Below are 72089 nucleotides of genomic sequence, written 5' to 3' on the forward strand. Positions count from 1 at the left end.
GGGTGTTTGGAGGCAGTGAGCAGTAATTGGATTTCAATGTTGTGTTTTACTAATTTAGCACAATGAAAGATGTTGTTTGTGTCAATGCCCAATACAGTCCAAGGATTGTGCTGGGGGCATCCTACAAGTGTTGCCATGCCAACATAATATATCCACAGCTTACTATCCCGTATGTTTTTGGAATGTGGGAGGAAACCAGAGCACCGAGAGGAAACCCACACAGCCACAGAAAGAATGTACAAACGCCTCACAGACAGTGCCGGAAATTGAACTCTGATCACTGGCACTGAACAGCATTATGCTTTATGCTATACTCCCTTCAAAATCGTGTGATTGGGTATCAGTTGGAACAGGTATAAAGTAATTGGCAGAAGAACTGGAGGACTATTCTTTCACACAATAAGAGAATATTCTGGAGAAGGTGATGGAACCATCACAATGCTAACTTGTAGAAGGTAACTGGACAAGTACTTTTCGAGAAATTATCTACCATGCCATGGATAATGTGAAAGTGGGAAGGACATCGATGGAGCTGAGTCCTGATGAAAAGCATCACTAGAATATTAGCACAGACAATATGAACAGACTGGCATCGTGTTGCAATGTTTTGTACCACAATTCAATGTAAACATGAATGTTTTAAACCTGCAAGCTTTACTGGACCAGGACAGATATCAATCATAAGTGGAACATTTTGACCTACCTTTAATTTTCCTTTAAAATTTCACATGTTCACTGTTACAAAAAATGAAGTCAGACAAAGGTTTTGACTAATGACACCATGGACAGTCCCAAGCCTGGCTGTGAAAGGAGGAGAGTTGGTTATCCTGTAAAAACCCAGAGCTACAGAAATGCCAACAAAAGCTCCGAACCCATCATCCCTGAGAGAGGGAAAGAAATTTGAAAGACTGGTCCAGGACAGAGGGTTCGGGCAAGCTGCTGTCAGTGGCCTCTGCTCCAGTTGGGGTATTGGGTGATGGGCGATGGGCGATTTGGCTATAGCCAAATTTTTATCAGGATGTGATGATGTTCTCAAAACCAAAACGTTTGTTTATCCTTCATATTGCCATGCTGATTTATATTCAAGTATTACAACATGGCAACATGGGGTGGGATGGTAGCATAACGCTCTTACCATGCCAGTGACCCAGGTTCAGTTCTGCCGCTGTCCATAGGGAGTTTGCACGTTTTAACCGTGACAGCATGGGTTTCCTCCGGGTGCTTCAGTTTCCTCCCACAGTCCAAAGACGTACAGGTTATTACTTCCATTGTTCATATGGGTGTAATTGGGGCGGCACGGGCTCACTGGACCAGGAGGGGCCTTTCAGAGACGGAGAAAGTCGACAGCTGTAAATTCCTCGGTGTTACCATTTCAGAGAATCTGACCTGGATCCAGCACATAAGGGCCAACACAAAAAAGGCACGGCAGCACCCCGACTGCGATGTGAACACTTATGCCCTTGAACTGAAAAACCTACAAAAAGTAGTAGATACAGCCCAGTCCAAGATAAAGCCTGCCTCACCCTTGAGCACATATCCAAGGAGTGCTGACATCCATCATCAGGGACCCCCACCGCCCAGTCCAACCTATCTTCTTGCTGCCGCCATCGGGACAGAAATACAGAACCCACACCGTCGGGTTCAGGAACAATTATTACCCGTCACCGTCAGGCTCCAGAATCAGGGTGGATAACAATAGACAATAGACAATAGGTGCAGGAGTAGGCCATTTGGCCCTTCTAGCCAGCACCGCCATTCACTGTGATCATGGCTGATCATACACAATCAGTACCCCGTTCCTGCCCTCTCCCCATATCCCTTGACCCCGCTATCTATAAGAGCTCTATCTAACTCTCTCTTGAATGCATCCAGAGACTTGGCCTCCTCTGCCTTCTGGGGCAGAGCGTTCCACATATCCACCACCCTCTGGGTGAAAAAGTTTTTCCGCACCTCAGTTCTAAATGGCCTACCCCTTATTCTTAAACTGTGGCCTCTAGTTCTGGACTCACCCATCAGCGGGAACATGCTTCCTGCCTCCAGCGTGTCCAATCCCTTAATAATCTTACATGTTTCAATCAGATCCTTCAGCTACCTCATCGTGAATTGATTACACAACTGATAGACTTACTTTCAAGGACTCTACAACTCATGTTCACAGTGTTCTTTATTTATGCATTCATCATCTTGAATTTGTTGGTCTTTTATTATGTATTTTTGATCATTATGTATTTTTGTGATAACCACCTGCTCCTGTATTACCTCCAGGAACCCCTCTGTTTCTGGGAAGAGGTCTCCAACTCTGAGCCAGGTGTTTGATGCTTCCTTGTCGATGTCTAGTCTGCTCACATCGTGGGGATGTCTTCCATGGAGGGTCACGCTCTTCCATTGATTAACTTTTTCTTCCATAGTGATAATTGCTTTATTTTTCTTGGTTGTGGTCTCATTTAAGTTTAGTGGTTTGTACTTCTCATCAGAGATGAATATGCTCACATGGAGTACTGAATCCTGTTTTTGTTGATGAAAATATATCCTTGGACGTTTTAGCTGACTGTTGTGTGATTTTTTTTAATGTCTGTTATTGCTCTTCCTCCTTCTATCCTAGATAGTGTTAATCTAAGTGTGTTTGAGTATACAGAGTCTTTCACGTATTATTATTTTCTTCTTCATATTTACACAGTTTGTTGTCTTTTGCACATTGGTTGTTTGTCTCTGTCATGTGTGTGTTTTCATTAATTCTACTGTTTTCTCTGTATTTACTATAAAAAATTAATCTGAGGGTGCTATATGCTGACATATATGTACACACTTTTATAAAGAAATTTACTTTACCACGCTGTATCTCTAAACTAAAATAAAACTAAAATTTAGTCATTATTTTTGTTATTTTTATTTTAAAGAATAATTACTTTACAATTTTACCACATAGATGGTATTTCATTTTCCTTGTAAATAAAAGCATCTAAAAAGTGAACTGAATTATTATGTGTTTATAATTTGGAGGTATAGAACAAATTTCAAAATATTTCAATCGAATCTGCCAGAAGCCTCCAAAGAACATTGACCAATGATGTCCAATGAAACTTACGGTAATGTTGTGTACCGGATTTTCCCATAATCTAATTACAACTAATGCATGTCTGGAGGTCAGAAATTATGTTAAATCCTTGAGCTACACTGATCATTTTGCTGTGCAAAAATGTTGTAGTTTGTTCTATTTTATTTTCATCATCCACATCATTAACATTTAAACTCATCTATGTTATTCATAAAATGTACTCCAGCAACTTAACATAGATGCTTTGATAGTGACACTCAACACTGACAACTACTGAAAAAATGCCTTTAGGCTGTTACTGTCTCTTGTACCCCTTCTCAACAGATGTGATTTTGCCGAAGGCATTTCTTTATTATTACTTAGCGTGTAGCTCTCTGCACAGCATTATTGGTGGAACACCCTCAGCAGAGGTCTGTGGCAGCCCAGCGCCACGGTAGCTTAGCGTGACGTTGTTAAAGCTTGGGTTGTTGGAGTTCAAAGTTCAACTCCAGTAAAGTCTGCAAGGAGTTTGTATAATCTCCACATGACTGTGTGGGGTTTCTCCGGGTGTTCTGGTTTCCTCCCACAGTCCAAAGACTGTAAATTGACCTGTGATTACGCTAATGTCCAATAGGTGAGTTCCTGGGCAGTGCGGCTCGTTGGGCAGGGAGGACCTGTTATGTGCTGTACCTCTAAATGAAAATTCAAAAGCATCAAGAAGAAGGTATACTGGCTTCCTGTAAGTCTGTTAGGTATAAGTAATCAATCTTACCATGTGCAAATTAAAATCTAACTTGGTTGCTTGGCTGTCTATCCTGTTAATCAATTGCAAATATCACTTGAAGTAGGGTAACAATTAATAATTAACAACTCATTGGTAGTTCATCTGATAGAATATTTATTATTTGTATGATAAATAATGTATGTTTGTGTAAGTTTATGGAATGAATCCTGCATATTTTGATTAGCAGAGCCATCATATTTTTTCCCCTTTCCACAGCTACTCAGGGGAACTCTTCTTTCAGAGTTGGAGTGATATTTGTTCCCAATGTAAAAGTAGATACAACTGAGCACAAAGCAAGCTGGAGGGTACAATTACCCATATCATAAAGTTATTCACAATGAATTGATAATCCATTCCCTACATATGAATTTCACAGTGAATGACAGGACAAACCAAGATATACTCTATAACGTTTTGCAACTTCAACATATTAAGCTAATTCAAAGGAAGAGTCCAAAAATGCAGGTCTAACTTTGTGTTTACTTTAAGCCAGGCACGCATGTATTTAAACGAACAAGAATGCTTAATCAACCAATATACGAGGGGCGGTTGATAAATTTGCGGCCTAAAGTAGAAGGAGTCAATTTTAGAAAACCTAGCACATTTATTTTTCGACATAGTCCCCTCCTACATTTACACACTTAGTCCAGCGGTCGTGGAGCATACGGATCTTGGACCTCCAGAAAGTGTCCACAGCAGAGGTGATTGATAAGTTTGTGGCCTAAGGTAGAAGGAAATGAGTTATACAGCTCTCATTACATGCACATGCAGTTCAACTCTTTGAGTGATTATGCAGAAAGTTTGAAGTTATTAACACCTTCTTCCTTAGGCCACGAACTTATCAATCACTCCTCGTATATACAAGGTAACTCAAATATTACTGAAACATTAAATACACAACACCCCTCCCTGCTTGACGATAAATTCCAACTCAATAGAGAATGCATCTCAACCGTATACATATACTCTTATATAATACAACTGCTATACACATACATGCACAGCACAGTAAATTTTAAATTGTCAAATTCAGGCTTAAAGATTTAATCGCTGTGGAGGATTTCTTACTCTTGTGGGACAAGCAGGGGCATCACTCTGCTTGGCAGGCGACACGTGGCTGTGAAACAATCTCAGGTTCTGGGACCTCTTCCGTGTGGTTGTAGGAGTTGACTCCAAGACTGCAGGAAGTGGTTCTGATAGTGCTAGCCAACTTTCTTCTCTAACAATGGACTCTGCTCTCCTCAACTGTCAATGTGTCTTCTGCAGATGATATTAACCTCCACTATATAGGAGAGTGGTCTATTTCAGTCCATAATCTTTCAGAATACCCACTTTTCAATGCCCCTGTAGTCACTGGCCAGGACTGCTTGTTCAGGAGTGAAACATCGATCCTACTGGTTTGAGGAGCCTTCAGTTTGTTCCAGCTGTTTGCTCTGCATATGACTTCTGAGACTGGGTTTGAGGAGATCCAGGTGTGTCCGTAAGGGATGACCCAGGAACAGTTGCTGATTGAGGAGCATTACAATATGTAAGGAGGAAATTGGTGAGCTTCTGATTCAGTGTCAGTGTAGTGTGTTCTGCTGACATTGCTCACAATGCGTTCTTTAGACTCTGGACAAACCTTTCCACCAAGCCATTTGTAGCTGGGTGGTAAAGTGCAGATGTAATATGCCTTATTCCATTCATTTTTTAAAAAGTCTGAAACTGTTCCGCCACAAACTTTGATCCATTGTCACTGACTAAATGTTTTGGAACACCAGTCTTTGCGAAGTAGCTTCTCAGTACATCAGCAGTGTGCAAGGCTGTAGTGGAGGCTATTGGGAACACTTCTGGCCACTTTGTAGCTGCACACACTAGTGCCAAGAAATTTGTGCTGATGTCCAGCAAAATCCATGTGAAACCACGGCCAGGGTAATGCAGGCCATCCCAGGGATGGGGAAGTGCTACACTTGGCATCTTTGGGCATGTTGGCTTTCCATACAATCTATTCAATCTGCTGATCTATCCCAGGCCAAAGATTCAAGCCAACACTCCCATTTTAACCATGACTAGATGATCAGTATGTAGCTCCTGCGTCACTTTAACTCTCAGCTTGGATGGTACAACAACTCTCAATCCCCACATGAGGCAACCTCTGTCAAGGGCAAGTTCATCCTGGTGCTGGTAAAAATGGAGGAACTGGAATTTCTTCTGCACATTCCAGCCATTTTGCATGGCGATGTAAACCTGAGACTTCTGGGGTCTTTTCTGGTTTCCCTTTGGATCATCTCTGCCGTAATAGGGAGACTTTCAATTTGTGTTAGGGAGAATATGTCAAGAGGAGAGTTATTTTCTTGTAAATTTTCCCGGTATTTCCTTTTCCAAGGGTATGCTGGACAAATCCATCAGCATTTCCATAATTAGTTGTCTTCTTGAATTCAGTCTTATTATTGTGTCCTTCAAGAAGAAGAGCCCATCTCTGCATTCATGTTGATGCTGTTAGTGGAACAAACTTCTGTGGACTGAAAATGATTGATGATCAGTAATGACGGTAAACTTGCTCCCACAGAAACACTGCTTTACACCCCAAACTAGACTCAAGGCCTTTCTGTAAATCTGTGCATCATTTTTCTCTGCAGTGGTAAAGGAACGTGATGCAAAGGCTATGGGGTGTTCAGTTCCATCACTCATAACATGTGACATGACTGTATCTATACCATAAGGTGAGGATTCACAAGCTTCACTAGATGATGTGGATCATAATGTGTGAGTACAGTGTCTGGTATCACCATTTCCTTTATCTTTTTTGAAAGCTACCTTGCATGCTTTGTCCATTGCCGTTTCTTCCCAATCTGCAGTAATGAGTTCAAGGGGTGGAGCCACAAATCCTAAAAGGGACCACAACTGTGACATGTCCTTCGACCTTGGGGCATCTACCACTGCTTGAATTTTCTCAGCGCACTTGTGTAATCCTTGTGTGTCAATGGTGTGACCACAGTAAGTGATGCTTGGTTTAAAGAATTCACACTTGTCATGTCATGCTCTGAGATCATAATCTTCTAATCTTTTTAACTGTCTTTTGAGGTTTTGGAGATGTTCCTTACCATCCTTACCAGTAACGATGATGTCATCCAGGTAACACAGAGTACAAGGGACGCTGTGCAACACCTGGTCCGTAGCGTTCTGGTAGACTGCAGGTACAGATGTTACTCTTAAAATAAGCCTATTATAGTGATCAAGCCCTTTGTGAGTGTTTATGGTGCAAAACACTTTAGAATCTTCTACCGTCTCAATCTCCGTTAAGTTCATTTTGCTGAAGTGTTTTCCTTCAGAAAGGTTTGCAAAGATATCCTCTGTCCTGAGCAGAGTGTATTCATCTACTTTCAGTACTGGGTTAATGGTGATCTTAAAATCACCACATGTCCTGACAGACCCATTCTGCTTGGCTACTGGGACCACTGGTGTGGTCCATGTGCTCCACTCAAACTTAGAAGGAAGTCTTTCAGCCTCCATGCAATCTAGTTCACTGGCTACTTTACCAGAGATGGTACAAGGAACCGGATGGGCTTTGCAAAGCTTGGGTGCAGCATTTTTATTTAACACTATTTTACCCTTGATGTGTTTGAGTTTTCCAATGCCAACCTTGACCATTGTTGTGGCATCATCCAGTACCTTTTTTAATTTGCTTCAATTGGCTTCATCGCAGGGGATGTGCATAGATGGTTCTCCAATCAAGTTGTAGTTCTCTCAGCCAGTCATACTGCTGGTCCTTCTGGTTTTGCCACATACAAGCTCAATATGGCTTGTTGGTCATTGTACTTCACTGTTACAAATGTCATTCCAACAGGATAAGTTCTTAATTGGTTATCTACAGGCTTCAGTTTAGAACATTTGAAATGCCACTCAAACTCATTTTGTGGAATGAGTGAAACAGCTGAACCAGGGTCTAATTCCAGTTTAAGTAATTTGCTGTTCCCGACTGGCATAAGCCATACTACCTGTCCATTGCTAGCTTTCATATTGTAAATCCCAAGGCTACAGTCTTGTGTCGCTCTCATCACTATGTGATTCCATCAACATTAGTGTTCTTTTAGAAACTACAACTTGACTTTTATAACCATATAACAATTACAGCACAGAAACAGGCCATCTCGGCCCTTCTAGTCCATGCCGAACGCTTACTCCCATCTACCTGCACTCAGCCCATAACCCTCCATTCCTTCCCTGTCCGTATACCTATCCAATTTTACTTTAAGTGACAATATCGCACCTGCTTCTACCACTTCTACTGGAAGCTCGTTCCACACAGCTACCACTCTCTGAGTAAAGAAATTCCCCCTCGTGTCACCCTTAAACTTTTGCCCCCTAACTCTCAACTCATGTCCTCTTGTTTGAATCTCCCCTACTCTCAATGGAAAAAGCCTATCCACATCAACTCTATTTATCCCCCTCATAATTTTAAATACCTCTATCAAGTCCCCCCTCAACTTTCTACGCTCCAAAGAATAAAGACCTAACTTGTTCAACCTTTCTCTGTAACTTAAACTCTGTATCTTTTTCTCTCCCTGAGCAGTCCATTTACTTTTGCCTGCCTGCCATGCTTTTTGTATATATCCTACTTTATTACATTTTCTGCAAGTTTCCATTTAAACCGACATTTGTTTGGTGAAGGTAGCCCCCTGCCACAACGATATCACAATTTGCTCAGCAAGCCATTTTCTGTTTCGATATTGCAATTTTGTTCATGCTCACTTTCATTCCTGACTGCAACTCAATTGCAGCTCTGCTGTTTCCATTGATACAGCAATTTCAACTGTTCTCTTAAAAGTAAGTTGTGCTTCCGTTAGGAGCTGGTTTTAAATACTTCCTTGTAAGATTCCACTAACAAAGCAATCTCTCAGATTATCATTAAACCCATTATTGAACTGACAATGCTCAGACAATCTCCTCAATTGAGCCACGTACGCTGAAATAGATTCCCCTTCCTTTTGATTCTGCTTATGAAACCTAAGGTGTTCTGCAAGCAACAGTGGCTTTGATTCTAAATGTGCCTGCATTACTTTTACAATTCCAGCAAAACTCATTTCTGCTGGCTTGTCTGGAGCAGTTGAGCTTAGAAACAAACAATAGGCCTTTAAATCCAATGCTCTCAGCAAAATTTGTACTCATTTCTCATTCACTCTTTCATTTGCTTCAAAATATTGTTCCATTAGCTCAGTATACATGAGCCAGTTATCTCTTGGGGAATCAAATGTGCCAGTTTTTCCAATGTAGCCAGCCAATTCTGTTTTTTTTTAATGATTATTATCACTCGGTACTCACTCTTTATGAACCTGTGAGTTCTTCCATTTACTGACATTTTTTTGATAAACTCAATCGTGTCTTCCCTTCCAAAGGACATAGGCTGGGCTGCTTTTTTTTAAAAAAAAAAACAATCATCTCTGCACCTGCTGGCTGTTTATTTCACTTGCTTTTCATTTTAGTTGGAAAGTCTCGCTAAGCTTCAACAGGTCAATAGGCTCAAAATACCTCATTGCCAATATTACGTTTTGTAACTTTGAATCATTAAACTAATTCAAATGAAGAGACAGGAGTTCAAAAATTTGGGCCTATCTTTGGGTTTACTTTAAGTGAGGTGCACACATATCACATGGTAGCGTGATGACATATGCAATTCATGTATTTATACATACAACCCAAATTGAATTATCTAAGTGAACAAGAATTCTTGATCAACCAATGTATATATGTATATATACAAGATTACTCAAATATTACTGAAACATTAAATATACAATATACCAATTAATAGGTTAATTGGTATTTATTAATTATCATGTGTTTAGTCTAGGTGAGTTGCTGGGTGGTGTGGCTCATTCCACATCAGAATGCTAAATAAATCAATCAATCAATCAATCTCGCTTTTTTTGTGGGGGGGGGGGGATATTTGCAGAGTTAGCCAAAGAGCTAGATTTGGTTACAAAAAAAATCAGAATCAGAACTGGGATTTATCACTGACTTGTGTCATGAAATCTATTGTTTTGCAATAAAAAATATACTACATTACTATAAAAATAGAAATAAGTAAGCAAATAGTGCAAAAAGAAAACACTATTCTTTCTATTACTTACTGGAGGTAATGTTCAGGGCTCATGGACCATTCAGAAATCTGATGGTAGAAGTGGGAGTGGTAGGACAAAATTAAATCCTCCTCACAAGAAAAGCAGTCCATGAAGTCATCAATACTTGTATGTGATCTAAATAAATACAGCTGAACAATTGCCCAACATGCAATCGTGATCAAGATTCTGACAAATAATTATAGATTACATCATAAAATAAATTTACTAATGGCCACTCACATGATCAAAAGGCAAGAGTTCATAGGCCATTGAAAACACAGGAAATCATTATATTCAACCTGCAAAGGGGTGACTGGAATGGGCACATATATTAATGCAGCATCAATAGTTCACATTTATTCTTCGTGATGGAGTTATCAATAGCTGTAGTGCAGGGAAGTTGGAAAATGAATTGCACACTGTGTGCCAAATAAAATTCTATTAATTTTTAATTTTCCATTATAATGACGATTAGGTTGAAACCCAACTGTGGCTCTAGAGCAGAGGACCTTCCTTCCTTTGATAGGTATGATCTAGGAGTCATGCTGTCCCTCCCAAAAACACCTAGGAGCAAGCTGCCTGCCATTGGAAATCACGGCTGCTTCCATTTGTATTCAGCAGCATACTGCCATAGCTGAAGCGGTTGAGTTGAGTCTTTAAGAAATGGCTGACAAGCTCCTAGCTGTGTGACTAAGTGCTGACAGTTGTGTTAAAAAAAAAACTTGAGCTTCTCAGTAAAATCCAGTCAGTCTGAAAAAGCCTAGTGTTACTGATATTGCTATTTTAAAATGGAACCATGCAATAGTTCAATCTTCTTAAAGTATTTTTTTACAATACCAGTAAGGAAGCATTGATTCTGAAAACATAGCACAGACACGTTGGTAGACCTTTATGCAGAGTTAAGGAGAGTTCAGAAAGCAGATATGGAAACCAGAATATATGTCTTTTTAATTGTATTATCAATTCATTTCCTAAGTTGTCACTGATAACAGGATATATCTCAATATATTGTGGGTAAGTGTATGGTTATGCACTTTAGTATTAGGAATAAAGGCACAAGCCTTTATTCTTAATTGAGAGAAAATTCAGAAATTAAAGGTACAAAAAGATTTGGGAGTCCTGATGAAGGATTCCCTAAAGACTAACATGCATGAGTCGGTGGTGAGGAAGGCAAATGCGATGTTAACATTAATTTCCAGAGAACCAGGATATAAAAGCAAGATATAATGCTGAGGCACTTGGAATATTGTGAGCACTTTTGGGCCCCTTATCTGAGAACGTGCTGGCTTTGGAGGAGGATTAGAGGAAGTTCACAAGAATGATCCTGGAAATTAATCTTATTGAATTTTTTGAAGAGTATGTGAGGAAAGTTGACGAGGGTAAAGCAGTGGATGGTGTCTATATGGACTTCAATAAGGCCTTTGACAAGGTTCCACACGGAAGGTTAGTTAGGAAGGTTCAATCGTTAGTTATTAATATTGAAGTTGTAAAATGGATTCAACAGTGGCTGGATGGGAGATGCCAGAGAGTAGTGGTGGATAACTGTTTTGTCAGGTTGGAGGCCGGTGACTAGTGGTGTGCCTCAGGGATCTGTATTGGGTCCAGTGTTGTTTGTCATATACATTAATGATGGGGTGGTAAACTGGATTAGTAAGTATGCAGATGATACTAAGGTAGGTGGTGTTGTGGATAACGAAGTAGGTTTTCAAAGCTCGCAGAGAGATTTAGGCCAGTTAGAAGAGTGGGCTGAACAATGGCAGATGATAGATAGATAGATAGATAGATAGATACTTTATTCATCCCCATGGGGAAATTCAACTTTTTTTCCAATGTCCCATACACTTGTTGTAGCAAAACTAATAACATACAATACTTAACTCAATAAAAAAAAAAATGATATGCATCTAAATCACTATCTCAAACAGCATTAATAATAGCTTTTAAAAAGTTCTTAAGTCCTGGCGGTTGAATTGTAAAGCCTAATGGCATTGGGGAGTATTGACCTCTTCATCCTGTCAGAGGAGCATTGCATCGATAGTAACCTGTCGCTGAAACTACTTCTCTGTCTCTGGATGGTGCTATGTAGAGGATGTTCAGAGTTTTCCATAATTGACCGTAGCCTACTCAGCGCCGTTCGCTCAGCTACCGATGTTAAACTCTCCAGTACTTTGCCCACGACAGAGCCCGCCTTCCTTACCAGCTTATTAAGACATGAGGCGTCCCTCTTCTTAATGCTTCCTCCCCAACACGCCACCACAAAGAAGAGGGCGCTCTCCACAACTGACCTATAGAACATCTTCAGCATCTCACTACAGACATTGAATGACGCCAACCTTCTAAGGAAGTACAGTCGACTCTGTGCCTTCCTGCACAAGGCATCTGTGTTGGCAGTCCAGTCTAGCTTCTCGTCTAACTGTACTCCCAGATACTTGTAGGTCTTAACCTGCTCCACACATTCTCCATTAATGATCACTGGCTCCATATGAGGCCTAGATCTCCTAAAGTCCACCACCATCTCCTTGGTCTTGGTGATATTGAGACGCAGGTAGTTTGAGTTGCACCATATCACAAAGTCCTGTATCAGTTTCCTATACTCCTCCTCCTGTCCATTCCTGACACACCCCACTATGGCCGTGTCATCAGCGAACTTCTGCACATGGCAGGACTCCGAGTTATATTGGAAGTCTGATGTGTACAGGGTGAACAGGACCGGAGAGAGTACGGTTCCCTGCGGCGCTCCTGTGCTGCTGACCACCGTGTCAGACCTACAGTCTCCCAACCGCACATACTGAGGTCTATCTGTCAAGTAGTCCACTATCCAATCCACCATGTGAGAGTCTACTCCCATCTCCGTTAGTTTGTGCCTTAAGATCTTGGGCTGGATGGTGTTAAAGGCACTAGAGAAGTCAAGGAATGTAATCCTCACAGCACAACTGGCCCCATCTAGGTGAGAGAGTGATTTGTGCAGCAAATACATGATAGCATCCTCCACTCCCACCTTCTCCTTATACGCAAACTGAAGAGGATCCTGGGCGTGCCTGGTTTGTGGCCTCAGATTCTGTATTATCAGCCGCTCCATGGTCTTCATCACGTGCGACGTCAAGGCAACAGGTCTGAAGTCATTCAACTCCTTTGGTTGTGGTTTCTTCTGTACCGGGACAATACAGGATGTTTTCCACTGTCTGGGTACTCTTCTCTGCTCCAGGCTCATGTTGAAGAGGAGTTTAATGCTGATAAGTGTGAGGTGCTACATTTTGGTAGAAATAATCCAAATAGGACATACATGGTAAATGGTAGGGCATTAAAGAATGCAGTAGAACAGAGTGATCTAGGAATAATCGTGCATAGTTCCTTGAAGGTGGAATCTCATGTGGATAGGGTGGTGAAGAAAGCTTTTGGTATGCTGGCCTTTATAAATCAGAGCATTGAGTATAGGAGTTGGGATGTAATGTTAAAATTGTGCAAGGCATTGGTAAGGCCGAATTTGGAGTATTGTGTACAGTTCTGGTTACCGAATTATAGGAAAGATGTCAACAAAATAGAGAGAGTACAGAGAAGATTTACTAGAAATTTACCTATGTTTCAGCACCTGAGTTACAGAGAAAGGTTGAACAAGTTAGGTCTTTATTCTTTGGAGCGTAGAAAGTTGAGGGGGGACTTGATAGAGGTATTTAAAATTATGAGGGGGATAAATAGAGTTGACGTGGATAGGCTTTTTCCATTGAGAGTAGGGGAGATTCAAACAAGAGTACATGAGTTGAGAGTTAGGGGGCAAAAGTTTAGGGGTAACACGAGGGGGAATTTCTTTACTCAGAGAGTGGTAGCTGTGTGGAACGAGCTTCCAGTAGAAGTGGTAGAGGCAGGTTCGGTATTGTCATTTAAAGTAAAATTAGATAGGTATATGGACAGGAAAGGAATGGAGGGTTATGGGCTGAGTGCGGCCCAGTGGGACTACATGTGAATAAGTGTTTGGCATGGACTAGAAGGGCCGAGATAGCCTGTTTCCGTGCTGTAGTTGTTATATGTTTATATGGTTATATAAAGGTTAACATATGAAGAGCATTTGATTCTGGGCCTGTACTTGCTGGAACTTAGAAGAATAAGGGGGATTTCATTGAAAGGCCTAGATAGAGTAGATGTGGAGAAGATGTTTCCTATAGTGGAGGACTCTAGGACCAGAGGGTTCTGCCTTAGACTAGAAGTACATCCCTTTAGAACAGAGGTGAAAGGAAGTTTGTTAGCCAGAGGGTGGTAAATCTGTGGAAATCATTGCCAAAGAATGCTGCAGAGGCCAAGTCATTGGGTATATTTAAAGCAGAGGTTCATGGGTTCTTCATTAGTTTGGGGTCAAAGGTTATGGGGAGAAGGCATTGAGAGGGGTAATAAATCAGCCATGATGGAATGGTTGAGTAGACTCAGTGGGATGAATGGTCTAATTTTGCTTTTATGTCTTATGATCTAACTCTTATGCTCAAAGAGCCAGCTAGTATTTTGCTAAAGCTTAGAGATAGCACCTGAGGCAAAACCCTGAGTGTAGAATTAGGATAATGAAAATCTGTTTTAATAATGTGTCCTTATGTAATGCTGGTAGAGTGGTATGGAAAAGTAAAAGGAGGGAAAGAGATGCTGCTTAAGGCATTACCAGAGGTGCCTCAAGAAGTCCACAACAGGAGCAATATACCACATTCCTGAACTTGGTTGAGAAAGTTAGTTATTGTCCTAAACGTGTCAGGAAAAAAAGATTTTTTTTGTATGTTTATCTAAATCCTAATGTGTAACTCTAGGCATACGTGCTCTCGTTGATCCAATCCATGTAGACTCCTGTATCACACACAGCTCACTGGAGGAACTCAGCAGGTCAAGCAGCAACTATGGAAGTGAATAGAGTGTCACCATTTTGGGCCAAGAGCCTTCAATAGGCCCAAGACTGTTGTATGCTTCCTTAGGATGACAGAACACACTGATTTATGCGTTATCACACCACCTAAATACCAACGACCCTCTCTCCCACAGAGGAGAGCAGTGAAATATGGCTGGTCTATGCGAAAAAAAGTAATGGAAGGGGTCTTTTCCCAAATACTTCCAATTTCCTCACTCTCACCTCAATCAGTAGCTCCTATGGCTCAGTAATTAATTCTTCGGGACTGCATGGGAAGCTGGAGAGCATTGAGCTCTGAGGTTGTCTGAACACCTGAATCGATTAATTGTTGCTTAATGAGAGTATGAGAGTCATTAATTGTTTGGAGTTCCATGTGCTTTTTGCTCTTTGTAATGTGGTCTCCTGGTGCTTTCTGTTTAAGCTTGTTACATTTATTTCGATAGGCTCCGGGATTCCGTGTTACTTGTATTATTTAAGTGGACACCTGATTAGTGCTAATTGCTGGGTCCTAGTTTTGAGAATGTTACATCTCGTGGTGGTGTCACTCGGCTGAGCCACCAACGTTCTGTTGGAATTGTTATGCATGAACTCTGGTTACCATGTCTACATTGGAGCTTGTCTTTCCCCCACATTTGAGTTCCGACATTGCCGGCACACATCGTGACAGCTTCCTCCTATCTCCCTGCCCAAGTGCAGTTGAAATGTTATTAGAGACCTGCAGAGGCTTCAAAATCCATTCCAGAATCAAAGGAAAGATTTGAACAAACTTCTTCCTGCCTTACTGAAGGCACGAGGCTTGTATCATCTACGAGTACCAGGGAAAGGAAAGGAAAGCCATTCGTTTTGACAAGGTAGATGCGGAAAAGATATTTCTTCTTGTGAGAATGCTGAAGATAAAGGATAATGTTTTCCTTTATTTGTCACACGTACGGTGTAATATTGCGATGCTTGCATCAATGGCCAACACTTTGTGAGATGTGGTGGGGGGAGCTTGCATAGGTTACCCGCAATTTACTATCCCTAACCCATACGTCTTTGGAATGTGGGAGGAAGCCAGAGCAACTGGAGTAAATGCACATGGTCATGGGGAGAATGTACAAATGCTTTATGGCGGTAGGATTTGAACCCCAATCGCTGGCGCTATAAAGCATTGCACTAGCCACTCTGCTACCCAGGGGTCAGTGTTTAAAAAGGGGCTGCCTGGTTATTTATTATTGATAAATGATAACTGATGGGAGCAACCTATTTGAAGGTTTCTATACATCAATGTGGAGTTAAGGTCAGAATCAAATTAAAACACAATCTTATTGAATGCTGGGGCAAGTTAGCAGGGCCCAGCGACCTCCTCTGGCTCCTACTTTTTATAAGAGGTATCTAGATGATGTCGCTCCTTCCAACCTGTCATAGAGTCATAGAAAAGTACAGTGCAGAAACAGGCCATTTGGCCCATCCAGTCTGTGCGGAACCATTTAAACTGCCTAGTCCCGTCGACCATCTGAGGTGCCATCTCTTTCCTTCAGCTTCTCTGTCTTAGCCACTTCTGTACTGAGATAAATCTTTCCACTTTATAAAACAATTCCAAACCAGCGGTCTCAACCGGAGCCATCTAATTCTCTCCACAGATACTGTCCGACCTGCTGAGTTCTTCCAGCAGTTCACTTTCTGCTCCACATTCCAGCATCTGCAGTTTCTTGCGTCTCCGCGTCTCTCCTTCCCGCCTTTGATTAATGGGTATCAACTCGTGTTTTTAATGTGCTGGATGTTGAACTGGAAGGGGGTGAATTTTTTGGGACACTTTGGCGCATGTTCAAGGGACAGTGAAGCTTTGATTCGCTGGCCTGTCGTTGGAGTGTGGGTCCGGCAGCAAGAGTGACTGTACATGGATTTCTGACCTTAATCCACTGATACAAACCTAATGAGACTTGCAGTAATAAAGGCATTCCTGTCTGCTGTAGCCTGATGTGATACCCTGAGCTCGCTGAAACGATGCTGCTCTGACACATCAAGGAGCATCAGCCTCTGCCTGTACATGCTGTCTCCAGCAAGGTGCAACTTCCCACTGCTTCCTCCGTAGCTGTTTGACCAGTGACCACTCCACAGCTGACTGCAGCTGCCAGTATTGTCAAAAAAAATCCCTCTGCACATCCTCCATAATGGTTGAAGAGCCACCCATTGCTAAACTATTCAGCAACCCGCAAAAGTGTATGAAATAAGTGCTTAGACAACATATTGCGGACAACATAATACAATAGGGCTCGAAGTAAATTTATTATCAAAGGACGTGTACATCACCATGTACTTGCAGCCATTCAGTAGAACAAAGGAATACAATAGAATCAATGACAAACTACTCACAAAGACTGACAAACAACCAATTTGCCCTAGTGTGTTTAGATGGTCCTTAAAAGGAAATTACAGACTGCAGTGATAGCAGCTCAGAAGATGTATATCTAGTAGTTTTGTTAGCTACCTGAAAAACGTCACTGTATACTGTCAGTGCATCAAGAAAACAGCTGCAAAACCTGATTTCTTTGTGATTTATTTTCTCAATTTCCAATATATTCTCTCTTTACTCTTAAATGTAACTTTGCAAATGTCTGAAAGTGCACTGTTATATTTGAAAGCCAGTTGAAAATATTGTACCAGCAAAGAGCATGTCAATCAGCAGGAGGGGGAAGACTCACACTCAATGCTTTTAGAATAGTTTCTTCACCTTCAGCATCAGATTTTTGAATGGTCAATGAATCCATGAACACCATCTCGTTATTCATCTTGGCACAACTTAGTTAATTTTGTAATTTATAGTAATATTTCTGTCGTCCTCTGTACTGCTGCAGCAACAACAAACTTCATGGAGAGTTATGTAGCAGGGATGGGTTAAATTGATCTCAGAGTAGGTTATAAGGTCAGCACACCATTGTGGGCCGAAGGGCCTGTCCTGTACTGTAATGTTCTATATGTCAGTGATAATAAATCTGATTCTGATTCTCTCCTGTAAGGATAGTAAACAAGCAGCCTAAGACTTTCCCGTTAACTGAAGATGCACTGGGACACATCATCAGTGATATAACCTGGGGTCATCAGCTGTTTCCAGTCTTTCAACGTCAGACACCAACACCCCCCCCCCCCCCCCCCACCCAGGTGACCCAGCCAGGAATGATCAGGCCCCAGCTTGTGTCCCAGCAACATCGGTCCATGGGTCACACCTCTTGGTCCATATCCATCTGGAGACTGGATCCACAGCCTTATGTGACGGTCCTGATGGCTCTCTTCTTCACAGTCCCCGTAATGCCAAGGTGAGAGTAGGTTCTGTAGAGCGAACAGCCAGCAAAACCTCTACACACCACCTCTATAGACTTGTATCATGTCCTCCACCTCTGTCTCTGGCGCTGCTCTGCCAGCTGCTGGTATTTGACTTTCCTATGTTCAAACGCTCCTCAATTTGGTCTCCCCGAAACAGAACAACTGTAGTTATCCCCTTTTGTTCAAAAGCCTGATGGTTGAAGGGTTGAAACTGTTCTTGAACCTGGTGGTGCGAGTCCTGAGGCTCCTGTACCTTCTATCTGATGGCAGCAGCGAGAAAAGAGCGTGGCCTGGGTGGTGAGGATCTTTAATGATGGATTCTGCTTTTCTACGGTAGCATTTCATGTAGATGTGCTCAATGGTTGGGAGAGCTCTACCCGTGATATACCGGCCATATAGAAGTTTGCCAAGGGTTTTGATGACACCCAAATCTCCGCAGACTCCTACCACCTCTACTACTTGCTCCATAAATTATGCTTCACCTGCTCATTATTTGTATTATTTCCCACCTTAATTTCCAATCTCCAACATTCCTATTATGTTGCTTTTGTGTTAAAATTAATGGCAGCTACAACAGTTGAAGCTAAATCAAACAGAATTTACATAAAATTAAGACTATAAGTGGTGCTGGTTCAACAATGCTCATGCGGAGATGCTAATTAGGAATGTCATCCGTTGGGGCCCAACAATTGAATTACCGAAGACTGACTGACATTGGATAGGTTTGGGATCGTGACCAAGACTGTGCACTTGAGAAAATTAAATAAGTGTTTTAATTGGCACCCATGCTAATGTCCCTTGCTGGGAGCAAGCCTGCTTTTGTAATACAGATGTTAACAATCACATTGGGGGGAAGCAATGTCACAGCAACAAAGAGATTTAATTTCAGATTTCGAGCATCTGTACTTCTCTGACCGTTGAGATTTAATTGTACTTTGCTCCTGAACTTTGACAGAAGCTGAAAGAATTTTGATGAAGTGCAGTGCACAAGATTATGGTCTTTTGTGGGATTTTCAAATTACTTACATGGGTTAAAGTCTTTCAAGTTATTAATGGCCCATAAATCTTTGATGGAATTAATGAAAAGGCAAACTTCAAAAATAGCATCTTTTAAAGATCTCAGGCACACTCAGTTGAGATATTCCCAGCTCTGGTTTAAAAGGTTATGGATTCAACCTTCAATCTGAAGATGAGTTCAAAATCCAGACTGATATGTCAATGAAACTTGGGGAGTGCAGAACTCTCTGAGGTTTCGGTTCTAGGATATGACAGACTTCTTTTCCATCTTATGTGGATCCAACATTTCCTGTGGCTCTATTTGAGGGGGAAGCACATTTTCTCCTGTGTCTTGGCCAACGTTTAGTACTTTTCCAACGTGACACATACTACTGATTGTCTGGTCACTCTTTGTGGATTGTGCAGTTTGCAAACTGGCTGCATTAGATCCTCACATATACATTTATAGCTAGGGTGTCTAAGACTTTTGCGCAGTGCTGTAGTAATTTTATGTATTGCACTGTACTGATGCCACAAAAAAAACTAAATTTCATGACATATGTGAGTGATGATAAAGCTGATTCTGATATGGGACTGAGAGTGGGAAGGGAGCAGGGAAAGGGGAATCATGGTTGAGAAAAGGGTAAGGGAGAAGGGAGGGAGCGGGAAGCCCCAGAGAGACATTCTGTAATGATCAATAACCCAATTGTTTAGAATCAACTGACCTTGCTTGGTGCTCCAGGCTGGGTGTGTCTGCACCCATGCCAGCAACACTCCCGCCCCCCAGAACACCCGACCCAGACCCCTCCCACAGCACTCTACTCTCACCATTCCCAACATCATCTGCTTTCAACAGATTTACAAACTTGCTCTCTGCTCCATGTTAACATATACTGCATGGTGCAAAAGTCATAGGCACCCTAACTATATAAATGTGCCTAAGAGTTTTAAACAATACTGTAGTTATTAACTATACATTTCTTTGGAATAGATTTACCAAATGTTTGACTTTTCCCAGATTTGTATCTTTTGGTTCCCAGATTTACATGAGCGTTGATGGCATTAAAGACTGTGTCACCTGGCTATATCTGCTAACATTGCCTTTGACATGAATGTACTTCAGCTGAAGATTGGCTGTCACAACAAACAGTTACTTTTACATAAGGCTTCATGTCAAACTAAGTATAAAAACGGAGGTAAAGTTTAGCTCCATTTAAAGAACCAACAATACACTCCACTGCTAATGATGACGGGCCAAGTAGAAGTTCTAGGCTGTTAACCACTGAATAAAGAATCTGCAATGAATCTAAGATGTTATTACTTATATAAATTTAAATTATGTTGCACAGTGGAACTAGATTTGGGAATTTATAAGCTTTAATGTTGTTTAATCTCAACCTCTTCTTGGATGATCAATTGGGATTGAGCCCAACTTGTTTCCACTTCGGTTTTGGGCAGGGGGTGGGGTTCTTTTGGAGCCTCAGACGTAACTACAGAGTGGGCAGGAGGATGGTACGTCTTCAGTGATGCCTTTCTCCCACCACTTACACAGGTCGCTTGTGTGCTCCTGATCTATGGCCTCGAGTGTCCCAACACCGTTTTACTTGTTCCTCCTCTCATTCAGGCAGAGGTTCACAGTGGTGGTATTCTGTAGGACCATAAGACATAGGAAAAGGATTGGGCCATTCGGCCCATCGAGTCTGCTCCACCATTCAATCATGGCTGATTTATTATCCCTCTCAACTGCATTCTCCTGCCTGCTCCCCTTACCTTTGATGCCCTGACTAATCAATTAAATTCTACTTTAACTACACCCAATGACTGAACCTTCACAGCCAACTGTGGCAGTGAATTCCACAGATTCTGCACCCCGGGGCTAAAGAAATTCCTCCTCATTTCTGTTCTAAAGGGATTCTGAAGCTCTGCCCTCTTGCACTATAGGAAACAATTTCAATTCTTTAATAAGTCTTTGAGCAATCGTCCAGTCTTTTCCTCTGTCTGGCTGGCAATGTCTTTCTAAAGGCTTGGGATCAAAAGTCCACTTCAGGAGTGTGGTGTTAGGTTTACCCAACTGAGAGAAACCAGAAACTCCACGTTGGTATGTTGGTCTGGGAGGGGACACTTACTTATCCTTACAAGGAATTTGCTGATATTTAAGGTGCCTGCTGTAGGTAATTCAAATCTCAGAAACCTCAGGAAGTCATACTATCTGGCAGACCGTGAGTTTTGTGCTCAGCCCTAAGTCTTGATTTTTAAATACTCTCATGCAGACGAGCAAGGGTTCTGCTTGCACATTGAAAGTGCTGGAGTATTTCATCAATGTCTGTCTTCATTGGGAGGGAGCAGTTGCAACATGGGAAGTGATTTCCTGGACCTTGCTGTGAACCTTTATTATCATAAGGGTACGTCTGGAGGATGCAGTAATGGTCCTTCTTTCGCTTGTGGATGTTGTGTGTTCGAGCTATCCTTTCTTATGAAGATACAAGAGAAACCACAGGTGCAGGACATCTGGAATAACATGCAGAAAAATAAAATGCTAGAGGAACTAAGCAGGTCGGGCAGCATCTACCAAGGAAAATGAACTGTCAACATTTCCAGTCAAGAACTTTTATCACATCCTGCTGAAGGGTTTTGGCCTGAGACATTGACTGTTCATTTCCCTCATTAAATGCTGCATGACCTGTTGAGTTCTTCCGGCATTTTCTGTGCATTATTTTATCCTTTTATATGTTTCTCTGTTTGCTTTCACCTTTTTTACCCTGATATTACACCTTTTTTAAATCTTCTAACACCCAGTCATACATGTTTTAGAAAATCATGAACAATAGTATTGAATGTGAGCTTCCCACCTTTTTATCAACATAAGTGCAGTTCAAACAGCATTTCCCATCTTGGGTAGCAGCTGAGAATTCTGCCCTTCACCCTTGCTGGATTAAGGTGCAGAATAGTTATGATTGCTAGTATTTTTACACGTAAAAACGGTTACAAATGTTATAAAAAGTTATACTGTACCTATATATGTGTAACTGTCCAGTGAATTTTCCATTAATTGTTATATAGCTGATTCTGGATTTTTCTAGAAGCTTCTTAGCTTTTCTGCAGTAGCTGTTATGCTACTTGAATCTGGCTATCTTATACCTTAATTGCTATCACTGGAATGTTGTTAGCTTTTCAGTCGGAGCTAGTTTTTTAGATATAAGGTATTCATAATTTCTTTGTCCTTTTCTTTATTCATTCTCTGTTCTTTTAACACTCACTAAAGAGCTGGAAATACGCTTTATGTCTCATGTTTCACTTCCGAACCTCTGGATCACAAAGTTACCAGGATGCAACACCCTCTGGGCTGAATAATGCAGCATTGAACTGCTGCTGCTAAGTTAACATATTTCACGTCACATGCCGGTGGTGATAAATCTGATTTTGATTCTGATTCCTCGCCTCATTTTGTGCACAGCGTCATGGGCAAGGTGAACGTTAAGATCCTCCGATGTTAAAATAATGACTTTAGGAATTTCACAGATGAGAGCTTCTGCCTCACCCATAAAGAAAAGTCATTGGCTCCTCTGCCAGATTTGGTTCTATTCAGGGCATGGACCAGTTAATGATGGAAGTGGGAGGGAGTGTGGGGTAGTATGGTGATCAGGCGTGGAAGTGCAACAGGTTGCTGTGGAAGCTCACAGGGCTGTGAGCATGGCCAGGCAGGGCTGCGATAGTGTAGGGATCTGAGGCAAGCTGAGGTCATTGGAGCCAACTTGCTCACAGTGAGTAGGCCCATCTCTATTGATGAAGCCTGCTATCCTGGCAATCTGTCAGAGAACTGCAGCAGGTCAAATATTACAGGTTACACCTTCTTCACTTCTTTTCACTCTGCATTTAATTTGTGAGACAATAATGGTTGTCAGCTACTGTAACATCTCCAAAAGGTGGCACCTCAGGAAGGCAGTATCCATGATTGAGGACCCTCACCATCCAGGACATGTCCTCTTCTCAATACTACCATGGGAAAGGAGGTACAGGAGACTGACCCACACTCAACGTTTTAGGAACAACTTCTTCCCCTTCGCCATCAGATTACTGAACAGTCTGTGAGCCAATGAACACTATCTCACTCTTCCCCTTTTTACACGTTTTAGCTTTATTCTTTATTGTAACCTTTGGTAATTTTTCCCCTTTCTGTAGTGTTACCACAAAACAACACATTTCACAGCACACGTCCGTGCTAGTAAACCTGATTCTGATTATAAAGTGATATGCAAACCCAGAGAGATGTCCATTTTAAGACTGTAAATATGGCAACCTTAATTTGGGATATAATGAGATTACAACAAAAGATATGGAAATACAAGTTTTTTTTCCTATCTACCTTTAGCATCATCTGTGGTTTCAAATGAATTTTATAGGGATTCAGGTGTGAGCAAACTCTTTTTTGGTGGAATAATTTATTGTAGCTAGTATCATCACGGACGTTTACACTACACGCTGCATCTGCAAAGGAAACAGCATTATGAGGGACCCCATGCACCCCTCATACAAACTCTTCTCCCTCCTGCCATCTGAGAAAAGGCACCGAAGCATTCGGGCTCTCACAACCAGACTACGTAACAGTTTCTTCCCTCAAGCTATCAGACTCCTCAATACCCGAAGCCTGGACTGACACTTTGCCCTATTGTCCTGTTTATTATTTATTGTAATGCCTGCACTGTTTTTGTGCACTTTATGCAGTCCTGTGTAGGTCTGTAGTCTAGTGTAGCTTTCTCTGTGTTTTTTTTTGTAGTTCAGTCTAGTTTTGGTACTGTGTCATGTAACACCATGGTCCTGAAAAGCGTTGTCTCATTTTTACTATGTACTGTATCAGCAGTTATGATCGAAATGACAATAAAAGTGACTTGACTTGACTTGAACAGACTACTGAAGCAGATGGCCAACAAATCTATGAATCAGAATCAGGTTTAATGTCACTGACATATGTTGTGAAATTTATTGTTTTGTAACAGCAGTACAGTGCAATACATAAAAAAGCTATAAATTGTATAAGAAGGGCTGGTTGTCTGTCATGTCCAACGATGACAGGAAACCTGTGCGGGAGAGTTTTTAAAGTGGAAAAGTCATTGTGATGGGGCAGTTCTACTCTCTCAACCTCAGAAGTCTGGGTCCAGTGGTACAAGCAAACGTTACAAATAGGGGTTTTCCCTGGTTGTCTTCAATGACTATGATGTCTTCTGTGCCTTGTCATGCACTTCACTCTCTATAGAGCATTGCAGTACCACCTTCCTAGCTGTTGTATCTCACTGTAGATCTTATCTACCCAGTCCGCCCGACTTTGCATGCTAGGACAGGCGTGTCCCTATCTCACTGGGGTATGAGGCCATGGCTAACTTACCCAGTTTAGCCCACATGCCGAAGCAACCATGATGGGGCTGCCGTCACAAGCAAGCAGCTACTCAGAGCCACAGGTGAGAGCTGAGTGTCCGAACAGGACCAAAACTGAGTAAGGTGCCCTGCAGTGGACACGACAAGCCCCTTCACCAGAGGTCTACCCCTCCCCCATAAATTTAATAAGTAGTGGGAAAACGAGAGTACTACTTAGAGAGGTAGTGTTCATGGGCTCATTCTCCATTTAGAAATCTGATGGTGGAAGGAAAGAAGCTGTCCCTAAAACGCTGTTGTGTGTGTCTTCAGGCTCCAGTACCTCCTCATCAATGGTAGTAATGAGAAGAGAGCATTATCTTCTCATTCAGTGGCTAGCAGGTGGCCATTTGCTACAAAACAGAGCCATCAAATCAGTCATTTTGGGAGAAAGCGAAATAAACAGATTGATTACCAAGATGGAGTGTGGCAGACACAATACTTTACAGGAATTAGAGATATCTGCAATTGGCTCCAAATCCAGCTGACAATAGGGTTACATGCTGATTTTCTCACTCAAAATGAATACCAACAGGGCTAAATAACCCTAAGCCTGAAGAATTTACTGTTCACGTTTTATTGACTAGTTGAATATCCACTGTAGGCAACAGAACTGCACTAGTGCACACAGCAGAAATATCAAAGCCTACAATGAGAACTTCCAGTGTCAACATTGTGAGAAAATCAATTGGTATGGAAGCAGGAACTCGAAAGCAACAGTAAACCATCCGGGGTCAGAATAATCCCTTTGCTTGTTTGGAGACTGAGGGTCGACAATGCTAAAGCCAAGCTGGGCCACTCTCATTTCATTAGTGCAGAAGAAGAGGGACACGAGAAGAATGTATTTCAAATTGGTTAACATGTAATCGCAGCGGGGGAAGCATTCAGTGTCAGAAAGCTAAGGTCTGCAAAGGATGGAAATTCAGTGTTGATTCAAGCTGCTTCTTTATTCTGTGAGGGTGTGAATCGTAAGAGCAAAAATCAAAAGTTCATTCTCATCTTGTGAAAACTCTGGCGAATCTCATGATTGTCATTGTTCAAAGTTCAAAGTAAACTTATTATTCAAGTTCCTACACTCAGTGGCCACTTTATTAGGTACCCCTGTACACCTGCTCATTAATGCAAATATCTAAACAGCCAATTGTGCGGTATCAACTCAATGCATAAAAGCATGCAGGCATGGTCAAGAGGTTCAGTTGTTCAGACCAAACATCAGAATGGGGAAGAAATGTGATCTAAATGACTTTGAATGTGGAATGATTATTGGTGCCAGATGGGGTGGTTTGAGTATCTCAGAATCTGCTGATCTCCTGAGATTCTCATGCATGCCAGTCTCTAAAGTTGACGGAGAATGTTGCAAAAAATCAAGAAAATATCCAGTGAGCAGTAGTTCTCAGGATGGAAACGCTTTGTTAATAAGAGAGGTCAGAGGAGAATGGCCAGACTGGTTCAAGCTGACAGGAAGGCAACAGTAACTCCAATAACTCAAATGCATTATTACAGCGGTGTGCAGAAGAGGATCTCTGAATGTATAATATGTTAAGCCTTGAAATGGATGTGCCACAGCAGCAGAAGACCACGCCAATCTCCACTCCTGTACCTAATAAAGTGGCCACTGAGTGTACGTGGGTGTGAGACAGGTGGCAGAGAAGGAGTGCCAGGGCAGGGAGGTGGCACGGGTGCAGATACACACAGCCCCGAGACACTGGGCAAGGTCATTTGATTCCAAACAATTGGTTTATTGATCTTTACAGAATATCCCTCTAGTGCTTCCTGCTCCCTCCCCCTTTTCCCAACCAAGATTCCCCTCTCCTTGCCTCCTACCCACTTTCAGACCAGAATGGAGACCTGTATCAGAATCAGGCTTATCATCACTCACATAGGTCAGGAATTTTTTTTTGCTGCAGCCGTGCAGTGCGATACATAAAATTACGACAGTACTGCGCAAAAGTCTTAGACACCCTAGCTCCATACGTATGTGCCTAAGACTTTTGCACAACAATTGCGGCCTTTTGAACACAAACGCGTGCAACTGACCATCATTAAAAAATGTTCACTCAGAGCAAGGTGTTATGTCTAATGGCTACACAAGTGCACGACCCTGTTGCTAGTTAGAAACTGTTCAGCAAGTCTCCTGCCTCAAGTAAGTGGCACAGTGTCCCAAATTAACAAAGGGCTATTTTCTCGATTAGTTTATGTTCTTCAAGAGTTGTTCAAATTAGTGCCTACCCCAATTAATCGACGGCTCAATTAACCGGACTCCACTGTATTATTATTTATTGCGTTTTATATTGTGTTCTTTATGCTTATTGTAGTTTTTACATAAGATGCATCGGATCTGGAGTAACCATCATTTCTTTCTCCTTCACACTTTTGTGCTGAAGAATGACAATGTACAATCTTTAGTTGAACTTATTTAACCAGAACTCATTGGGACCAGTCAAGTATTTACAAACTGCTGTGTCGTTCTTTTTTAAATTAGATCCAGCTTGTCCTCCAATTAGTCAGTTTAGCTGTTGTTTACACTGACAGCTCCACCCATCACTTCCAGGGCTAGATGCAGGCGTTGAACTTTTTGCCATCATCCTTGGAGATAAACGGTTTGAACCACACAGCACATCAATTTTAAGCAGTGGTTTTACTGCCGGAGAAAAAAGAAATTGCGACAGAGAAAACTCATTACCAAAGTTTCTGACAAGATGTTTAAGATAAATGGAATGGTGGTCATGAAGTGAGGAAAAGTTGTCAATTAGCATAGGTAGCCTTCTCATCAGTAACTGCAACTGAATTACTTTCACCTGTCGATGATAAAATTTGTTAGGTGCTTCAGCTTGCTGATGCTGAACTTTAATCATTAATATGACTCATTAACAGCTGGCTGTGAGTAACAAATTGGAAAGGTACATATTTGTTTATTTCTTTAGAGATACAGTGTAGAATAGGCCCTTCCGCTCAGCTCATCACATACTGATGCACCATCAATAACTCTGAGACGTGGGTTAAGGTAGGCTTTTATTGGCTGGAAGAAAGCACAAGCAGCAAGTGACCATCACACAACATCCTGGAGACTGAGGAAGGGTCTGTGTCTCCAATCGCCTTTATACCGGGGTCTGTGGGAGGAGCCACAGGAGCAGTCAGCAAGGGGGGGCGTGTCCAGACAGGTATATGTAGTTCACCACACATACTTAACCCTAACCCTAACCTAATCACAGGACAATTTACAATGACCAATTAACCTACTAACCAGTTCATCTTTGGGCTGTGGGAGGAAGCTGGAGTACCCAGAGGAATCTCACCCGGTCTTGGAGAGAACATACAATCTCTTACAAATGGCGCTGGAGTTGAACTCTGGGCTCCAATACCCTGGGCTGTATTGGGGTCGTGCTAACTGCAACACTACTGCGCTGCCCTCTCACCCATTCACTCACCTGAAAGTCAGAATGGCCTCAAAACACAGACTGGGTCAGTATGTCAACAAGTCAGAGGCCTGATTTCTGTGAGTCCACCTGTCCACTGGAGGCTGGAGGCCCAAAGGCGGCCTGGTCTGGAGTTGGGGGCCTGTCTTGGATTTGAAGGGTGTGTGTGTGTGTGTGTGTGTGTGTGTGTGTGTGTGTGTGTGTGTGTGTGTGTGTGTGTGTGTGTGTGTGTGTGTGTGTGTGTGTGTGTGTGTGTGTGTGTGTGTGTGTGTGTGTGTGTAGGAGTAAAGGGGCTAGTTTTGTGTTGTCGTGGTGTTGTAGTTGTTACTTCTGCTGCTCCGCTGAACATGCTATCTTGTCGCTAGAATGTGCGGTGACTTTTGCCCCTGGCTCATCCTTCATATGTGCTGGTTGTTCAGGCAAACAGAATCAGAATCAGAAATCAGGTTTATTATCAGCTGCATGTGACGTGAAATTTCTTGACTTAGTCAGCAGCAGTTCGATGCAATACATAATCTAGCAGGGAGAGAAAAAATAATATAGTAAATAAAATTAAACATAATAAATAAACATGTAAATCAATTACATATATTGAATAGATTTTTTTAAATGTGCAAAAACAGAAATACTATGTATTAAAAAAAGTGAGGTAGTGTCCAAAGATTCAATGTCCATTTAGGAATCAGATGGCAGAGGGGAAGAAGCTGTTCCTGAATCACTGAGTGTGTGCCTTCAGGCTTCTGTATCTCCTACCTGATGATAACAGTGAGAAAAGGGCATGCCCTGAGTGCTAGAGGTCCTTGATAATGGACGCTGACTTTCTGAGACACTGCTCCCTAAAGATGTCCTGGCTACTTTGTAGGCTAGTGCCCAAGATGGAGCTGACTAGATTTGCAACCATCTGCAGCTTCTTTCGGTCCTGTTCAGTAGCCCCTCCATTCCAGACAGTGATGCAGCCTGTCAGAATGCTCTCCACGATACAACTATAGAAGTTTTTGAGTGTATTTGTTGACATGCCAAATCTCTTCAAACTCCTAATAAAGTATAGCCACTGTCTTGCCTTCTTTATAACTACATTGATATGTTGGGACCAGGTTAGATCCTCAGAGATCTTGACACCCAGGAACTTAAAGCTGCTCACTCTCTCCACTTCAGATCCCTCTATGAGGATTGGTATGTGTTCCTTTGTCTTACCCTTCCTGAAGTCCACAATCAACTCTTTCGTCTTACTGACGTTGAATGCCAGGTTGTTGCTGCGGCACCATTCTACTAGTTGGCGTATCTCACTCCGGTCGCCCTCTTGTCACCACCTGAGATTCTACCAACAATGGTTGTATCATCAGCAAATTTGTAGATGATATTTGAGCTATGCCTAACCACACAGTCATGTGTATACAGAGAGAAGAGCAGTGGGCTAAGCACACACCCCTGCAATGCACCAGTGTTGATCGTCAGCGAGGAGGATATGTTATCACCAATCTGCACAGACTGTGTTAGGAAGTCGAGGATCCAATGCAGAAAGAGGAACAGAAGCCCAGGTTCTGCAAGTTCTCAATCAGGATTGTGGGAATGATGGTATTAAATGCTGAGCTATAGTCGATGAACAACATCCTGACGTAGGTGTTAGTGTTGTCTAGGTGGTCTAAAGCCATATGAAGAGACTGCGTCTGCCATTGACCTATTGTGGCAATAGGCAAATTCCAGGTTCTTGCCGAGAAAGGAGTTCAGTCTAGTCATAACCAACCTCTCAAAGCATTTCATCACTGTCGATGTGAGTGCTACCAGGCGATAGTCATTAAAGCAGCTCACATTATTCTTCTGTGGCACTAGTATAATTGTTGCCTTTTTGAAGCAAATGGGAACTTGCAGTGACAGGTTAAAAATGTCCTTGAATACTCCCGCTATCTGGCCGGCACAGGTTTTCAGAGCCTTACCACATACTCCATCAGGACCTTCTGCCTTGCAAGGGTTCACTCTCTTTAAAGACAGTCTAACATCGGCCTCTGAGACAGAGATCACAGGGTCATCAGGTGCAGCAGGGAGCTTGACAGCTGTAGTTGTGTTCTCCCTTTCGAAGAGTGCATAGAAGGCATTGAGTTCATCTGGTGGTGAAGCATCGCTGCCATTCATACTATTGGGTTCCGCTTTGTAGGAAGTAATGTCTTGTAGACCCTGCCAGAGTTGCCGTGCATCTGACATCACCTCCAACCTCGTTTGAAATCATCTCTTTGCCCTTGAAATAGCCTGCCGCAAATCATACCTGGTTTCCTTTTGGTTTGGGAATGTACAGTAAGTCTTTGTAGACACACGCTCATCCACACAGGTTCTAATGAAGTCAGTAACAACTGCAGCATACTCATCCAGATTCAAAGATGAATCCACGAATACAGTCCAGTCCATCAATTCAAAGTAGTCCGATAGGCGCTCCTGTGCTTCCCTTGTCCAAACATCCTTGGTCCTCACTGCTGGTGCTGCAGTCTTCAGTCTCTGCCTATACTCAGGGAGTAGAAGTACAGCCAGGTGATCAGACTTCGCGAAGTGAGGGCGTGGAATGCATTTCCCTGTATGTTTTGATGTAACTGTGATAAATAAATGAATCTGAATCTGATTCTTAATAAAGACGTAAATTACCTTCTTCTATATTCTTGTGCAGTTAACATTGCCTTAGTTTTTACATCAATCCTCACAGCCGATTTGCTAACTGCAAGAAAAGTCATCATTCTCCAAGGATTATGAAGTTCCACTTGTTAGTATTTGCCCCAATGCTGAATTGATCCCACAGCCTATGTATTCACTTTCAAGGACTTTTCATCTCATGTTCTCAATATTTATTGCTTTTCCCCCCTCTTTTTTATTTCATAGTTTGTTGTCTTTTGCACATTGATTGCTTGTCCACTGTTGGGTGCGGTCTTTCATTGATTATATTACAGTTCTTGGATTTATTGAGTATGCCACAAGAAAATAAATCTCAGGGGTTGTATATGGTGACTTTGATAATAAGTTTACTCTGAAGTTTGAACTTTGAACTTTCAAATAATGAAAGGTAGCTGATTTCTTTTGACATCCCTTTATGGAGGCTTTATGAATTATTAGTTATGCAAGAATTCACTATGCAATGAAATAAAATTCAATGGTTTTCTAAACTACTCATTTTCAGGCCATATTGATTATTTCCAAATAATTCTGAACTGCAAATAATAACTGACATTTCTATAAAGTTAAACATACTGTATATTATGGAGATCAACTGCTGTCTGCATACATTTAAAATATTATTCTTAATCGGAATTCACAATGTATTCAACAATGAGCATAAAATAAATATTAAGAGCCATTGCATATTTTAGTACATTGCTCTGGGCAGTACACTGAAACTGCATACGTTACTTCGACATCTCAGCTCCATCAACCTGTGCTCAGTCCTGATATTCCAGGCATATAATGGCATCATTCAATGTCTGTAGTGAGATGCTGAAGATGTTCTATAGGTCAGTTGTGGAGAGCGCCCTCTTCTTCGTGGTGGCGTGTTGGGGAGGAAGCATTAAGAAGAGGGACGCCTCACGTCTTAATAAGCTGGTAAGGAAGGCGGGCTCTGTCGTGGGCAAAGTACTCGAGAGTTTAACATCGGTAGCTGAGCGAAGGGCGCTGAGTAGGCTATGGTCAATTATGGATAACTCTGAACATCCTCTACATAGCACCATCCAGAGACAGAGAAGCAGTTTCAGCGACAGGTTACTATCGATGCAATGCTCCTCAGACAGGATGAAGAGGTCAATACTCCCCAATGCCATTAGGCTTTACAATTCTACCGCCAGGACTTAAGAACTTTTTAAAAGCTATTATTAATGCTTTTTGAGATAGTGATTTAGATGCATATCATATTTTTTACTGAGTTAAGTATTGTATGTAATTAGTTTTGCTACAACAAGTGTATGGGACATTGGAAAAAAGTTGAATTTCCCCATGGGGATGAATAAAGTATCTATCTATCTATCTATCTATCTATCTATCTATCTTTTTAAGAGATACTGTTGTTTATATAATATTTCATTAACATTTGAGTAATATTGTAGACATATTGTTTGATTAAGCATTCTTTGTTGTTTATGTAATATGTTACATGTAAAAGTATGTGAATGGCATGCATTACCACATCACCACATTATATGTGAACACCTCACTAAAGTAAAATACTGAACATACGCAGTATTCCTGCTCCTTGTTTATCTCCTGATTAGTTTTATGTTTTGGAGTTACAAAACATAACAGTGGTGATGAGGAAGTTTCAAATGAACCCAAGATGACTGCTTACTTGTCGAAGAACAGCGAGGCATTTGAGTTTTAAAAAATTGTAATCCTTTCTTATTTTCCTCACAAAAGGAGAAGACACTTGAGTTTAATAAAGGCAGAAAATGGATTAAATTCACAGACTTATAAATAGTACATGCTGGATAATAATGAAATAAATTCAATGGTTTTCTAAACAGATATTGAATAAAAGTGAAAATAGCTGGCTGGTTGCACACAAAATAACTGGATATTGTATGCTGAGCGAATTGGGCAATATTTTGAAGCAAATGAAATAGCCAATGGGAAGCAAGTGCCAGTTTTGCTGAGTCCATTGGGTTTAAAAGCAAACAGTTTGCTTCAACGTTTAACTATTCTAACCAAACCAGCTGAAATAAGCTTTGTTGATATTGAAAAAGTAATGCAGAAATATTTAGAACCGAAACCTTAGTTGATTGCAGAACATTTTGGGTTTTATAAGCAGAATCAAAAGGAAGGGGAGTCCTTTTCAGCAGATGTGGCTGAATTGAAGAAGTTGTCTGAGCGTTGTCAATTCAGTGATGGACTCAATGATACACTGAGGGATTGTTTAGTTTGTGGAACCATTCAAGAAAGCATTCAAAAACATCTTCTGATTGAAGCACGACACATTTAAAAGCTAGTTGAATCGCTGGCTACATCAGAAAGATAGACTTGTTCGATTGCACGAAAGATAATTGCGTGATGTATACAGAACAAATTCAGCAGCATGTTGAAGCAAATGAAACTGCCAATCAGAAGTGAGTGTCAGTGTTATTGTGCAATAGGTGGGAAAGCAGTCAGTTTGCTTAGAAGCTTGTCTGCTCCAGTTGAAATGAGCTTTGCTGATATTGTGAAAATGATGCAGGAACATTCAGAACCGAAACCATTGTTGATTGTAGAATGCTTTAGCTTTCATAAGTGGAGTCAAAAGGAAGGGAGTCCATTTAAGCATATGTGGCTGAATTGAAGAAATTGGCTGAGCATTGTCAGTTCAGTAATGGGCTTCATGATGCAGTGAGAGATCGCTTCCTTTGTAGAATCTTACAAGACAGCATTCGAAAATGCCTCCTAACAACTCAGATTTAAAGGAGCTGTTGAAGTTGCTGTATTAATGGAAACAGCAGAGAAAGGCACAATTGATTTGCAGTGAGGAATGAAAATGAGCATGAACAAATTGCAATGTCTAAGGAGACAGCAGTCTGGCCAATCAAATTATTTTACCATTGTGGCAGGGGTTCACATATATCACACCAATGCAAGGTGGAACTTGCAGAAAATGCAATAAAGTCAGACACATACAAAAGGCATCTCAGGCAGACAGAGTAAATAGATTGCACAAGCAAGAGTTACAGATAAAAAGTCAAGCTACAAGTTGTATAGAAGTGACAAACCTGGCTGAGTTTATCATCTGCTGTGGGGTTTGTCAGTCCAGACTAGAGCAGCTGTCGTACCGGATTGAGATGCAGCCTGTCAGGATATTTTCTATAGCACATCTGAAAAAGTCTGGGAGAATGTACATGGGCAATGTATTCTGAAGTCCAAACTTGGAATGGAACTTTCAGATGGTGGTGCTCGATTTTGTGTGCTTCCTTATTTTGTCCTTTTTGAGTTTGAAATGTGCTAGTGAAGTATCCTGAAAAAATTGCTGCTTTATATTTGTAGATGATGCACACTTGATAATAATGGCTGGTAGTTGAGAAACATGGATGTTGAGTTCTGGTAATGTTTGCGTCTTACATACAATTGTTTGTTTATGTCTTTTAAGACTAGATTAGCTTCATTTGTCACATGTACATCGAAAGATACAGTGAAGTGGGCTGAGAAGTAGCAGGTGGAGTTCAACCCGGAGAAGTCTGAGGTGGTACACTTTGGAAGGACAAACTCCAAGGCAGAGTACAAGGTAAATGGCAGGATACTTGGCAGTGTGGAGGAGCAGAGGGATCTGGGGGTACATGTCCACAGATCCCTGAAAGTTGCCTCACAGGTAGATAGGGTAGTTAAGAAAGCTTATGAAGTGTTAGCTTTCATAAGTCGAGGGATAGAGTTTAAGAGTCGCGGGTTAATGATGAAGCTCTATAAAACTCTGGTTAGGCCACACTTGGAGTACTGTGTCCAGTTCTGGTCGCCTCACTATAGGAAAGATGTGGAAGCATTGGAAAGGGTACAGAGGAGATTTACCAGGATGCTGCCTGGTTTAGAGAGTATGGATTATGATCAGAGATTAAGGGAGCTAGGGCTTTACTCTTTGGAGAGAAGGAGGATGAGTGGAGACATGATAGAGGTGTACAAGATATTAAGAAGAATAGACAGAGTGGACAGCCAGCGCCCCTTCCCCAGGGCACCACTGCTCAATACAAGAGGACATGGCTTTAAAGTAAAGGGTGGGAAGTTCAAGGAGGATATTAGAGGAAGGTTTTTTACTCAGAGAGTGGTTAGTGCATGAAATGCACTGCCTGAGTCTGTAGTGGAGGCAGATACTCTAGTGAAATTTAAGAGACTACTAGACAGGTATATGGAGGATTTTAAGATGGGGGGGGGGGATATATAGAACATAGAACATAGAATAGTACAGCACATTACAGGCCCTTCGGCCCCCAATCTTGTGCTGACCCTCAAACTCTGCCTCCCATATAACCCCCCACCTTGAAGTTTTTTTATGTGTGATAAAGGACCTCATTAGATTAATTTACTGGCTGCCCTGCAGTACCATGGAAAGTGGTGCTGATATACGGTGTCGCAAACGCTGTTAACGAAATTACAACATTTAGTTTTTATAGGTGAAAATTAAGGTAACAATGCTTGTGCTCTGAACGGCAAAGAATGATGTGAGCTATTACACAATGGTATTTAAGGCATAGGATTTCCAGGAATGTACCCTAGCTAAAGAATGAAATCAACCCAAAGGACTAGTTCACATCCTATATTAGCTTTGCAAGATAAATCACCGAGGACAAGAAGAAAGATGTTATTGTATCTCATTGACAGTACCAAACAATAAACACCTGCAAATGGGACCCTGGTGAGTGTATTAGATGCATTACAGGCAGAGTACAAACCTCTTCTTGTACACAACAGTATGGAAAATTTTATGACACTTTTTAAATGGACTAAAATTGTTAGCCAGTAACTGTAATTCCGCAGAATGGAGGGACTTGCTGAATATAAATCAAATCATTTATGGAATCCACGACTCCGGCTTGACTCATAATGAAAGGAAGCAAGAAGGTAAATGTAGGGTTTTGTGATCTTTGTCATGCTGTTAGGTCAGTCTCTGTAAGTTTGGCTGACAACATAGCGTGAACCGTTGTCTACAGAATTATTCAACAAACTGAAATGTCAATTAATCTGAAGTGGATTAATTTGGGTATGTTCAAATTAGTTATTCACGTATACATTCAATATCCACATTATTAGGAACTCCTGTACATTGGTTCATTAACGCAAAAACCTAATCACCCAATCACATGGCAGCAACACAGTGCATAAAAGCATGCAGACATGGTCTAGAGGTCTAGTTTTTGTTCAGACCAAACATCAGAATTGGAAAGAAATGTGATCTAAATGACTTTGATCGTGGAATAATTGTTGGTGCCAGATGGGGTGGTTTGAGTGTCTCAGAAACTGCTGATCTCTTGGGATTTTCATCCACAATATTCTGTAGAGATTACAGAGAATGGTGCAAAAAAAAACAAAAAAAAATAACACCCGGTTAGCAGCAGCTCTTGTAGGCAAAAAATGCCTTGTTGATGAGAGAGCTCAGAGGAGAATGACCAGACTGGTTCGCGCTGACAGGAATGCATCTGCAACTCAGAGAAGTCATGCCTTCTTCACTGCTCTGTCTATCCATGACACAAGTTGCAAGGAGCAATGTGCTCGTTCTCCAGAAAATCTCTACTCTATTATACTCCCCATGACCCTACTACTTATTGTGGAAGTCCTACTTTGACTTCCCAACACCTCACCCTTACCTGGATTAAACTTCAATTGACATTCATCAGCTCCTTATCAAGCTGATCAAGATCTTCTTGTAATTTTGGTTATCTACTTCGCTGTTTGCAAAGCCATCTATTTTAGAGTCATCTGCAAAGTCTTGTACAATGCCTTGTACATTCTCATCCAAATCCATTATATAAATGAAGAACAAGAACAGGCCCAGCACCAATCCTTGTGGTACACCACTAGTCACAGTCCAAAACATGTTTCGACCATCACCTTCTGCTTCCACCATCAGGCCAATTTTCTGTCCAATTAGAGCGATCTCCCTGGATCCCATGCAACTTAAGCTTCCAGCATCAACTCCCACGTGAAATGTTGTCTAAGGCTTTGCTAAAGTCCATTTAGACATCATCCATCACAGTGCCCTCATCAATCCTCTTGGTTATCTCTTCCAAAAACTCTAACAGATTTGTGAGACACAATTTCCCATGTACAAAGCTAAGGTGACTATTTCTAACCAGTCCTTCTGGAGACACAAGAGACTGTAGATGCTTGAATCTGGAGCAACACTATAAAAGGTATAGAGGAATTCACTGAGGTAGGTAGCATCTTTGGAGAGAAATGGACAGTTGATATTTCAGGTTAAGGCCTTTCTAACCATTTCTCTTTACAGATACTCCCTGACCTGTTGAGATCCTCTACTTTCTTATGTTGCTCCAGATTCGAACATCTGTGGACTCTTGGGTCAGTTCCATATTTCTAGACAAGGTGGTGCCAAGCAGTGGTCTCAGTTAAGGTTCAAGGCAGGAGGCACAAGGGCCAGTGACCCCTAGCTATGTGAATTGGTGAGATCGAAGTTCAAGGCCTGGAGTTCAGTGTCCTCAGTAGTTGTTATCAGTGGGTCCAGGGATCGATACTAAAGAGTGAAAACCAAAAGTCAATCAAAAATCCAGATGTTGAGACCTAATGGCTGGAGCCCTGAGTCCGTGAATCTACTGGGAAGTTAAAGACCAGTGTCTGTGAATCCAGGAGTCCACTGGAGGTTGGAGGCTGAAGATGGTCTGTCCTAGGGTTGGTGCATGTGCATGGGTAGGAGGAAGGAAAGGGGCTTGCTTTGCTGTTGTTTGTGGTTCTGTGTTGTTCTTCCAAGCATTGTGGCCATGCTATATTAGTGTCAGAATGCGTGGTGACACTTGCATGCTGCCCCCCACCACATCCTCAGGTTGTGATGGTTGTTAACAATGCATTTCATTGTATGTTTTGATAGATAGAAGAATCTGAATCTGAATCTTTTTTTCTGTATGGTTCTAATCGGTCCCTGCCCATCCAATGCAAGTAGATCCTATCCTTCAGAAACCCCTCCTTCACTAATGTCAGGATCACTGGCCTGTAGGTTCCTGGTTTTCCATTACTGTCCTTCTTCAATAAAGGTGTAATATTAGTCATTAGTCTTCTGAAACTTCACCCGTGGCTAAAGATGATGCTAAAGATGCTAAAGATGATGCTAAAGGTGACTCTCACATGGTGGATTGGATAGTGGACTACTTGACAGATAGACCTCAGTATGTGCGGTTGGGAGACTGTAGGTCTGACACGGTGGTCAGCAGCACAGGAGCGCCGCAGGGAACCGTACTCTCTCCGGTCCTGTTCACCCTGTACACATCAGACTTCCAATATAACTCGGAGTCCTGCCATGTGCAGAAGTTCGCTGATGACACGGCCATAGTGGGGTGTGTCAGGAATGGACAGGAGGAGGAGTATAGGAAACTGATACAGGACTTTGTGATATGGTGCAACTCAAACTACCTGCGTCTCAATATCACCAAGACCAAGGAGATGGTGGTGGACTTTAGGAGATCTAAGCCTCATATGGAGCCAGTGATCATTAATGGAGAATGTGTGGAGCAGGTTAAGACCTACAAGTATCTGGGAGTACAGTTAGACGAGAAGCTAGACTGGACTGCCAACACAGATGCCTTGTGCAGGAAGGCACAGAGTCGACTGTACTTCCTTAGAAGGTTGGTGTCATTCAATGTCTGTAGTGAGATGCTGAAGATGTTCTATAGGTCAGTTGTGGAGAGCGCCCTCTTCTTTGTGGTGGCATGTTGGGGAGGAAGCATTAAGAAGAGGGACGCCTCACGTCTTAATAAGCTGGTAAGGAAGGCGGGCTCTGTCGTGGGCAAAGTACTCGAGAGTTTAACATCGGTAGCTGAGCGAAGGGCGCTGAGTAGGCTACGGTCAATTATGGAAAACTCTGAACATCCTCTACATAGCACCATCCAGAGACAGAGAAGCAGTTTCAGCGACAGGTTACTATCGATGCAATGCTCCTCAGACAGGATGAAGAGGTCAATACTCCCCAATGCCATTAGGCTTTACAATTCTACCGCCAGGACTTAAGAACTTTTTAAAAGCTATTATTAATGCTTTTTGAGATAGTGATTTAGATGCATATCATATTTTTTTACTGAGTTAAGTATTGTATGTAATTAGTTTTGCTACAACAAGTGTATGGGACATTGGAAAAAAGTTGAATTTCCCCATGGGGATGAATAAAGTATCTATCTATCATCTATCTATCTATCTATCTAATATCTCAGCAAAGGTCTCTACAATTTCCCTCGTGTCCCACAAGGTGCATGGATTCACTTGGTCAGGCCCTAATTATGGTTTATTGATATTAATGTGCTTTAGGACCACCAATACCTAGTACTTAGTGACAACTTGTATTTATAGAGGTGATTAATTGGAAGCACAGGCATAATGGGCAAAAGCCCTGTACCAATAGTGTAGAACTCTGACATTCATGACAGGTGGAGGAGTTGAATGTTTGTGGGGATTTTCCAGACTATCTACCGTGGCTGTAACAGTTGATCTCTGGATATTTAGGGGGAAAAAACTGTAAATGATGCAGTGATTGCACATCTAATGAGAAATTAATGTGGTTATTCAATGACATGGTGAGTGGAATTGTATGTTAGTTTGTGTGCATGGTTATACTGCGGAAGGATTATGATGTACTTTATGAGACTCATAGGGTCATACAGCACTACATCACAGAAACATGACCTTTAGCCTATCTAGTCTGTGCCAAACATTTATTCAGCCTAGCCTCATGGATTTGCACCTGGACCATAGCCCTCCGTACCCCTCCCATCTATGGACCTATCAACACTTAAATACGGTATCTTAAATATGGTTGATTTATGATAAGTGAAGTAAATACAGCTGAAACAGTAGAGAGGAAATTTACAAGGGTGTTGCTGAGTCTGAAGGATCTGAGTTACAAGGAAAGATTGAATAGGTTAGGACTTTATTCCTTGGAACGTAGAAGCTTGAGGGGAGATTTGATTTTTACTCAATTATGAGGGGTATAGATAGCATAAATGCAAGCAGGCTATTTCCACTGAGGTTGGTTGGGACTACAAATATAGATCATGGGTTAAGAGTGAAAGGTGAAAAGTTTAAAGAGAACATGAGGGGAAACGTCTTCCCTCATGGGGTTGTGAGAATGTGGAAGGAATTGCCAGCGCAAGTGATGCATGCGAGCTTGATTTCAACATTTAAGAGAAGTTTAGACAGGTACGTGGATAGTAGGGTTATGGAAATCTGTGGTCGATGTGCAGGTCAATGGGAGTAGACAGTTTAAATGGTTTACTACAGACTAAATGGGCTGAAGGGCCTGTTTGGTTGCTGCACTTTTCTATGATTCTATGACTCTAAATTTTGCAATTGGATCTGATAGGTGAGAATATCCAAATATGCTGTATCTTTACATCTTTTTGAATTATGCTATAGTGTACTGTAATATTCAACTTATAAAGCATCTATACTTATCATGATGTTTTTATTCTAATGGGCTCCCATAGCATTTTCAGACATTCAGTGAATTTCTGATTATCTCAATAAGGTACCAAGTACTAGAATTTTGACTTGCTTATTCACATTTTAGTTGTGTTAATCTTTTAACCAAGGACTGAGTTTCATTATTTATTCCAAGAAGGAATGAAATCCAATTAGGAGTGGAAAACTAAGCAATGGATGATAAATAAATTGGCAAAAAGATGGATTGCAAGCCAAAGGAGCTAAGTGGTCATGGAAAGCTTTATTATTCAAAATGGTATTTCAATTCCATTTGAACTATGCCATCAGCTCTTACAGTCTGAGTTTGGGTGGTCTCCAACCCGATGGTATAAATATCGATTTCTCCTTACATCTAAAAGAAATCTCTTCCCTCCCCTCTTCCCTTATTCCTCTCTCTGGCCTCTTACCTCTTCTGACCTGTGTTATCACCTCCCCAGGGTCCCCTCCTACTTCCCTTTCTGCTATGACCCACTCTCCTCTCCTATCAGATTCCTTCCTCTCCAACCCTTTATCTTTCATACCCACCTGGCTTCACCTATCACCTTCTAGCCTCCTTCCCTTCCCCCCACCTGTGTATTCTGTCTTCTTCCCCCTTCATCCTTAGTCCTGAAGAAAGCTCTCAGCCTGAAAGATAGACTGTTTATTAATTTACACAGACAACGCCTGACCTGCTGAGTTTTTCCAGCATTTTGTGCATATTGCTTTGTGATTCTGTAGATGCTGAGCCTTGGCTCATATGATGTTTTGACTGGTAATTGCTGGTCAGTCCTGAGGATTAAGTGATAGAATATCTGCAGAAAGTCAATACAGGTTTCAGAATTTGCAAGGTTTCATTGTAGCAAGACCGCTTACCCATAAGCTTCAGAAAGGGAGCCCTTGCAATTTATTGTTCCTCTCCCAAAAGAGTTAGGTCTTAACCTGATTTCATTTCTGAAAAAAGTACCTCAGCAAAACCGAACAAAGCATTGCTGCCCTATTTATATATCAATCTAAAAATAAAACTTGGTTCAACACAGTCCTGTAAACAAAACCAATGGTGAAACATCTCCCAAAGCACAAATTCTTACGTAGTTCTTGCACACCATCATAATAAATGCCCTTTTTAAGTCAGTAATCAGGGCATTTTCCAGCGTGAAAGAACTTCTTCTAATATTGTAAAACAAAGCTTGTCTCAACCCAGTGTAACTAAATATAGTTCAAACAATTACTGAAACATTGTTCGCAACAATTGAATGAACCTATTGCCTATTATCATAATTACAATTGTATGATTTATCAGTAGTTCATTCAAGCCACAGGTAGAACCAGTACCTCCAGAGGAGGAATTTAATCTTCTTAATTCTTGGAATTTACATTAACAATGTTGTTATTTTTTAATTCTGAAGGTCTGATATGAAATTATGTAATTTGATATTATAAAATAAGTAATGTAAATACACTTAGTGACCACTTTATTAGGTGGACCTGGACACCTAGTCATAAATCCAAATATCTAATCAGCCAATCACATGGCAGCAACTCACTGCATTAAAGCATACAGACATGGTCAAGAGGTTCAGTTGTTGTTCAGACCAAACATCAAAATGCAGAAGAAATGTGATCTAAATGACTTTGACTGTGGAATGATTGTTGGTGCCAGATGGGATGGTTTGAGTATTTCAGAAACTGCCTGTCTCTTGGAATTTTCATGCACACACATCTCTAGAGATGACAGAGAATAGTGCAAAAAACAAAATTCAAAACAAAAATCAGTGAGTGACGGTTCCATGGGCAAAAATTCCTTGTTAATGAGAGAAGTCAGAGGAGAATGGGCAGATTGGTTCAAGCTGACAGGAAGGAGACAGTAACTCAGATAACCACGTATTACAACAGTGGCGTGCAGAAGAGCATCACTGAATGCATACCGTGCCAAATGTTGAAGAGGATGGGCTACAGCAGCAGAAGACCATTAACATACTGTGTGCGTACATGAGGTACCTAATAAAGTGGCCACTGAATGTAACTGTATATATAAAGGATATCAGTTGAAACCAAAGGTAATTTTCTCGAATCATGACTCCATTGTATCTACCTCTCGTACACTGCATTCTCCTGTATGTCACTGTTATATTGTTAGGGTTTTAATCATATATCAGAATATGAAACATGAATTATTCATACATTTAATTGTTTCCATTTCAGGGTAGACTTGATTATAATTGCGTAAGCAGAGCAGTGAGTTTGTGTTATTTCTTCACAGGCGTAGTAGGTATAATAATAGAATCTTTTTAAAGTGTGCTGTTTGATTGTGAAGCAGAATATCATGATGTAATTGGCATTAGGGATACAATGGAAGTTGCTCAGGATTAGATGAATTAGTTGAATCCCCGAATCCGAGACAGTTCAGACATACTAGGTGGCTGAAGCTGCCAGCTCATCTTTAAGGGTTTCTCTGGCAATATACAGTATATCTCAGTTTTCATCGTTCCTACTGTTTACTTGACAACACAGAAAACAGGGGATTGTTTTTGAACTAACAATGAGAATTGCACTTATTATAGTTTCTGGTAGTCTTGTGAGCATTAGTTTAAGGAGTTGAAAGTAAAGAAGATGATGATGATATCTGGGTCTTTTAAGAAAATATTTTTTAAAATCTGATCCTGAATGGCAAGATGAGAGCTATTAAGCTTTGTAGAAATACATCATGATGACACATAGATAAAGGGAGTAATTTGCACTGTAATAGATATGATTTTTTTTCAGCTGCCAGGCAATTTAGCAGGCAGAGGGCAATAAGATGGCAACATGAAAGGGATGCAAAATCCAGTTAATGATGCATGAGGTAAATGATGGCAAATCAAGCATTCCATTCGGCTCAGAGATTCCTGTTTACTGAATAGGGGATGACAGGCTTTCATTCCAAATGAAGGGCCTCAGACAGGGATGAACTGTGAGATCTGGGAATAGATCAATATTCAGGAGTTTTTGCTTCAGTAACACTGTGAATCAGAACATTCCTCCGGAGATCAAGTAAATAGGGTTGAGTTCAAAATCGAGGAGGTTTGGCATAAAGCCTGGAAAATGTGGGCTTTGTGCACTGAAAAATCTTCGTTTTAATTCACACTTTTTAATGCCTGTGTGCCTGATCAGTTATACTTACTTTGTGTGAATATTACCACTGCTTTAAGGGAAGATCCAGGAGGACAGCAGAAAAGCCACAGTGTTTCTGGATGAGACCACATGGAAGTGACTGCTCGTCTTTCTCCTCTTCCTAAACAGTCCTGCAGGGTACATGATGCATGCTCCCACTATGATTTTATGGGAACTAACTAATCAGCTGCAGGGTCTGCAATCTCCATCACAGGTCGGGCTGGTGGAATTTTCCGGATTGTTTGGTATTGATTATTGGTCATTCTTTCCACGGTTTATGTTTGCCCTCCTCATGCTCCCACTGGAGAGACTCAAAGTAGCATCCAAGGTCCTACTCCAGCTTGAATGGTCTTGGGCCAGACGTTCCCATGAATTGGTAAGGATGTCAGAATTTTTCAAGGAAACTTGGAGTATTTCTGCAATCCCCTTGAAGAGTTTGGAACAATGTTTGTTTTGGGGGTCTACTGTTGAGCAAACGCACAACTGGACACAGCTGAAGGCTGCCAACACTGGGAACGTTGGTCTGGCAGAGGACGGTGATATTGCTGCAAGTGTATTGCTGTGTAGTTGCAGGATTTTACGGAGGTTGTGGCACATCAGGAGGCACTTCTCCATTGCATCGAGGAACTTGAGGTACCGGAGGGGCGGCAAGGTAGCATAGTGGTTAGCACAACACTTTACAGTGCCAGCGACCCGGGTTCAATTCCCACTGCTGTCTGTAAGGAGTTTCTATGTTCTCCATCTGACCACGTGGGTTTTCTCCAGGTGCTAGGGTTTCCTCCCACAGTCCAAAGATGTACTATCTGGTAGGTTAATTGGACGTTGTAAGCTGTCCCATCATTAGGCTAGGATTAAATAGGTGGGATGCTGGGTGGTGCAGCTCAAAGGGCCAGAAGAGCTTATTCTGTGCTGCATCTCCATAAATAAATAAATGGATGATTGATAGATAGATAGATAGATAGATAGATAGATAGATAGATAGATAGATAGATAGATAGATAGATAGATAGATAAATAAATCAATAGACTTACTGTAAGCATACAAGAGGGAAATACCTCTTGATAGATGGGTTTATAGTCTTGAAACTCAAATTACTCTTTTCCTTATTTAGATGAAGGCTAATCTGATGCACTGGAAAGAATGATGTATAATGCTCTCTCTGTGGTTCCTGTGATATGGAAAGGGAAACACACAGACCATGGTCTGACCATGGACCTTGATCGCTGAAGGTGCTGTTAAGTGATGGAAGATGGTTGATGAAGGACATTTATCTTCTGTAAATTTCATATAAGGTACAAATTTTGTGTAAAGAAATTAAGAATGCTTTGAAGCTAGTGTCCAAGTGTGCACATTTTCAAGAGCTGCTGCAAACTGCTACTTGATGAATGAAGAACCTGAAGGGATTAAGCGTTTAAGGATTTCCTGCTCATCCAGTAGATTACCCCCACTTGACCCAAGAGGTTGATGAAATTGAAGCATTGCAGTGAGGCAGATTGAGAAACATGGTGGTTTCTTTAATATGCATACTTTGACAAAAAATGAGCCTTTGAACCTTTGAAAACGAGCTTTATTTGTCACATGTACATCAAAACACACAGTGAAATGTGTCACATGCGTCAAGACAAATCAGCAATCATTGCCCTGGGCAGCCTGCAAATATTGCCTTGCTTCCAGCGCCAACTGAGCATGCCCACAGCTCATGAACCCTAACTCATATGTACACCTTTGGAATGTGGGATTGGGGGTCCATGAACCTTTGGCAAATATGATGGTTTGCAGGATATTGTGAGTCAAAGGGAGAATGATGTAATGTTAGGCTTGTGTAATTAATATTGGGCATATCCATTTTTAAGGACTGTACATTCACAAATCTTCTCTATATATATTGCAACAAAGTTTAAAAAAACTGTCAAGAAGTTTTCTGTCTGTATGGTAGATGTTTGTTTGTGCCTCTGCGGTTGACATATAGCAGAGCCAGTCCCTCAAGCCTGCTGCACCATTTAGAAGGATTTTAGCCAATTTGATTCCAGACTCAACTCCATTTTCTTGCCTCCCCATAGTAACCTTTCATCCTTTATGTACCAAAGACTCTGCTTACACCGCACTTGGAGGAAGGGAGTTCGAAAGGCTTTCCAAAGAAAACAAAAAACCGTCTCATCTCTGTCTTAAATGGGTGAATCTCTGATTCGACATTCACCCTGACTTGTAGATACTTCAACATCTCAGAGCCCTGAAGTATCTCACCATTAAGAAAATACATGTTTTTCTTTCTAAAATAAGCAATTTCACATTTTACCATATTATACTATATTTACTGGATCTTAGCATGCTCTCTTAAACTATCCAGATTGCTTTGTAACGTCCTTAATTCCTCCTTACGGTTTACTATTCTATCTTCGTCACTGAAGTTAGTAACTACACTTTTAGTTCCTACATCCAAGTTTATCATTATCATCATCATCATTATGTACTGTGTTGTATGATGTGGGCGATCATGGTCTTTCGACCATGATGGTTCTTGGCAAATTTTTCTACAGAAGTGGTTTGCCTTTGTCTTCTTCTGGGTAGTATCTTTACAAGACGGGTGACCCCAGCCATTACCAATACTCTTCAGAGGCTGTCTGCCTGGCATCAGTGGTCGCATAACCAGAACTTGTGATATGCACCAGTCGCTCAGATGCCCATCCACCACCTGCCCCAATGGCTTCACGTAACCCTGATCAGAGGGCTAAGCAGATGCTATACCTTGCCCAAGGGTGACCTACAGGCTAGTGAAGGGAAGGAGTGCCCTACACCTCCTTTGGTAGAGATGAACCTTCAGCCCACCACACATCATCCAAGTTAACTATATACATTTAATAAATTGCAGGAAGTTGAAGCCCAGAACAAATTGCTATTTCACACTATTTCTTACATCTTGGCAACTGAAAAGTCACCCATTTATACCATGTCACCTCTTAAACCATGAGCTTTAATCTTCATGAAAACCTTGGAAGCAATATTTTACCAAAGGTTCTCTGGAAATCAAAGTACAGCACGTCCACCATTACCCCTTTATCCACAGCTAGAATTCGAATAAATTGGTCAAACATGATTTATGTTTCACAGAAGCATGTTAAATTTTCTCAATTTCCTTCAATATTTTTAAATACTCTGATCCAAAGTTTTCTTCTAATTGCTTCTACCATTGTCCCCCTACTGACCTGTCTCTCTTCTTTTTTGAATAAAGATGGTATGTTGGCTATTTCCTCATAGAACATAGAACAGTACATCTTAATAACAAGCCCTTTGGTCTGCAAAGTCTGTGCTGAACATAATGCCTAATTAAACTGTACATGATCCATACACCCCCATTTCTTGTATCCTTCCTGTAATATAGTAACCAGAATTATACAATAGTCCATGTGTAGCCTGATGAATGTTTTACAGCTGAAAAATGACTTCCTTACACTTACACCAAAGCCCCAGCTAATGGAGGCAAACTTACCATAAACCTTCTTTGCTGTCCTAATATTTGTTTGACTGCTTTCAGTGGGGAAAAGATGAGAAAATTACTATTTCTCCTGTAATAAGGAAGTCATGCTGGTGTAGGTGTGTTGGGGAATGAAATTATGAAATTCAGACGTGATCAGATAAGATTTTGAGTCATTCAAACGTACAGTGAAATGCATCGTTCACATTAACAACCAGCACAATCTCAGGATGTTCTGGGAGCAGCCCGCAAATGTCATCACACGTTCTGGTGTCAACATAGCATGCCCGCAATTCTTGGCAGAACAACACAGAACACAACAAGCAACAACACAACTACAGCAAAACAAGCCCCAATCCTCCCTCCCACCTAACCACACACACACACATGGACAGCCCCCAGTCCTCCAGTCTTCGGGCATCGAGCTTTGACTTCCAGCCTTCCAATCGAGCTTAAGGCGTTAATCTTCGGTATTTATCCCCGGACCAGCCAATGACAGGACCTTGATCTCCAAGCTTGAACTCTGGGCTTGCCATCTCACAATGCCTCATGCCTCCTACTTGCACAGACATCCAACCCCAACACTCACCGCCTTGGGACAGCCCGACTTCTACAGATGTCCTTCATCCCACATCCACATTGCTGGCCTTTAGGCATTGTACTGAAAATTAAAGTAACACATACTGTAGGTGTGTATTGGTAGACAATAAGTGGTGTGAAACTTGAGTTAAATACCATACCATGGAAGAAATAATGACACCCTAGCTGCTAGTCTTCCATGCAAATAAATATTCTACAGAATGAAGATAGTGCAGAGAAGATGAGAGGAACTTGATGGAGCAGGGGAAGTAAAATTGCCAACATTTTATGTCATAACCCTAGATCAGATTCCAGCATCTGGCATCTCTTGTGTTTTAATGTAATGATGTTATTGTATCTAATTAGATACAAGAACAGAGAATTGTACCATACCATAAAGCTTTTATGTGAAATCCCAGCAATTGCCTTTATGCATAATGAGTGCATTGCAGCTCACCTACAAATTACCAACTTTTTTTCCACACAATCAGGGGCAGGGACAATCCTTTGATACTTTCTTAATAGAGTTAAGACTGCTCACAGATATTACCTGTTTGCAGATTGAGAGTTCAAATTATTTATGGAATCCCGGGCTCTAGCCTTGGATACCTGCCACAAGAAAAGTATGTCAACCTAACCAAAGCCAGACAAGAAACATTAGATAGCCAACAAAAAAGTTCCTTTGTTGAAGCATGAGACAAGAGGCAGAATGGGACCAGCAGAGTTAAGGTGGCTTGCACTGAGAAAACAGTGATGAACTTTTGGGGATAGAAAAGTTTGGTATTGGTTTAATATTGCCACAAGTCCCAAGATACAGTGCAAAACATGTCTTGCATACTGTTCATAGAGATCAAATCATTACACAATGCTTTGAGTTGGAATAAGGTAAATCAATAACAATGCAAACAAAATGTAAAAGCTACTGGAAAATTGTGCAGTGCAGATAAATGATAAAGTGCAAGATCATAATGAAGTAGATTGTGAGGCCAGGAGTCCATCTGATCATGCAAGAGATCTCTTCAAAAACTTGATCGCAGTGTGACATAAGCTATCCTTGAGCTTGGTGGAACATGTTCAAAGTTCAAAGGACAAAGTAAAATTTATTAAGAGCGTACATGCATGCCACGACAGATGATTACTGGCTCATGGACCTCTGGTTTCCCTCTCCGGAAGCCTATAATCAGTTCCTTGGTCTTGTTGACATTGAGTGACAGGTTACTGTGATTACACCACTCAGCCAAGTTTTAAATCTCCCTTCTATATGCTGATTCATCATCCCCTTTGATACGGCCCTCAACAGTGGTGTCACAGCAAATGTATCTGGTGTTGGAGCTGTACTTAGCCACACAGTCATAGGTGTAAAGCGAGTAGAGCAGGGGGCCAAGCATACATCACTGTGATGCTCCTGTGCTGATGGGGATTGTGGAGGAGCTGTTTTTGCCAATCCAAAGTTAATATGTTTTCAGGCTTTTGTATTTTCTGCCTGATGCGAGGGGGAATACAGAGTGTCTGGGTTGGTTGAAGTCTTTGATTATGTTGACTGTTTTACTGAGACAGAGAGAAGTATAAACAGAGTTCACAGAGGGGAGGCCATTTCCTGTGATGTGCTCATCTGTGTGCACAACTCTTAGCAGTTCCTAGCCGATTCAGACCATTTACTCATCACAGTTCAAAGCATTTCTGGAATTCTGGACTCTAGCCTCGGTGACCTGCCTCTGGAAAAGTATGCCAGCACAACCACAGCCAGACAAGAAATGCTGACTAGCCAAAAGAAGGAAGTTTCATTGTTGAAGCATGAGACAGAGGCAGACTGGAACAGCAGAGTTAAGGTTGCTTCCACTGAGAAAATAGTGATGAACTCTTGGAGATAAGAAGATCTGGTATGGGTATTGATATTGGTTTATTATTGTCACATGAACAAAGATACAGTGCAAAGCTCGTCTTGCATCCTGTTCATAGAGATCACAGTATTACACAGTGCTTTGAGTTAGAACAAGGTAAAACAGTAACAATGCAGAATAAAGTATAAAACCTACCAGAAATAGTGCAGTGCAGATGAACGATAAAGTACAAGATCATAAAGAGTCCGTCAGAGCATTCAAGAGATCTGTTTGAGAGTTTGATAGCAATGGGAGATAAGCTGTCCATGAGACTCTAGGCCTATGCTTTCAGGCTTTTGTATCTTCTGCCCGATGAGAGGGGGAATAGAGAATGTCTGGGGTGGGTGGGGTCTTTGATAAAGCTATCTGTTTTATTGAGGCAGCGGGAAGTATTGACAAAGTCCATGGAGGGGAGGCTGGTTCCTGTTACGTGTTGAGCTGTGCCCACAAACCTCTGCAGTTTCTTGTAGCCTTGGGCAGAGTAGTTGCCATACCAAGCTGTAACGCATCAAGACAGAACGTTTCTATGGTGCACTAATAAAAACAAGTAGGAAGTGACAGGGATATGCCAAATTTAGCCTCCTGGGATATCTGACCATCACAATCATCTTCCTTTATGGAATTGATGATTCCAAATTCTTTAGTACTTTTCTTTTGACGGCCAGTGACTCCACCTTCACTGGGTTGTCTTAATACCAGATTCAGTGATATCCCTCCTTAATGTCAAGGGCTGTCAACTCTCACTACTCCTCTGGAATCCATTTTGTTTGGCTGAGTGGTCCTCTGCTTCCTGAACCGTGCATATATTTCTCTTTACGGCCAGCAGGAGGGGGAAATGTTTTGAGGTTGCCCTGACAGTGAGAGCAAGGCTTTCTGCTCTGCGATGATGGACAACAGAGGTTATCTGCTGACACAGTACTCGCACCCTCTGGAGCGCACAAATCACACCTATCCACATTATAGGACCTGAATTTCCCCTTTACTGTTTGACATCATTTCCTGTTACAGATTCAAGCCCCTATGTAGGCCAGAGTTCCATCTGAACCTGTATGACGTTTATTTTATTTGAGGCATGTACATCAAAATATCAAATCATACAGTGGTGCTGAGATACATCTTCAGACGCACTAGGACACGTGCAACCTGGGGTCATCAGGTGTTCTGTGTCTTTTTCCAGGTGGCCCAGCCCAGGTAAGGATGCATTTGAACATAAGAAAGCCAAGTCCCTTGAACTGATAGGGCAGCGCTAGATACAGAGGTGGAGGGCATGATGTGGGCCTATAGAGGTGGGGTGTAGAGGTTTTTCAGGCTGCTTACTGGGCAGAAACCACTCCCTCCTTGGCATTCTGGGTGCTGCAAAGTAAAGAGCCATCAGGACCATTACAGAGGCTGCTGTGCGGCAGCCGAAATACATTGTCTGTATCAACAACCAACATCGTCCCAGGATTTGCTGGGGGCAGTCCACAAGTGTTGCCACTCTTCCAGTGCCAGTATAGTACGTCGACATTTCTAACCCTAACCTGTGTATCTTAAGAAAGTGGGAGAAAACTGGAGCACCCAGAGGAAACCAAAGCAGTCATGGGGAGAATGTACAAAATTCTTACAGACAGCGGCAGGAGTTAAACCCCAATCAACAGAACTAAAAAGCATTTCACTAACCACTATACTACCATAAATCCTGTTCATGTTCTGTCCAGAAACAGCCCAAGTTGTCTCTATCGGTGGGTAATAACATCTCTCTTGTTGCCGGGTGAATGATCACATTTTGAAAATCACCAATTGTTTCATCTTTCAGGTAATTGTTTTGTTTTTACTATGCAATTAAGCACATTCCACTTTTATCTTGAAATATTTCAGATCCACATTAGGTCACTTCCTTTCCAGTCAGGAAGTATTAAGTAGGAAAACACACTGGCTGGCAGAATGCCAGAGGTTGATGTTAGGAGTTAAAATAAAGTTTCTATCTAAAGCTATTCTGCTGTTTCCCCAGCAGAAGTATTGCTTGTAAGTTGATGTTATATTGCTCAGAAGTTAATCTAAAGGTATCAATAAGATTTTGCTGAAATAGAATGTTTATTTGAGTTTATTAGACACTAACGTAGATGCTAATGGTTTACACATACTATTTTCCTGTAATATTTACTTATCAAAATCTGCTAATATTTACCTGCAGAAAACATAATTAAGTTCTTATACTTGTATATTTACTTGTGTGAATGGGACAAAGTGGTAATTACACTGTAGTTTGTTGTTTTTCAGTTTCACTCCTTATTCACCACTTCATGTCATTATGTCTTCAGTAAAACCAAGGAGCTAGGAAGCTCCCTGGCTCTCACGTCATTTTTGAATGTTTGGGTGACTGTCTACCTGAAGTTACAACACCTCAGCGAAGGCACTGATTGAAATGGTTTAATAAAATTTCCATAATCTCAGTAAATAGGTCAATTACAGTTTGGTATAACCAAACTAGATGCATTGTATAAATATCAGACCCAACCTGCTCCAAAGGACAGCAATTTTTTGCTCTTCTTGGTCTGTAAGTTTGATAGTGTTCTCTATTTTTCAAGATGTGGAAATTATTTGTTTTCTTTGACACCACAGCTGGAAAACCATAAAATGCAGGTAGTTATAATGGTGCTCATTGTGGGCAAAGTGAATGCCACTCACGTTCTAACATAGGTAACAAAAACTGTGGTGTACTCCAACATTGCTACCATCACTGTTTTTCGTTGCCAGTGCATTGTTGCTTCTCTTGTTTGTGGTGTCACATAATTCATTTGATCTAGGGGGCTATGGCAACATCTGTTATGTGGACAGTTCAGTTATAACTCAAACATAATTGCAATGATCAACCATAGTCCTGAAGGTGATAGCTGCCATCAGTCTGAAAGTAACATTTATCCTTGTAGTGACTGTCACATCTCAATAATTTGTTGTTAATATGAATGAACGTCATTTATTCTTTTTAAGCAAAAAACTGGTCAGGTGGGGGAAGGAAAATAATCAGTTATGTTCTCCAAGGATTATTGAACTTATACATTAAATTTTTAGGTCCCTGAGTTCATGCTATTTATATTTGCAATTGTGAAAATGATCTGTTTTAATTGATACAGCATCTGGAAAGCCATCAAAAGACACATAGCTATAATGATGCTCATTGTGGGGCAATAAATTCATTTATACAGGAGTCTAATTGTTAAAAATACATATTAAAGTAAGAGGGAAATTAGCTAACCAAAGAGCAAAGGAAAGATGGTTGGTCCATGAATGATTGTCATCACTGAAGCCATAGCAGGAAAGTATCTTACACATGTACAGTGCCATATAAAATTCTTTGGCACATTCTTAGCTAGTGTGCCTAAGACTGTATTTGCCAACGTGGAGCAGAAAGCGAGTTGTAAATCTGGCAGGAGCAAAGGAGGTTAGGAGTGGCAAGTGTGGAGCACCGTGGGAGGGGTATGGGACAGGTGGCAGCGAAGGAGTGCCAGGGTGGGGGAGCAGTGGCACGTTACAGAACATCCTGAGACACCAGGCAAGATCATTTGATTCCTAACAATTAGTTTATTGATCATTACAGAATGCCTCTCTGGTGCTTAGTATAATCTAAGTATTACATGGACCACAGCCCTTGAGCAGTGTTCAGTTTATCAGAGAAGCGTATGGCCTTTAACTTCCACATTAAAATATGAAATTTTATTGTACTAGGGTATAGTAATTGTATCTCATTTCCCATTATGTACTGCTGTCAGCAGGACAGAGGTAAAAACAAATCGGAATCCTACGAACAATCACACACTTTACCTCTTGTGGAATCTCCCCCTGCTGTGTCTGTGAAACTAAACAAGGCGAAAGCGTGAAAGTGACAAAGGAATCTGAGAAAAGATGAATGCTGATCTTTTCAAGAAGGTGGAAGTACGGTTTCCTCCCTGTGCTTCATTCTGAGAGTAAATAGGTCTGCTTAGCTTGTGATAATTTGATTGCCTAATTTGAAATATCAAAAAAAGCAACAGACACACTCCCCAACACCCAAAAGTTTCTCATCAAAGTGGTGTCTTAAGCATAGAACCCTACTTCAGAGACGTGTCTCTTCAAGGTTTAGGAAAACATTAAATTCTCAGCAAAGTAATGATTAGTTTTTATTGTACTGAAGATTTGTTGAGTGAAAATGTCGGAGGATTTGACCATATCTTTAGTTATATGATTGTGTTTTGTGAAGTGGTGTGAGGACAGTGGTCAGGAGGCTGTTTTTTTTAATGGTGGTTGTTGAATGTGGTTCCAGAGTCCAATAACTATGAGCACCAGCACAATATAGACACATATAGGGATCAGTTGTGGAATTGCTCTGAATCAAGTCTTTCAGTGCATTCAAATACTATACATCCTGCTTAATTCAGCTTATACAGCTTAATTCAGATTAGTTGGTAATTCCAGTTTTGCATAAATGAGGACTTTCATCTTGGATTGTGTTAAATCATTCTGAGCCAGGCACTCCCCTGCACATTTCAAAGTAAATTTATTATCGAAGTACATATATACCAACCCTGAAATTCATTTCCTTTTGGGCATACTCAATAAATCTACAGAATAATAACCATAACAGAATGAATGAAAAACCGCCCAATGAGGGTGCAAAAGACAACAAATTTTGCAAATACAAAAATAACAGCAGTAAGTTAGTGTGAGATGAAGAGTCTTTGAAAGTGAGTCCATTGTTTGTGGGAACATTTCAATTATGTGGTAAATGAAGCAGAATGAAGTTATCCCTTTAAGTTCAAGAATCTGATGGTTGAGGGCAGTAACTGTTCCCAGAACTAATGGTGTGAGTCCTGAGACTCCTATACCTTCTTCCTGATGACAGCAGTGAGAAAAGAGCATGTCCTGGGTGGTGGGGGGTCCCGGGTGATGGATGCTGCTTTCCTGATAAAGCATTTTATGTAGATATGATCAATAATTGGGAGCGCTTTACTGGGCTATATCCATTACTTTTTGTAGGACTTCCTGTTCAAGGGCATTGGTGTTTTCACACCAGGCTGTGATGCAGCCAGTCAATGTACCCTCCACTACACATCTATAGAAGTTTGTTTAAGTTATAGATGTCATGCCGAAACTCCACAAACTCTGAAGGGATTAGAGTCACTGCCATGTTTCTTCATAGTTGCACCTCTCTTCCATTTCCTGGATATCTGCACTCGCCCCATCTTTCCGCCATCTTAGCAGGGATATAGTTCGTCTTGTTCTCACCTACCATCCCTTGAGCCTCCACAACCAACACATCATTCTCCGCTACTCTTGACAGGATCCTATTCTCAAACACATCTTGACCTCTCCTTCCCAACTCTCCACTTCGCACAGAGATCACTCCATCCATGATTCCCTTGGCCATTCATCCCTCCCCATTAATCTCCTTCCTAGCACATATCCTTGCAAGCGAGACAAATACTACATCTGCCCATTCATCTCCTTTCTTACCTCCAATGGTCCTAAGCAATACTTCCAGGTGAGGCAACACTTCACCTGCGAATCTGTTGGGGTTGTCTATTGTGTCCGGTGGTCCTGATGTGGCCTCCTCTGCATTGATGAGACACAGTGTAAATTGGGGGACCACTTTCTCAAGCACCTCCATTCCATCTGCCAAGAGCTGAATTTCCCATTCTGACATGTCAGTCTATGGTCTTCTCTTTTGCCACAATGAAACCTCTCTCAGGATGGAGGAGCAATACTTCATATTCCATCTAGGTAGCCTCCAACCTGATTTCATGAACATCGAGTTCCTCCAGTATTTTTCCCTCCCATTGCTCTCTTCTTCTATTCCCTATTCTGTCCTCTCACCTTTTCTCTTCACCTACTTATCACCTCCCCCTGATGCCCCTCCTTCTTCCCTTTCTCCCATAAACCATTTTGCTCTCATATCAGATTCCTTCTTCTCCAGCCATTCACCTGGCTTCACTTATCACCTTCTAGCCAGTGTTCTTTCCTCTCTTCCCCCACCTTCTTGATTCTGGCATCTTCCCCTTTCCTTTCCCATCCTGAAGAAGGCTCTCTGCCTGAAACGTGGACTGTTTATTCATTTCCACAGATGCTGCCTGACCTGCTGAATTCCCCCAGCATTTTGCGTCTGTTGCTGGAGATACTGTGTTTTGGAATACAGGGCGGCACCGTTTTGAAGTGGCTATCAGAACACTATTACAGCACCAGCAACCCGGGTTCAATTCCACCGCTGCGTGTAAGGAGTTTGTACATTCTCCCTGTCACTGTGTGGGTTTTCTCCAAGTTTCTTCTCATGCTCCAAAGAAGTACGAGCCAGTAGGTTAATTGACAACATAGGTGTAATTGGGTGACGTAGGCTGATTGGGACAGAAGAACCTGTTGCTGTGCTCAATCTCTAAATAAGTAAAATATTTAAGTATATATATAGTACTGTAAGTATATACAGTAAGTACATGCTGGGCCATAGTAGCGTTTTTGGCTGAACAAAATCAAAACAAGTTGGCTGGTCTTATTTTCTCGTACTGTTGGTATTTCAGACTATGGTCTTAGGATAAAGGGATGCCTCATTTATGGCTGGAGAAATATCTCTTCTCAGAGGTTTGTAAATCTTTGAAATTTCCTTCAAAGTTCAAAGTACATTTATTATTGAAGTATGTATACTTTATATAACCTTGAGATTCGTCTCCTTAAAGGTAGCCACAAAACAAAGAAACCGAATAGAACCTATTAAACAAAAAGAGGACTGTCAAACAGCCAAGGTGCAGAGAGAAAAGAAACAAATCATGCAAACAATAAAAGTAAGTGAACAGGATTCAGAACTGAAGTTCACCAGTCCACAGCATGGAAGCCGGTCATCAATGCAGCTGAAGCAGCAGCCTCAGTTGCAGGCCACAGCCTCAGTTCAGCACAGAGATGAGTAAACATCGCAGAGCAGCAAGCTGAAACGGCCTGCTCCTCACCTTCACCCCCAACACCCTGACCTTTTCGTTCAGGCCCAGTGCTTAAATCGTCCAAACCTCAGGTCATTCCTCACTCTCAGACCTGGGCCCCGCCATTTCGATACCCTCTCAGGCCCGGGCTTGAGCCCCGCCACCTCAGGGAGTTGTGCATGATTATTTTGATTTCAATCCTCAGTTACAATGTTGTGCTGCAGCAGGAACCAAGGTTGAGAGGATGAAACGAGGGAGTGGAGTCGACACCGATGATCATATCATCCGTGAGCTCATTGGATGGGTGATTGGGCTAAAGCAGACGTGGCCTTGTTCTGCTCCTACCTATGTGCTCCTCATATAGAGTACAGTGTGAAGAAAGAGTTGAACAATGTGGAAAATAGGTCCACGTTAGCCAAAACATCGGTTCAAACAGCATCTATGGAGGGTAAGCAGTAGATGTTTTGGGACAAGAACCTTCATTTGGATGCAGATGAGGAGTGTTGACCCAAAACATCAACTGTCCATTGAGTCTGCCTGACCCGTTAAATTCCTCCAGTGTTTTATGTGTTGCTCCAGCTCTCTGCATCAACAGCCTCTTGTGCCTGCAACGTTAATATGACTAAGTCTGAACAAGAGTCACAAACTAATATTGGAAGAGCCTCTTACAGCGTACGATGGCTCATAATTCCTGCCTGTAAATATAAAAGAGAGGTTTCTGAATAGGAATTTTTCAGGATTTTTGAGATTAAGATAAAAGGTTGTTTTTTTAGAGATGCAGCACAGTTACAAGCCCCTCCAGCCTAATGAACCAGCACTGCTCAATTATACCCATGTAACTAATTAACCAACCCATTTGTACGTCTTTGGAATGTGGAAGGAAACCTGAGCTCCCAGAGGATGCACTCACAGTTTGTACAAAAAAAACTCTATACAGACAGAGGCAGAATTGAAACCTGATCACCAACACTGTCCTGACGAAGGGTCTCGGCCCGAAACGTCGACAGCGCATCTCCCTATAGATGCTGCCTGGCCTGTTGTGTTCCACCAGCATTTTGTGTGTGTTGCACCAACACTGTAATAGCTTTATGCCAACCACTACACCAATACTCCATGTTGGATTTTTATATTACAATGTTATTTAAGAGAAAATATAACCTTTTTACTTTCATTAATATATCTCCGTTTTACTGAAACTAATCATCATTATACAGTCATCCATTGCTTTTCTTTTCTAGAACCAACTTGCCTACATGCCACACAAACAAAATGCTGGAGGAACTCAGCAGGTCAGGCAGCATCTATGGAGAGGAATAAAGAACCAATCTTTCAGGCCAAGACCCTTCATCAGGCAACAGTTTTGTGACAAACTTGATGGTACCTTAATCAAACAAAAATGCTCCACTTATTATAACCGATGAGGCAGAAGAATTTTACAAAATTATCACTCTTTATCAAAACCGGAATTGCTTACAAATCTGGCTCGGGATATAAATTCACGAAGATCCAGCCATCAACATGTGATTGGCACAAGGTAGTCTGGAGATGTTGGAAACCCAAAGAGAAAACACTAAATACTCAGCAGAAACTCAGCAGGTCGGGCAGCATCTATAGAAAGGAATCAACAGTCGACATTTCAGGCTGAGACCCTTCTTCGGGAATGATTGATTTAACTTTTCATTGACCTAAGTTCTGTATCAGCTGAAGTCAGGCAGGTTCAGTAGATGAGTATTATAAAATGTATATTGTGTCTGCACTTTTGATTTCATTAACTGGCCACCTGAGAGTTTTTCTGAGAGGCTTAGATCATTTTTATGCAGTGTTCCATTAGAATACTGAATAGATGTTTTGCATATTCAATTTTTGCTTGATTTTGTTACTTTAAATTTAAAAGGTTTTATCAATTGATATCCTAATCCAGCTGAATTCCCCTGCTTCGTGGGGGTGTTTGGATGGTAATTTAATCATATCTAGCTGATTAATCAGACTGTCCAGGAGGTGGGGTCAGACTCCAGTCAGCAGGCAATTCATACCAGTTATAATGTCAGCCCCATGAGGATAATAAGGCTGCCATCATTCTTTTAAGATTTTAATGTCATTAATAAGTCTCTCTGTTTCATAAATTGCTGGAGGTAAACCACCAACACTAGTACTTTTATGATCAGAAGCAGTAAAGGTCTATCCTTAAGTGTTAATTTTATTACCATAGTGTTTTATATTCCACTTCAAATTCTCTCAATGTTGATTTCTTTATACTGCAGATGTGAGGTCCAAAGTTCAAAGAAAATTTATTTTTGAAGTACGTGTATGTCACCATATCCAACCCTAAGATTCATTTTCTTGTGGGCATAGTCAATAAATCCATAATCGAATAATAAACAAAATGGAATTAATGAAAGACTGCAGCAACTTGGGTGTTCAACCAGTCTGCAAAAGATAACAAACTGTGCAACCTACAAAAAGGAATAAATAATGATGATAGTTACCAATATATATCAAGAACAAGAGATGAAGAGTCCTTGAAACTGAGTCCATAGTTGTGGGAACAGTTTAGTGGTGGGGCAAGTGAAGTTGAGTGAAGTGGTTTAAGAGCCTGATGACTGAGGTGTAATAACAGCTGCTGAATCTGGTGGTGTGAGTCCCGAGGTTTCTGTTTCTTCTTCCTGATGGCAGCAGTGAGAAGAGAGCATCATCTGGATGCTAAAGGTCCCTGATCATGGATACTGCTTTCCTGCAACTATGCTCCGTATAGATGGGGAGGGCTTTACCTGGGATGGACTGGGCCATATCCATTAGTTTTTGTAGGATTTTCCATTCAAGGGCATTGGTGTTTTTATACCAGGCTGTGATTCAGCCAGTCAATATACTGTCCACTTGACAAGTATAGAAGTTTGTCAATAAACTGTTAATAACGACCAAAAATAAATCCAATTTTCATCCTGAAAGGATCTTCTACCTCTCTGGGCAGGAAGTGGCATGTATCTAGTGTAGTACACTCCCTGGAAGTTGCTAATTCAGGATTAGCATAACCGATTAACTTACTAACTTAACTTACTAACCTGTGCATCTTTGGAATGTGGGAAGAAACCACGTCGGTCATGGAAAGAATGAACAATCCCCTTACAGACGGTGTTGGAATTGAACCAAAATTGCTGACGCTGGCTTTGTATTAGCATTACGCTAAACACTATATTACCTTGCCATGTGAGTGGCCTCGAGCTAAGACGTTTAGAGATGGAGCGCAAGACCATGATCAACTCCATTTTCACTGATTAAAGAGTCGAGGAAGACTGAAGCATTGAGGCAAGTACAGAAGGCGAGCAAGTGTTCAATGCCGTCTACCATCCTCTCTTTCACTGTTGCCAAAGGAAGTCCCCTGTGCCAAATGGTTTCTCTCTCTCTCTCCTCTTTCCTCCCCCCCAACCCCGTCGAATGGTGGTACCGAAGTTCTGGGTCTGCAATTTATGGATTGGACTCACCAAGTGGGAGATATTTAAGCTTTAGAAATTGTAAGTGTCCAACAACTTAGACTGCTCCCAATATCAAGAGCAGAACAATCTGGACTAGTTCTTATGAATTTGAGTCTAAGAAACTCCTTGCTTCTTCCCCCTTCAAAGTGGTTGTGGGGTAACTTTGTCTTTGAACATCATGCCCAAAATGTTGGAGGAACTCAGTAGATTAGACAGCATCTATGAAGGGGAATAAACAGAATATGTTTCAGTCTAAGGCACGTCGTCAGGACTGGAATGTAAGGGAGAAGAAGCCAGAATGAGAAGGTGGGTGAAAGGAAGAAGTACAAACTGCCAGGTGATAGGTGAGACCAGATGAGTGGGAAGGTGAGTGGATGGGGGAGGGTGTGAACTGTGAAGCTGGGAGGTGATTACTGGGAAAGGTGAAGGGCTGAAGAAGGAGGATTCTGATCGGAGAGGAGAGTGGACCATGGGAGATAGGGAATGAAGAAGGGCTTCAGAAGGAAGTGATGGGCAGGTGAGAAGAGAGGGGTAAAAGGGGAGCCAGAATGAGGAATGAAAAAAGAGAGAAGGGGAGGGGAAGAAATTACAGGAAGTTGCAGAAATCAATGTTCATGCTGTAAGATTGGAGGTTACCCAGACAGAATATAGGTTTTGCTCCTCCAACTCTCCTTAAAGATTAATATGTTCACCAATAGTAATGAAGATATCATGAGCACCCCTTGAATAATGCTCAAAGTCACTACTTCTTTAAAGACATATTTTATTAAATTCAATGTGCCCAGCACTTTCTCTTCAAGAAGAATATGGGATTGATCTAATAGCCAAATCGGGAACATTCTTTTCAGGAGTGCAGCTGTACAGTAAAATTTATGTGTCCTGTTTAGCCAAAACAGTATATCCCACAGGAAGAATGATAAACAGTCTTGGAGGTGATGCCTCTTGCAATGCCACATATTGAAAACCATTTGATAAAGCAGAATTCTCTTGACATGCCTTGGAAGAAGCATAAAAGGTTCACACTGTGGCAGCCTTCTCTTTAATATAGATGAAAATTTATTTCAAGAATGAGCTATCAGCAGGGGAAGAAGGGAGAAAATACTTCAAGTCCTTTATGTAACAGAAGGGAGAGTTAACTGTAGGATTGGAAACAAAAGGAGGGGTGTAGGAGAGTGAGGAAGAGGTAAGTCAAGACCCAGCCTTGATGTTTGCAAAGGGGAGAAAATGATATATAAGTACAGTACTGTGCAAAAGTTTTAGATACATACTGTATATATAGCTAGGGTGCTGAAGATATTTACATAGTATTGAAGTAATTTTATGTATTACACTATACTACTGCTGCTAAAATAAACAAATTTCATGACATATATGTGAGTGATGATAAACCTGATTCTGATATGGGTCTCTGTTGCAAACTGAGAGTGGGAAGGGGGCAGGGAGAGGGAAATCATGGACAGGAGAAAAGGAAGGGGGAGTGGAAAGCACCAGAGAGATATTCCGTAACGATCAATAAATCAGTTGTTTGGTCTCAAATGACTTTGCCTGGTGTCAATGGGCTGGGGTTGTCTATACCTGTGCCACCCCCTGCCCCTGGCACTCCTGTGCCACCTGTCCCATGCCCTACGCAGAAGGTCAGGCAGCATCTGTGGAGAGAGAAGGTGAGTTAACAATTTACTGTAGGCCAATAAGCCTTCATCATAATAACAAAAAAAATTGAAGTCAACAATTAGAAGTGGAGGGGTCGGAAAGAAGAAATGGAATATCTGTGGTGGGGTGGAAACAAAATGAGATTGATTGACACACCTGGTGATGGCTGAGAGAGACTGGGAAAGTTTGTCAATCAAAGCGGACCTGAATGGAGGAGATGAAAACAGAAGAAAATGAATGAGGGGCAAGAAATAATGCTGGAGCTACAAATACACAGCACTGCACTGGATCAAAATATGAAATTAAAAATGCTTGGAAATACACAGCAGGTCAGGGAGCATCTGTGAAGATAAAAAAAATGGAGTTAACAAACTGGAGAGGGGAATTCAGTACACTGTAAAGTCCTACAGGACGTATGAGCCATGTCAGAATTTGAGAGGCTGTTCCTCAAGCTTCCATTTTATTGAAGCCAATGTTCAAAGTTCAAAGTAAACTTATTACCACAGGATTAATTTTGTAATAGTGTAAGAAGCTAAAAACAGGGGCTAGAGTGGCATGGGAATCTAAGTGAGTCATGCTTGGGCACAGAGTGGGTGTGTTCTACAAAACAACCATCCAGTTTGTATCTCATGTTGAATGTAGAGCAAACCAGGTTATGATTATCAGATTAGAAGCAACAATTGAATTACTGTTTCACCTAGAAGAAGTGTTTAAGTCCCTCTATTTAAGAGAATACATAATAGAGCAGGTATTTCATCTCCTATGACGACATGAATAAGTGCCATGTGAGGAGAATGATGGGGATAGGAGAGTGAAGCAGGGAGTGATGGAGGAAATAGTTATACTGAAATGGGAGGGAATGACATCATGCAGAAGGTAGTGAAAAGCAAGGAGGGCAATAAGTTGTCTTTGGAGGCTGGTGAGGAAGAACATGTGGCCAAAACAAATGCTTGTTGCTTGTTGCTCTAGCAGACAAGGTGAAGGAGCATCCTAAGGGATTCTACAGATATGTTAAGAGCAAAAGGATGGTAAGGGGCAAAACTGGTCCTCTGGAAGACCAGAATGGTAATCCTTGTGTGGAGCCAAAACAGATGGGAGAGATCTTAAATGAATAATGTAGATGTAAGAAGGTAAGATGTGAGAGCAGGGGAACAGATGCAGTTGTTAGTACTGTCAGTTATAGTGGAAGGGAAACCGGAACTGATGATGAAGGACTGTTATACTGTTCACTTATAGTTCCATACATGACTTACCGTGTGGAGGTATGGGGAAATACATACTAAACAATACAAATTCAATTTTTCTACTCCAAAAGAAAGTTATACGAATTCTAAATAAGTCAAGTTATTATGACCCAACCAATCCACTATTTATTCAACTAAATACTTTAAAATTCAGAGATGTTGTAGATTTTAAAATAATACTAATTATGTATTAAGTGAAAAATGGACAGCTACCACAAAGTATCCAAAGGTTGTTTAAAATGAGAGAAAGTCAGCATGATTTGAGAGGAACATGTATATTTCAAAAACAAAGGATAAGAACAAATGTAAAAGATAATCATATTTCAGTCAGAGGGGTGAATCTATGGAACAGTTGTAGTAGGAATTTAAAAACATGCACCACTCTTAACAAGTTTTAAAAATTATTTAATGAACAAATATGATTTAAAATGAAAGGGAGTAATGTAACTAAATGATATTTGAGATTGGATTTTGTGTTAAAAGATTATGAATTTTTTTGTTTTTGATGTGATGATTGACGCCAAATATGTTGCTGTATAAGTAAGAGGGGTAGGCGTAATAAGCTGTAGCTTCAGCCTACACCCTTTTGGTCTGTTTTAAAGAATATCTGTGTTTTTTGTTGTAATTTTGTCCTATGAAATCATTGTTATGAAATTGTCATTGTAAATGATGCTTTTTGTTATGTTTGTACTGACCGAAATAAATCAATTTCATTCATTCATTCATTCGTTCATTCAAGGATTGATGTGAAAGGCGGCATCATTGAAACAGATGCAATGAAGCCAGAGAAACTGGAAGAACGAATGGAGACCGTACAGGACCCAGGGTGGTACATATTATATTCATTCAACTGTAGGAGTCTGTAGGCTTGTATTGGACATGGTCAATAATCTCCCTGAGGTGGAGATAGTGAACAGGGAAATGGAAGACTCAATGACGGGTTTGACAAATGCAATATCTGGATGGAAATGTTTTTTTTTTTTGGTTTTGGTTTACATGGGATAGAGTTCGTCAAAAGTGTTCAGGAAAGTTTCCTTCATCAGTACATAGAAGACCCAACAAGAGAGCATGCCATATTGGATCTGCTATTAGGGAATGAAATAGGGCAGGTGACAGAAGTTTGTGTAGGGAAATGCGTTGCATCCAGTGACCACAATGCCATTAGTTTCAAAGTAAACGTGCAAAAAGATAGATCTGGTCCGTGGGTTGAGATTCTAACTTGGAGAAAGGGCAATTTTGATGGTATCAGAAATGATCTGGCAAGTGCAGATTGGGACCAGCTGTTTTCTGGTAAAAGTGTACTTGGTAAGCGGGAGGCCTATAAAAATAAAAGTTTTGAGAGTACAAAGCTTGTATGTGCCTGTCAGAATGAAAGGTAAAGATAACAAGTGTAGGGAACCCTGGTTTTCAAGAGATTTTGAGGCACTGGTTAAGAGAAAAAAGGTGCATAACAGGTATAGGCAAGTAGGAACAATAACTGCAAGAGAACACTTAAGGAAAAAAATCAGGAAGGCTAAACGAGGACATGAAGTTGCTCTAGCAGACAAGGTGAAGGAGCATCCTAAGGGATTCTACAGATATGTTAAGAGCAAAAGGATGGTAAGGGGCAAAACTGGTCCTCTGGAAGACCAGAATGGTAATCCTTGTGTGGAGCCAAAACAGATGGGAGAGATCTTAAATGAATAATGTAGATCTGTATTTAGATGGTAGATCATATCTAACCAATCTTACAGAATTTTCTGAGGAAATTATCAGCAAAGTGGATGAAGCCAGGGCAGTGGACGTTGTTAAAATGGACGTTAGTAAGGCATTTGACAAGGTCCTGCATGAGAAACTGATCAACAAGATTCAGCCACTCAGCATTCAATATGAGGTAGCAAATTGGATTAGACATTGGCTTTGTGGGAGAAGCCAGGGAGTGGTAGTAGAGGGTTGCCTCTCTGACTGAAGGCCTGTGACTAATGATGTGCCACAGGGATCAGTGCTGGGTTCATTGTTGTTTGTCATCTATATCAATGATCTGGATGATAATGTGGTGTACTGGATCAGCAAGTTTGTGGATAACACCAAGATAAGCAGTGTAGTGGACAGTGAGGAAGGCTGTCATGGCTTGTAGAAGGATCTACATCAGCTGAATAAATGGATTGAGAAATGGCAGAAGAAACTTAATGCAGACTAGTGTGAGGTTTTGCAGTTCAGTGGGACCAACCAGGGTAGGTCCTACACAGTGAATGATCGGGTACCAAAGAGCATGGTAAAACTAAGGGATCTGGGAATACAGGTCCATAATTCATCAAAAGTAGCATCACAGGTAGATAGGGTCATCAAGAAAGATTCTGGCACATTGGCCTTCATAAACCAATGTATTGAGTACAGGAGATGGGATGTTATGTTGAAGTTGTATAAGACATTGGTGAGGTCTAATTGGGAAAATTGTGTGCATTTTTGATCATCTACCTTCAGAAAAGATGTAAAGAAGGTTGAAAGATTACAGAGAAAATTTACAAGGATGTTGCCAGGTCTGGAGGACCTGGTATAATGAAAGATTGAATAGGTTAGGACTGTACCCTTTAGAATGTAGATGACTGAGAGGAGATTTGATACAGGTATACAAAGTTATGAAGGGTATAGATAGACTAAATGCAAGCAGGCTTTTTTCACTGAGGTTGGGTGGGACTACAACCAGAGGTCATGGGTTAAGTGTGAAAGGTGAGGTTTAAGGGGAACATGAGGGGAAACTTCTTCACTCAGAAGGACATAAGAGTGTCCTTGCTGGCACAAGTGGTGCAGGCGAGCTCGATTTCAATGTTTAAGATAAATTTGGATAGGTACATGGATAATAGGGGTATAGAGGGCTATGAACCCGGTGCAAATCGATGGGAGCAGGCAATTTAAATGATTTGGGCATGGACTAAATGGGCTGAAGGGCCTGTTCCGGAGTTAGTTTTGTTTGTTTTTCAAGTAGTCGTAAATAATACTGCCGAATGAAGTGCAAAAGCTGTAGAGAAAGAGCGGTGTTGGTAAATGATAAAGTGCAAGATAACAACGAGGTAGATTGTGAGGCCAGGAGTCCTCTGTTGGGCATCAAATGAGGTGAAACTTCTATATTCTAGACAATGGAACAAATAAATCATCAAACTACAAGAAAAGCATTGTTACGGAGGGGGCCTGATTAGAACCAGTACAAGGACAGATCCACGTAGAAAGAGACAACCAGAGTCCTGAGTAAGAGTCTTGCCTGAAACATCAACTGTTTACTCTTTTCCATAGATTCTGCCTGGTCTACTGTGTTCTTTCAGCATATTGTGTGTGTATGTTGAGGCAGCGGTTGGACCTATGTGAGATTGATAATAAAGAACAGGCTGGTCAAAAATAGCTTTACAATCCCTCATTACATCTGGGGATAAAAAGTTGAGCCTTACAACAAGGTTATGCCAGTTGGTTTCCAGAAACCTCTTACTTGTGAGAGCTTTTCATTTTCTGATAGCTTTAATTAAATCACCATAAAATTCCACACAATCTGTATTGCAATATGGCATATAATTGTTAATTAATGTGCTAATATAAAGATATGAAATTAACACTAAAGGCAGCAAGTAATTAGGAAAACCAATGATACTTTAACTTTCATTTCAAGAAGAGTCGCAATATAAAAGATCTTGATGTAATTATACAAGGTTCAGATGAAGCTGCACATGGAATCTTGTCTATAATTCTGGTTTTCCTTTTAAGGAAAGAAATGCAGTCTCTGAAATTTGAAAGGATGATAAAGTTTTACTGGGGCTTGGAAGAAGAGCTATCTGTACTGGGTTAAGAAGATCTAGAATCAGGGAAGTTCAAAATTCAGAGTTTAAAGTAAAGTTATAATCAAAGTACGCGTATGTCACTATATACTACCCTGAGATTCATTTTCTTGTGGGCATTCCCAGTAGAACAAAGAAGTACAATGGAATCATTGAAAAGCTACACACAAAGACTGACAACCAATGTGAAAAGGAAGACAAACTGTACAAACACAAAAAATATGCTACTAATAAATAAATAATACTAAAATAATAATAATGTTTTATTTTAAGTTTTGGTATCTCAATCAATGAAATTAGTAGCCATTTTACTTTTAAAATATTTTTAACACGCTTTAAGGTTATTTTTCTCTTTTTTTTAGGTAATTTTTTTTTCTTTTTTTCTCTTTTTGTTCCTCTTTATCCGCAAAGGTTTAGATCTGACCAGAAGGACGCTTTCTTTTTTCTTTTCTAATTTTAGCCTCAAATAGACTGCCCAATCTCTCTTTTTTGTTGTTGTTGTGTTTTAGGTTAGTTTAGCGGGTTTTTTTTCCCTCTTTATTATAAAAATTTCCAGTCTTTTTTTCTATGATTTGCCTAGAGGAGTTGTGGTTTTTTGTTTATTTACAATAGCTTAATATTATATTTATATGACTTTGACAGTATATATCCCTTTTGTTGTCTGTACATTTTCTGCATTATGTGTTTGCTATAACTTCTCCTCTGATTTATATCTTTTTTTGTTTAAAAATCAATAAAAAAGATTGAAAATGAAAATGAAAAATGGAAGTTATTTTGCCACATTAAAATGATGAAAGCATTGCATTTATAGGATGTTTTAAGTTTAATAACCCCTGCATGATCATTTTTCTGCATATTACTGGCCAGGCTGTGAAGGTTCCCCTGGTGACTTCTATAGTGCAAGATATTTGATTCTCAAATTGTCAATACTATAATGGATTCTGAGTTCAGTGGTAATTGACTCTTCAGCACTTTTATTACCTAAAACTTCATTCTGTACACAGGTTTCTTATGCAAGTACTAAGTTCTAGAAGCTGCCCTCTGCTTAAATTCTTAAAAATTTCTTTATGTATTGTTTTAACAGAAGTATTCATCATCAACATTATGCATCGTGTTGTATGATGTAGGTGATCATAGACTCATGACTGTCCTTGTTCTTGGCAGATCTTCTACAGAAGTGGTTTGTCCTTGCTTTCTTCAGGGCAGCGTCTTCACAAGATGGGTGACCCCAACCATTATCAATACCCTTCAGAGATTTTCTGCCTGGTGTCAAAGGTCGTATAACCAGGACTAGTGATATGCAGCAGCTATTCATAAGACCATCCACCACTTGCTCCCTTGGCTTCATGTGACCCTAATCATGGGGGTTCTAACCAAGTGTTACAGCTTTCCCAAGGGTGACCTGTGGACTAGGACAGGGAAGGAGCACTCTACACCTACTTTGCTGCTAGAGATGTATCTACACGCCACTACTCAAACAAACGTATTAATAGCTTTAAAAATTGAATAAGTCTCATTTCTAAACTAAATGCATATGTATTTCTATTACATATTAGAAAACAGCCTGCACATATTAATCCAGCAAGGCAATTGAAGATTGTGGATGCTTAAAACAAGAAAAATAATTAACTCATAGTAAAAGTTAAAATTGAACTCGTGTAAGGAGAAGGCTAACCATGTTCATTGTCTGTAGTACATAGTATAAGATTGGAAGAACAACTCTGATCTTTAAAAGAGAAGGTCTTTTTCAGTTAGTATTCCTACATTTGGAAATACTAACCAAAAATTATTACAAGATAAATTGTAATTGCAGATGATACGAAGATTGGTGGAGGGGCAGGTAGTGTTGAGGAAACAGGTAAGATGCAGAAGGACTTACACAGATTAGGAGAATGGGTGAGAAAGTGGCAAATTAAATACAATGTTGAAAAATGCATGGTCATGCACTTTGGTAGTAAAATAAATGTGCGGACTATTTTCCAAATGGGGAGAAAATCCAGGAATCTGAGATGCAGAGGGACCTTGGAGTCCTTGTGCAGAATGCCCTAAAGGTTAACTTGCAGATTGAGTCGGTGGTGAGGAAGGCAAATGCCATTTTAGCATTCATTTCAAGAGGTTTAGAATACAAGAGCAAGGATGTGATGCTGAGGCTTTATAAGGCACTGGTGAGGCCTCACCTTGAGTATTGGGCCCCTCATCTTAGAAAAGATGTACTGGCATTGGAGAAAGTTCAGAGGATGATTCCAGGAATGAAAGGCTTATCATACGAGGAACGTTTGCTGGCTCTGGGTCTGTACTTGCTGGAATTCAGAAAGATGAGAGGAGATCTCATTGAAACATTTTGAATTTGAAAGGCCTAGACACAGTAGAAGTGGAAAGATGTTTCCCTTGTTGGGAGAGTCTAGGACAAAATGGCACAGCCTCATGATAGAGGGACGCTCTTTCAAAACAGAGATGCGGAGAAATTTCTTTAGTCAGAGAGTTGTAAATTTGTGGAATTTGTTGCCACATGCAGCTGTGGAGGCCAGGTTGTTGGGTGTATTTAAGACAGAGATCGATAGGTTCTTGATTGGACATGGCATCATAGATTATGGGGAGAAGATGGGAACTGGGGTTGAGGAGGAGATCAAAGAAAAAGGATCAGCCAAGATTAATTGGCAGAGCAGACTCGATGGGCTAGATGGCCTAATTCTGCTCTTATGGTCTTATGGTCTAAATTAAGGAAAATAAATTGAGGAAAAAGCTTACTAACTGAAGTTTTGAAGTTGGATATTTTAATATGCTCCACACAATAAATACACATTGCACAGTTTATTTGAAAATGTTTGCAAAGGGCAAAGGATAGGAGAGGATAGTGAACCATGGGGGAATGGGAAGAAGGAAGTACACAAGGTCAAGGTGATAGGAGGGTGAGGAGAAGAGGAGAGGTGTGGGAAATGAAAGAAGAGAGAAAGGGGAGGGGGAAAATTAACCTAAGTTAGAGAAATTGATGTTCATGCCATCAGGTTGGAGGCTAATCAGACGTAATATAAGGTATTACTCCTTCATTCGGAGAGCTCCCTCATCATGGTAGACAGGAGATTATGGACCGATATGTTGGAATGGGAATGGAGATTGGAAGTTAAATGGTTACCCACTGGGAAGACATACTTTTTTGTGGATGGAACAAAGATGTTCAACAAAGTGGTCCCCTTATCCATGTAGAGGAGGCCCCATTGGGAACACTGTATACAGTAAACAACACCAATAGATTTGCAGGTGAAGTGTTGCCCCACCTGGAAGGACTGTTGGGGGCCTTGAATGGAGGCGAAGGTGGAGATGAAAGGGCAGGTGTAGTACTTCTTCATCTTGTGGAGATAAGCGCCAGGAGGGAGGGACAAATGGAACAAAGGAATCACAGAGGGAGTTGCTCCTGTGGAAAGTGGTGAGTTGGGGGAGGGGTAGGAGATAAAGATGTATCTGGTGGTAGGGTTCTGTTGAAGATGCCAGAAGTTGCAGAGAATGATCTGCTGGATGTGGAGGCTCATGGGGTGGTAGGTGAGGACTAGAGGAACTGTATCTCTGTTAAGGCGGTGGGAAGATGGGGTGAGGGCGTATGTCCAGGAAATGGAGGAGCTGATGGTGAGGGCAGCGTCAAAGGTGGTTTTTGCCAGGTGGGTCGTGTCTGCAATGACTTTTCCTGCTGACTTCTTTGTCCAGGACACACACAAGTCCTGAAGTGATGGTAGACTGCAGTCAAATATCCTGACAGTTCACTGTAGTGTGCGTATATTGTGAGAGAAGGCTGCACCAAACTAGACCGTAATGGCTACGTGAGGATCAATATGAATGTAACATGCTGTAAGGTTTCACTGCTAATGTAATGGTTTCTCTGTAGCAGCAATGTTTGGGTCATGACTAGAGATAACGAGGCTTTGGAATGTGTGCTATCCAATTTGAGAGGCATGTCGTTCTTTCTTGTGGGATTTCGCGGTCTTTTGTCAGGGAGAAGTGAAGAGAGAAGACGCGAATGGAGAGAGTTGATGGACTGCTGGACAGAATGGACTTGGAGCGAGGTCTGAGGGTTGGTTACGCTCAGAGGAGGTCGACGGGGAGCAAATGGATGGAACCGTGAGCTCCAACATTCCGCATTAGACTGTTTCATGAGAATGGGCCCTTCTCCATTTTTGTTTCTTTGCTAACCATATAGTCAAATTAAGAATTATAAAGCTCAGTCATTTCTTCACATATTGTGTACTGTTTGTTATTTTGAGGTACTGATTTGTAACAGGGTGGATCACGCAGCATCCACCCAAGTTTGGCCGGGCTGGAGGCTGTCTTCCCCTGGGTTAAGCTGCTAGCCGAACCGTGGGTTACCCGAAGTATCATTCATTCAATTTAAAATATCACAAATATAATGAAAAATAATAGAATCCAGTACATCCTCCCACCCTCGGTCCACCATTGAGACTAATACCACTAGCATATAACAATCCTTGGGGGAAGAAAAACAAGGTGGGTGGGTCTAAAACTTTAAGCACATTATGTAAAAAGCAAAATGTTGTCATGTGGAGGCTAGGCGGTTGACAGAACTTCAGATTCCAAAGTAGTCACAGCATTCACATCACAATGAGTCACAGCTGAACACCGTAGAATGGAGGAAAAACACAGAAAATAAAAACTGGTGAATTGAATAGAAATGATTTAGCATGAAATGGTTATGATCCACTGTAATGGGAAGCAGCCACGTGATGGAGGTGTAGAGACAATGTCTCAGATGTGCAAATTGCTTTGAGCAGAATTGCTTGCCAAAATCACCAGTGACGAATGATACATGACCACCACTGGGCTTTCCTTTGTCCTGAAGAATTTCAAATGACTTCACCCAAAGGTTGTAGGAAAGGGGTAACGTCATTTCATTTACCTTTGAAATTTTACAGCTTAAGATATTTAAAAATATCTCTTTTTCCATTTATATATATTTCAGAAATGTCCTTTCCTGGTTTGTAAGCGATTTTGATGTGTGTACGATAATACATTAAAGTGTAAAGAGAATCATATTTGAAACATAATTGTTAATTCTTCAAATATATAAATATTTCTATTCAGATTAAATATACATGTACATCTTTTTACTTGGGCAAATATACACCTAAAGCTTAACAGGAATGAACGATGTTAAGGATGGGAGGGTTAATATTTCATATGACACAGGAAAAATGAAAACGGTGGTTTTGACAAGGAAAGGTAAACTACTTAAGAAGAGGACACCAGCACCTGAGCTGCTAACAGTCGCCCAAAGAACTGAGTTGGAAGACCAGAAGTCGAATGGAGATGATCAAAGAAAGCAGATAACTTCATGGACAATACAATCTCAGATAAAGCAGATGAAATAAAGGGCATCGAAATTGAAAAGAGCTATAATTTCATGGGCTATTCAAATATTCAAAGGCCCAGATAGAGTGGACATGGAGAGGAAATTTCATATAGTGGGAGAGCCTAGTACCAGGGCACAGTCTCAGAATAAAAGGATTTCCCTTTGGAACACAGAGATGAGGAGGAATTTCTTTAGCCAGAGGGTGGTGAATCTATGGAATTCATTGCCACAAACGAGTGTGGAGGCCAAGTCACTGGGTATATTTGAACAGAGGTTGACATGTTCTTAATTAGTAAGAGTTTCAAAGGTTGGGATGGGGGGGGAAGCAGGAGAATGGGGTTATGAGTGATAATAAATCAGCCATGATGGAATGGCAGAACAGACCTGATGGGCCGAATGGCCTAACTCTGCTCCTGCATCCTATGGTCAGACTAGTTGAGAGACTGACATAAAGCAGACAGGGAGAGAGTGAGGAAGGGCATTGCACAAGTGCAGACGACCTTAATCTGTCCTGTTCCTTATACTTGATATCAACGTAAGTGCAGAGGGAAATATAGAACT

The sequence above is a fragment of the Hemitrygon akajei genome, chromosome 2 (assembly GCF_048418815.1).
Source record: "Hemitrygon akajei chromosome 2, sHemAka1.3, whole genome shotgun sequence".
Classification (NCBI taxonomy): domain Eukaryota; kingdom Metazoa; phylum Chordata; class Chondrichthyes; order Myliobatiformes; family Dasyatidae; genus Hemitrygon; species Hemitrygon akajei.